A 70,748-nucleotide genomic window follows, 5' to 3' on the forward strand; every position below is an offset into this window, starting at 1 on the left:
TCCCCAAGTTAAAGATGTAACAGAACAGTAAGAAAGCAGTTTGCCTGAAGATATGAAGCTTGTAATATGAGATGAATACTCGTCTATGAGGAGTTTAAAACAAAAGAATTGATTGTAAGGTGTTTAGTAGTGGAGTTTTACACAGATTCTCAAACAAACTGATTTCTTTTAAAAGATTCATCAATCTTAGACAAAGTCTGTCAGTAGTTTTGCACTCTTGAACTCCAGTTTCCAAACTTTTATGTCACAAGTTCCCCTTTTCAGAGCCAGTTTGTTCCAGGGTTCTCCACCCAGTAAACTCTTTTATCTGGCTCTATGTGAGCCAAATTTAGTAAAGGATTTGATGACTCCGAGGCTTAGATATTCAGTTGTGAAATTTCCCCCTTACAAATCTATTTGCACTTGATGCTGCTGCCGGCCTGCAACAATATTGACAGACCTAAATAAATAGAAGGCTGAGTTCAGTTTGAAACTCCCAAGGCGAGAGTTTATACGTTCCATCCTAAACATTGTACTTCAATTGACGTATTCAGATTATATTTATGTGAAGCAGTTGATATAACTGAGTGGGTCCTGCTTGACAAACAACTTCCCTCCACTCTGAAAGTGGCCACAGCTCAAGGATTAAGCAGTGGTCATCAATGAATAGATGCAGGCAGTAAATAACTCTAAAAACGATCTTTGCAGACTGAGGGCTAAATATAATTGAAACCAATTGTGTGAGGAAGGCTCTATGTCAGACATCAAACCTGCTTGCTTACTTAAATACTTTCAGGGGTTAGAAATTTAATTCAAACAGCTTTTTTGGTAACATCCTCATCCTACACCAATCCTACAATATAGCCCCAGTAGAAGGGTCAAAATCCCTTCCATGTTCACATGAATAAAGCAAACGGGACCAACAGTGAAAAGAAAGATACAAATTTAAAGCTGTCATCAATTACAGAGAAAAGGTGGACACATGAGGGAATTGTAAAATAAAGAGAGGGGGCCTGGAGAGGACTAGAGTGCCACCCTGTGTATGGCAAAAATATTGCCATACACAGCATCGCTGTATCACTAGCCATACGCAGTATGTTTCACTGTGGATGTGGGTATGAAAAGAAGTCAAAGCTCTTAGACAAAATGAACCATTTCATGGTTGTATGGAGTCTCTTTGTCCTTGGATGCTATTAACACTGACCATGCAGGTGTGCATGAATAACTTTTGATGTGCATGAAGGCTAAATCACATCGGGAGAAAACTGCTTGGATGTTCTGCATGTAAACAACACTCCTCAGTATAGTCATCATATCTTTGCTGGCAGTGCCTTTTTTGAAAAACAAATTCCTCAACCTGGTCAGTCTACACACATGCAAATATGGGCAGCCTGAGTGTTTTTCATCACCTGTCGTGATTTACATTCTTGGTTTGTTTGGACCATCACATCTTCACCAGTGGTTAGGAAGGTCAGGACAGGTTAAAGTGCTCATACTAATATACATACATACTAATGGTGATATACATTATGTATTATGGTTTACTGATAACCTGTATACAACCATCAGGCCCAAAGGAGTGGAGGACCGTCCTCCACATATAGCTCATACAGTATGTGGATGTTCTAATGAACGTTAGGTAAAATGCACTGTGGAAAAGTAAAGGGTGCTACACATTCTACTTTAAACGGTGTCTACTGTAAGTAAATGCTAAATTCTCTAATTCAAACAAGTACACATACACTTAAACTTAATTTGAATACTGCTTCTGACTCAGCTTCCCACTACTGTGTCAGGTGAAAGATTCACTTAATTCTTAATGTTATTACTGTTTTTAGCCATTCTGGCAGTGTGGCACTATGATTGACAATTCCTGGCTTGTCGGTCCAGACTGTAATATTTTTACAGCTATTGCATTGATGGCCACAAGATTTTGTGCAGACATTTACAGCCGTCAGAGGATAAATCCTGCTGACGTTGGTGATCCGCTGACATTTCTCTATGCGTGAGCAGGTTATCATTTTGTTTTTTAGTGACGTCTTTGCAATTTTTTAATGGATTGCCATGAAATTTTGTTCAGACATCCATAGTACCCAGAGGATGAGTCCCTCTGACTTTGGTGATCCCCTGACTTTTCATCGAGTGCAGTTTAAATTTTTCACTTATCCTGTGAAATATCAACCATCAGCTTTTACAGACATTTGTGGATCCTTGATGAAGTAGCCTAATGCCTTTAGTGATTCCCCTGGCTTTTCATTGAACGCCACCATGATCTCGATGTTTATGGTCCTGAGAGAAATGTCTCAACAACTCTTAGATGGATGGCTGAACTCTAATAACTCTGGTAATCTCAAAAATAAAATTTGCTTAATACTTTGTTTTATGACTCCTTGCAGGACTAATGACATTCTCATCAGCCTCACCTGTACTTTGTGTTTAGTGTTAATGTCTTGTTGCCATGCTAGTGTTAGCATTTAACTCAAACTACCACTGTGCCTAAGTACGGCCTCACAGAGCCAGTAGCATTTTGGTCAAAATCACAACCTTTAAATTTCAGGAGTCAGTGATCACCTGCATCAGTTGAAGGTGTCATATGAGGCTTATTAATAAATCAATGTTTGTTTATGCTTTTGTCGCCTTGACGAACACTGCAGATATGCAAATGTCAGGATGACAAACCTTTTCCTTAATAGTGTATTTGTTTATGGTTATTTGTTTATGGTCAGGATCTTTCCCGGAGCTTCCTGACCATTGTTCATTGCTTTAGTTAAATCTTATTCTAAATTTGCCACATAGTACTCTGCCACAGCAAGCCATTTTGTTACTGTATTCCTAATTAAACTCATAAAAACCTGGATTATAGTTCGTATTAGGTGAAGTGTTTGATCATTAGAAATTCAATAGTTTGAATCTTCATGTTTAAATTCCCTTTATGTGCTCTGACACAAACTACCTGCCAGTCTCTTACTGTCAAATCCAAATTGATAGACTTCACACTGTTTTGGACAAGAGGTGAGGTCAGTTTAAATCACAGCCAAGCTCTCTCATATTGAGATTCGACAGACATGGAAGGATGCCCTGTCTCTCCCAACAACAACACTTTGCATACAGATTTCCATATATTCCATTCATGTTGGAGCGGAGGAGGGAAGGGGGGGGGGGGCTCATTTTGATTTGTTCAGTCACTTGACTCCCTCATTTCCAAACAATCACAACCCCATCTTCTGTCTGGCAGGATCTTATCTCTGTCTCCCTTCGTAGAGGACGAGGAGATGGCGATAAAGTGAGTTACTGCATATTTGATTTTTGGGCCTTTACCATTTTCAGCAGGCAACAGGTTACAGCAGCCATGTGGAAAATACCAAGGAGGTTTTCACTCACTGTAAGTCTCACTTTGCACCGTGCCTTTATTTCTGCAAGCTTGTAGTGATGAGAGGTTGCTCTCAGGTGCTGAATGTATTAAATCAAACGTTTACAGGTCATCCTAAAGCATATCACCTTGAATACTGTAAATGATTAATGATCCGGCCTGGCAGTGTGTTTTCAGAGGGTATGAGATGTGGAGTTCACAGATAACTGGGCTAGTGATAGATCTTGATGCTCTTTTCAAGGGTAGATTGTGTTGCTTTCCCAAGGATCCACTGGAGGATGTTGAGACTTGGAGTGAGTCTGTGGACAAAGTCCTCGGTTGCAAAGGTGAGAGCCTCTTTTGATTCCAACGAGTCAGGGTAACAGTTGGTATTTCATTCAACTGCTGCCTCTTTCTTTCAGGTTGTATATACACTCACTGCTTGCTTACTCTCTGGGATTTCCAGGCGGACAGATAGCTTTCCGGGAGTTCCTGAAGTCTGAGTACAGTGAAGAGAACATACTGTTTTGGCTCGCCTGTGAGGAGTACAAAAAAATCAAGACGGTCCCAGAGATGATCTCCTCTGCCAACAGGATCTACTCAGAGTTTGTCCAAACTGAAGCACCTAGACAGGTAACTGTGAGCTGTAAAAAAAGTTTTTTTAGGAATTCAAGTTCCAACATTTGCAAATATGCACCAAGACACGTATTCAAGAGTGTCACTGATTATAATCTCATTTTGTAGTAATATAGTTGCTGCTAAAAACTGTGTATTTGTGTCTTTTATGGTAGTAAAACTATAGAATTTAACTTTAGTGCACTTTAGTGCCAGAACTTTATAGTGAAAGATGATGAAAAGTTGCTGTAAGACGCCCCTGGGTGATATCATTTGATTTCAGATCAACATAGATTGCGGTACCAGAGAAAACATAACAAAGAACATCTCCCAGCCGACCCTGACTTCGTTTGATACAGCACAGAAGCTCATCTACAGTCTGATGGCCAGGGATTGCTACCCGCGGTTCCTAAAATCTGACATCTATCAGGGACTCCTGAGGAGAACTGATTCAAGGTGACTGTTTTCAAACTGACAGCCTCCCAGACAGGCTTGCAAAGTCTTCTCTCCGACTCTGATCTGCTGTAGCACTCTTTGATTTCAGTGTGGATAACGGGTTTATGCCATACAATCCTGGCCCTAATTGTAGCAGAAATAGCTCAACCTGTGTGATTCAGTAGACAGTTGCAGTTCAAGAGAGTTTGCAGCTTGTATTATACTTCATCTCTTTAATTATGTTAAGGTTAAAAAAAATCTTTTAAGAGGTTGTGCACATGCTTCTTCTATGATTAACTATTTTCTCTGCCCCACTTCATGAAATTAATAATAAAAAGAGTTCCTCATTGTAAAGTATTATCAACACTTTATCTAATGGATTATGCAAATATAAATACTACTATGCTCTGACAAATTCAACTTTCAAACGGCAATAAATATGTGAGTGTATTGTTGAACTTCTTTCTCTTTTTGTGTTCTGTGAAATGTTAAAGTTTGGTTTTCTTGGTTTTAAGTATCTTCAAAACAGAAACTTAATATATTCACTTGAATGACATTTGGGTGTGGCCTTTTTGAATATCATTCAAATCCCCTCTGTCATAGCTGGATAACACTCGTCTGTAAATACAGTCATTGGTCAAACAAACACCAGATGGCAACAGAGTCCTCCGAGCAACATCACTCTGCAAACAAGGAGACACAAATAACCAAGAAGAAAAAGGAGAAATGGCCACACTCTGCAGTCACTCCTGAGGCAACTTCCTATAGCTTTGTGTAGTGTATTTCTGCAACATCTCAGCTGCAGATTGAGGAGATTTGCTGTACATGTAGCGTAAGGTGAATAGGAGCCTTATGAATCAATACTGTCCGAAGTTAACCTTGCTTGAAATTCCAGACACAGACGGGGGAGGGAGGAGTCGGGGGTGCACTTTCAGTAGTTCAGTTGGTTTCATTTTGTTAGGTGAGTTCATTCATCATGAAAAAGTGTCTGAGAGGATTCAAATCACAACTTGGAATCTGTTGTGATGGAAAAATCATAAACAAGCTCATCGTCCTTTATGTAAATTCCCCCGTCCAAGGAAAGTTAATGTGGGTTGTGTGGTGCAGGGTTTAAGTTGGTGATTTTCAAAACTTAAATAATCATAGATGAAAAAGCATGCAAGTTCAAAAGAGCACGATAAAACTGGGTTCCCAAACTACTGACTTTTAGACATAATGTTCAAATCCACAGTCCACAGTGTAAACTCCCAGGGAAAATATTGCTATTTTCAGGACATAAGGACATAAAGTATAAATTACAACATTGACATTGTTCTCTTTGCAGTATGATTGTTCTGTGTTTGATGTGTTTTTTGTGTTTGGAAAGTGGAAGTAGGCACAGCGTGGTTTCTCCATGTGACTGCTCAGTGTCAGACAAACATTTTGTTCTGTTTGTGTTGGTGGCATTGAATGTACAGGGGATTTATTTTAAGAGGTGCCTGGCAGAAACTGTTCTGTGTTTTGCAGACAGCTCACCACAACTTCCTCTAGTTTAGACAACCCTAGCTGCATTCATCTCTTTGAAGGAGAAGGGTTAAGTTCATTGGGTACAGTAAAAAAAAAAAAAAATTCTGTGTGAAAAACTCACAGAAGAGAGCACAGAAACGTGTTGCCCAGTAAAACTAACAGGATATTGCTTGCAGGAAGCGAAGAAGACGCGAAAATGACAGCAAGTGAGCAAAGCTATGGTTTTCAGAGTGACAACAGTTGACGGAGGAAACTCACAGATGGGTGTTGCAACCGATAAAGAAAATGTCTGAGATAACGGTTTATGTCACCGCAGCAAACTACAGCTGCGCTCTAACACAAAACATTTCCTGTCTAGCATACAAACACAAACAGAGTGTGACAACAGCACTCACCTCAAGTCTAAGAGCAGGCCTTACACTTTCCTTGATTATGTTTTGAGGTTATGATTGTTTTATGTTCAGACTTTGCACATTTTATTAGTCACTGCATTTATCAAGCTTGCAGCTATTAACCAAGCAAGCCATAGAATGCTTTCCTAAAGGGTCATTGCAGTTTTTCTTTACATGTTTCAGCAAATGCATTTACTCTAAATCACATGTTCTTTCCATTTTTTGCAATTTTTTTTCAAATGCAATTTAGTTTTGAAATGTACATATTTTTCTGCCATTGGTTTTCAATTATTTCACAATAGTATGATAAACAGATTTCAGAGGCTTGCATCTTCATCATCACTGTGAACATTTTGTATTAATGCAGTTGTAAGTGCAGATAGACTGAGAAATATTGCACTGAAGTAGATTGAGGGTCAAAAGCAGTATGACAAGCAGAAACCTGACTGACTGTTCAAACATAAAGTTATCAATCTATATATATATACATATATATATATGCAACAATTTCCTCCTAAAAAACTTGGAAAGTACTGATTGATGGGTTTGAAATAGTGAATAAAATAAACTACACCTCAAACAACAAACAATAAAGGCCTAATCATGTTCCTCTGGACTTTTAAGAGGAATTTCCAGAAAGCCAGTGAAAGCTTTTGTTTTGTTCAAAGTTTCTGTCCACAATGGAGCAGAAAGTGGATACAAGTCTGAAACTGCATTACCTCACTGAGGGGAAATATTTACTGCAGGACCAGGGGCAGAATCAATGACACAGCTCATCACATTGAAGGAGAATTGACGGTGTTTTAAGACCTCTGCAGTAAAAAGATTTTAGGTAAAAAGATTTCCTTGCATTAAGCCATCCAGACATTTAAGCTGTACACAACAAATATGTTGTATTATTTTACCTTTATGATATTGAGATTGCTTTCTACATTATATGCTTCAATTGTGTCTAAGATGGAAACAGTGGGGCGGCTTAGTGGTCCAAGACACATACACTTAACCACAGTGTTCCTGGTTTGGTTCTGGTGGGCAACCTTTGTGAGATGTCACCACCCTGTCTGTTTCCCCACATATTTCCTGTCTGTCTTCACCATCAAATATCAAGCAATGGCAAGAAGCTGTAAAATGGAAACAAAGACATGACTAAAGAAATATAACAGTTCAATTGGCAGACAATGAAGTTCAAATTAACCCAGAACTTTGCTGTAGAGTGATGTTAATTGGTTGGGGCTTTGTTTCAAGCTTCCAATCATTGCACATTAGTTGTCTACATATGACAACAACAAGTCAGGAGAGTGTCCCATAGTGAGAGCACAGATGAAGTTTAAAGAATCAGTTAAGTTTAGAAACTATGTTGCTAAACTGTTGTTGGAGCAACAAACAGAGACTGAAAACACTTTGTCATTTCTAGACAAAATCAGTGACGGCAGCTTTGACATTTATGAGACCATCATATAATTTTAAAAGTGAGATTATGTAAGTCTTGCTCAACAGCTGCCACTGTGGCCACAAGTGACAATGACTAGATCATGGTCAATGCTAGACCAATGTAACAGCAGAAAAAGTTATAAAGTCAGAGTCATAAAGTCAATGAACTGGCTCAGTAGCGTCAGTTATAGAGCAATATCCAGCTAAAGTTAAACAAGTTAATTAATTAACAGAATAGTTTGACATTTTGAGAAATACATTGTTTTCACTGTCTTGTCAAGATTTAGCTAATTGGCTTAGCATAAAGACTGGAAACAGGGGAAATAGCTTGCCTCTGTCCAGATGTAACAAAATCCACCTATACACCTCAAGCTAAGCTAACTGACTGCTGCCTGTAGCTTCATTTGCATTTGTTTAGCACATGAAACTAAAGGTGGCATCAATCTTATCATGTGACTGCGTGTAAAAGCAAATAAGTGTTTTTCCCAGACTGCAATCTATTGCTGTAAGTTAAATAACTAGCTAACAATAGCTAACATTTAGTAACCAAAAGCTATTGACCAAGTAAGCCTGTAGCAGTAAAACCCCTGAATATATTGAATTGAGCAAGGGTGTGTTTTATTGCTTATGAATTCAACTTTTAATTTGTTAAAAGAAGAAGGTGTTGTACAGTATTTTGACTCTAAAGATGTAATGATGACATGAGAGAAATATCTGCTATTGTGAAGCTGCTTCTGCATGCAAATGTGCGATCATTCATTTGTACTTTGGGTTGTTTGACCCATGACAGTCATATGATCATGTTTTAACTGTGTAATAAGCTGTGTCTACAGCTTGAGAGGATATTTTTAAAAATCTGTTTTAGTTCAATTTGACTGTGTGAGTGTTTACATAGCCTCAGTATCTAGTTCACAAAATGTTTCCAAAAACTGAAACAAGGGCATTGGTTCTCGTAGCAAAATAGGACAGAGACTAAAGCTCAACATTTGCCTATCTGCTCCTGAATTTTCCACTGCCCCATTTGCATCCTCAGACCAAACAAGTAATCATGCAAGTCAGAGTACAGTACAGACAGGCAACTGTAGCTGTAGTCAGCGCAAGTTTGCGTCATCCCCAACTTCCTCTTTTTCTGTGGTTAGTTCAGCATGATGCTGTGACGCTATACACCAATTTCATGTGAGACTTTTACTGCATATAAGACGGGGAGGCGGGACTCATCAAACAGAAACAGTAGCAGCCGAAGATCTCACAACTCTCTAAGAGCAGCCCAACATACAGTCATACATGTACATACAAACCCATAGTTCTGCATCACTGCCATGCCAATTCTAGCCACATCACCAAGGGAGCTGCAGCACCTCAACATGGACACTGACAAAAAGAAAAGGGGAAAAGACAGGTAAATATTTCATTTTAACCGATGCGTAGTGCCTACAATTTTCTGCCATTGGTGATCGACTTTTTAGTATAAGAAAACATGTCATTGAAGTAATGCTTGTTGGTTTGTGTGTGTTTGGTTAACCAGGGGAGGAAACCTGAAGTCTCGGCTGCAGTGTAGATCGTCTCAAGCCACTAATAATGAGGGGTAAGTGCAGAAAACATCTCTGTTGTTTGGCAATGTTTCATGGAAACAAAACATCCAAACTATTGACATACTTTATGCATTAGTGACATTGGACCTCTTTTTTAACAGGCTTTGTTTCGAGGAGATGTCCCAGTGGTCACAGTCACTCGAGAGACTTTTAGCATCGAAATGTAAGTTGATCACTTTCTAAGTCCCGATGTGAAGCCTCATCAATAGTTGATAACTCTTTCTCAGCACTGGCTAACTGTTGCTCTTTTTATCTACCTGTTTAGATGGAATGAAGATATTCCAGGCCTTCTTGAAGTCAGAGTTCAGTGATGAAAACATTGAGTTTTGGCTGGTATGTGAGGACTATAAGAAGATCAAGTCTTCCTTCAGGATGACCTCCAGGGCCAAAAAGATCTTCAAACGTTACATTCAAGCTGAGGCTCCGAGAGAGGTATGCACAGATCATGACAGATTTACAGTGAACTGTTGAAAAGGTTGGAAGTACATATCACTGGTACTTTTTAAGTATTTATTGACTCACATTATGTTTCCTCTGCTTCCAGATCAACATTGATCACAAGACCAGGGACCTGATCAGGCGGAACATTAAGGCGCCCAGCACAGTTTGCTTCGACGATGCCCAGAGGATTGTCTACGGACTAATGGAGAGGGACTCCTACCCCCGTTTCCTCAGGTCTGACATCTACAGGACTTTAATGGACTCTATATCAGAATCAGTAAAGATGTAAAGAAAGCAGATAGCAGCGACATCGTGTTTATAGAGACTGAACTATGAAGCTGAGCCTAATGCTGCGCTACCTGAGAGAAGCTGGGTGTGTTTGCTTGTACTGGGACCATTGATGTTGATTCTTTAACACCAAAAGCGTCCAAAACCTGTTATCTTCAACACATTCATGCCGTCCTTCCGTTGGAGAAGTCATGCCTCATAAGACTGTATTAAAGAAGAAGTAGTCGGCTCTGTAGAGAAGCCGTTGAAGAGAGTTTATTCAGAACCGGGTGTGGTGAAAAACGGCTACAGTTGTACATTAATCAAAAGCAGCTGCTGTGAACGTACTTGTAAAGCAAAAAAACTTCCCAGCGATGCCACAATAATGTAGTGAGAATGCTGGGGACTTTCTGTTAGAGACGCCAGGAAGTGTATGTGGTGCAAACAACACTCTCCACCCAAGATGCAAGTGCATGAGCTGGTATCTGCCTTTGCACATCATTTTAAGTTTATTTTTATCTTACTAAAGCAATAGATGCAATCTAGGTGTGATTTTCTTATGTACAGCCTTATGCATTTAATTTTTTTTTGCATTCTGACATCAGCGCTGTAACACTGAAATAACGATATGTTACAACTGTAATAATCTTTTATAAGCTAAATGTTAAAAATGTATTCCACAAGTTGTGAAAACATTGTACATGTGAATATTAAGATGGATTCATACATATTAAATAAAGAATATTGAATTTGCTTTGAAAGTCTGTATGAACCTTGGAATGATGACTAAAATCTGTTCTTGTCAGTCAGACAAGCACATAAGAGTTAGACATAATGTTCCTGTGAATGTTTAGATACACGTCAACTTAAGAATACACAGGAAGTGACTAAGACACAAATCCATTCATTCATTCATTTTTTGGTTCATTCAGATACTTACTCACAGTTATACTCAGAGTATTTACCGCATAGTGGCTTTGGTGAGTGTAGAAACGTCTACAGCAGCATGGTGTACCAGGATCATTCACTCTGCAATATATGTACGAAACTATGTGTCCACGTTACGTTTGTAGATCCAAAACATTGGATTTTTGGTGATTTGTGTGTTTTCTACAGAAACTCTTTTTAATAGTTGAGAATGGACTACATGAATAAGACAGGATGCTCCTACCTACGCGGTGTCTGGTCTTACATCAGTCTTGCATGAGTCATTGGCCTTTCATGCTTTCGATTGTGTTTCAACCTTTCTCAGATTCATTCAGCCTTTTCTTTACCATTCAGTCTTTCGTTTATCACTGTAAAAATCCAACAAGCCCCTCATAAATTGTTGTTAATGGAGAAGCAAGGTTTACAACTGAAACTGCATTTGTAATATATCACAATATGGGGCCAAAAAGGAAGTCTCCCTGCGGGAATTCAACAGGTATCGCTCTGGTAAAGGTTACAGACATTAGGAGGAAGTGTTAAGACCCAACTGCTCCACCACATCCTCTTTTAATCTCACTTGTACATCACGTCTGCGTGAGGACACTCACACAGAGGGTAGTGGACAGCAAACTGTCAGCATAAAGGCACCAGGGTATTAAGCCAAAAGAGTTTTCAGCAGGATGAGAACATATATTTTTCACATGGGGTGTTAAATGTTTTTTCTTTGTTTTTACAGAGTTGCAACGGAGGGTTAAACTATTTGCACTGTTCTGTTTATTAGTAATTAGATTCAATTAGTGTTGTGACCAAGAGAAGCTATAAAAAAAATGAGATCACATCTTAGAGACAGGATGTTCAAGTTGTCCTGCAATGCATCATTGATGTAAAACTTTGGGGATATCCACTATCTATTATATAGACTACTCAGCCATACAGGGTAAAATGCTGTTTTTAAACCCATAGGTTTGGTTGACACATGTGTCATGAGACTGAAGTCATCCTTTTGGAACCACATGAGCTGCATACAGGTCACTGGACTGCTGTATGATGTTGCTCAACCAGTTCAACAAAGGACGCTTTGTTTCAGGTCTATTTCAGAGGCAGGTGAGAAATGTTCCATGGTGGAAATTTTCCACCAGATAAAAATCTTTTTCAGTCAAACATGAGGTTAAAAAAATGTATATCTGTGGCATGGCTAATTAGATCAAATAAAATCTGTCAGAATAATCTCTTGTCTTTGAGGACATCAAATGCTTTATGACAAAATTTATCTTGGTTTGTTTTTTTTACAGAAGCAAGGACAGGAAGGACAAGTGGGTTCACACAGTAGCACATACAGAGAAAAAAACAGAAATGCATTTTTTATTTTCATTTTCTCTTTAGAGTCAAAGCAGGACAGACTACATGAGACATGAGACAGAGGTCAAGCTTATTAGAATAATGACATTTAACATCACACATGGTTTCACATAGCATTTAATATATCAGATATAAACACCAGTGCGGGCTAAAAACATGTCAATAATAACCACAGAATCAGGGTCATAATTAGGTCTCTAATGTAACAAATCTATCCCAGCATGCATCATTTGTAACTCAAAAAGTCTCTGCTCCACCTGACATGTAGTTCTTTGGACTGTGAGCAGAATCTACAGCACATAAGAAAAAACAACTTGAATATGTTTGTAAAGAATGCTAACACATTAAACCCATTGAGACATCCACGTGTTAACCACCACAATGTGAGCTGCAGAGGAAAAGTTGTAAAACTTTTCTCACTCTTGGTTTTGGCTGTGAGAGTTGTATTATGTAAAACCAATGTGTGATTAAAGGTATGAACCAATAACCACAAAGTTCAAGGGCTATCATGCAAATCTAGGCTCTAAATTTATATCTACAGTATATTTAGGGGTTATATAATTTCTTATATTAGAATAATATTTTATTTGTTATACAACTTTACTGAGGTCATTTACGTTCATGTCATGCAATACAAAAGCTTACAATGATGATGGTGATAAACCAAAATGATGCTGTCCAACTTTACTGTTATGCGTCAGTCAGTAGCAGTCTGCTGGTATATCCTGATTACAAGTGACCTAAATATATGTGATTACGCTGCTTTTACGTAGGTAATGGTGTAACAAGTGAAAGGAGATCTAGATTTTGTGTTTTGCGTCCCTGGTCGGCCCATGTTTCCACCACTTCCTCAGCAATGACCTTAATAACAAACCGAGTGCGAACAAATAAAGTCCATATTAAGTCATGTGGTCCCACATGACCTAATAGTTTTTGTGTGAACATGTTCTGCTTTTTTTTAATAAAAAGTTTTATAAATAGTAGGTGGGATCATTTGACAAGCTTCCAACGCAGTTTCACTTTTCTCAGGTGATGTATGGAAACAAAAGCTTACAGCCTTTAGATCGGTGGATATCAGGTGAAACTATGATATCATTTTCAGTTATTTTCAAAAAATATATTTTTATATTCAAATTAAGATGTATACTTTTATTGATGTAACAGAGGCATCTGTAATCAGGATGCATATTTTGCCTCAATCTGTTGTGGTTTTTTAAAAGGCAACATTTCACACACACCTTATATACTTTACATACTCATATTTCAACATAGGCCTAACCACTAAAGTTAGTATTTAACTAACTCTTTGTTAATCTACTGTCTGTGCATGATTACTGTATTAATAATGTTGAAGAGGGTATAGTGCTTAAGGCCAAAGTACCCCACGTGTGCTCAAAGTTCAGGTTATGACAACATGACAGTGCACTTTTGGATGCCTGTGAAGCTGCATGTTTACCCTGTCAAATACTTCCTGTTAAACACTGCCCAGCCTGGTCCTGCCAACCACATTCTAATTCACTCGCATCATCACGTCCTTATTTCATTGTCAGGTTTGATCTTATCAATACTGGTTTTTGTTTGTTTTGTATGGAGTTTGTAGTATCGCATTTACAATGACGTCTTATCCAATAGCTCATGTTCACATTCCATTTGCTTCAAAGCACACATTCATTCAATTGTGTTTTATTTCTGATTGTGAGAGTCTATTAATAGAACATTCCTTAAACGAGAACATTCGTCTCACGCTACTGAATGGTTAAACATGTCATAACAAAGTGACAGGCGAGCTTGCATATCTTTTTGATAAAGGGCCAGAAAATTAGAAGAAGTCATTGTCTCTCTCTTACACAGAGCTGTAACTATCATTACCTACAAGTTACAACAAGATGGATATATTCATTTATAATTGGATTTAGCAGTTTCCTAGTTTTCTGTGACCAAAATGATTTTGACAAGCTAGCGGCATGACTCTAGGGATGGCGATGTCTGGTTTGGTCAATTCATGTTCATGTTCCCCAGAGGATGAATCCTAATAACTTTGGTAATCTTCTGGCTTTTCCTCTAGCTCCATCGTCAGGTCAAAAATTGTACAATATTTAAGTCGATGACCAAATACCTGCAAAACTACTGACATTCCTATCAGCCTCAATAGTACTTTGTGTTTAGCACTAATTACCATTGTCATTCAAGTCAATTTTTATGTATGTAGCCCAATATCACAAATCACAATTTTGACTAAAGGGCCTTTAGAGTCTGCACAGCACAAAGGGGCAAAACTTACATCACATCATTCACACACACAGAAGGAGGGGAGAAAAAGAAGCCATACACATAACGGAAGAAAGAGACATGAGGTCAGGCCGGATCTCCTGGAGGATGAAGATCATAATTTTTCAATGATGACAAATCATCACTGTGAGCATGTTAGCATGCTGACGTTAGCATTAAACTCAAAGCATCTCTGTGACTAATAAGTACAGCCTCACACAGCCACTGGCATAGCTTGTTATAGCTGCTCTTAAATTTCAGCCAATTTTTGGTTATCTGCTTAAGAGCTGCTGCTCTAACTCGAAAAGAGATACTTCAGATTGGTGAGAGAGTAACTGGAGTGTTTTACCCAGGAGTACTTGGTCTGGCCCCCAAGAGAGTTGGCCTTGAAATATAATATCCATAATTGTGCCTATGTCAGTCTAATACTGTTGTGAAATGGATTTATGGATGATGTAAATGATGATGTAAATTTCTGCCACATATGCTGTTTTTTTTTTCTTTTCAACTTTTCATGTTTAAGGTACAATCTGTGAACATAATGGTTGCCCACTACGAAATTCAAAACACAGCTTAAAACCTGCTATGACTCAAAGTTATTAATGTTCTTGATGCTGTAAGAATTTCACTCCACTAACTGAACTGTAATGCTTGTAAACCTGTTATTACAGGATATAATTACAATTACACAAAAATTTCAAACATTTTAATTCCAATTATACATGTAAACTTACTGTACCTATTATTTACATGATTTAATAAATAACAGTTGGGGCCTTAAAACCCATAACTGTGACAAATAATGTGAATTCACCAAATGTTTACTGCTGATACTGAATAGTTCCAGAAAACTTTATAAGAAAACAGCTTTTACTATATCTCAACTTCTGACGTACCGCATGCAGTAATTTCACTTCTCTCTGTCAGGGAATTGACACAAACACACTTCTTCCAATGATCCAAGTAAATTAATATTGATTGTATACAGAAGCTAATGAAGAATTCGAGGAAAGTGTATAAAATGCTGTTAATTTAATGAAGCTATATGAAGTGATTCTTCCAAAATAAATAAAAATCCAAAACATTAAAGTAGGTTATTCAGAATCTGTGAAAGTCACATAGAGGAAATGGCAAAGAAGAAGAAAAACTTGTAAAAGAAACTTGTGACTACCTGACCTGTGGCTAAGAATGGCACAGACTTGAATAGCAAGCTAAATGACGTAGGGACTGGATGACTTTCAGCAGGCCTTGTAATGCATTTAACTGTGAAGAATGTGATGGGGATTGAGATACACAGTAAAGTTTTGTTCTGTAATTGAAGAAGAGGAAGAGCACAAGGTTTGACGTACTTAGTATTCGTGCGGCTCCTTCTAATTATGTAACAATCATTTAACAGAGGTTAAAAATAGCAAGACACAGGGGGAAAAAAAGTGCAGAGACCTGCGGCACAGGCAGAAGCGTGGTGTTTTGACATCACAGTCGGATTCCACGCATGACTTTGACCCTCAGTGGTGAGAAGAGTCAGTCAGGATCCAGTAGTGAAGCTATGAGGTCTGAAATTTAAGGGAAGTTTTTAAAAGGATTCTTCTGAAGTCTTAGCAGCAGCATGTATACTGGCAAATATCGACAAATTATAAATCACAGAAGAGGTAATGTTATTCAAATTCAACAATGAATGGAATTTGTAAAACAACTCCCCTGGACTTTAAAGACACAAACAGAATGTAAGTACAGTATCAGTTGTAACGTAGTGAGGCTTATTTTTGACATCTTTATGTTTTATGCATCTGGGAAAGTTACACTTGTTTTAATATTCCTGTTGTTGTCCTCTCTTGTAGACATAATGCATGGAAATCCAGAATGCATAACTTAATCCAGAGTCCATTGTCATGGCGGAAACTCAACAAGTGTGTGTGTTTTTTGTTTTTTTGTAAATCATGCTGTATATTAATGTTGTGTTATTTCTTCTTTCAAATTTGAACACAACCAAATATCCTCCTTTGTTTTCTCTTTGCAGACAGGCAACAAATGAAACAAGCCTACTTGAAGAATCTCTTGAGATACTCCTTTCCCAGAAACGTAATTATCATTTGCTTTAAGGCAACACAAATCTAATATTGTGGTTCTTGACTGTTTTCTTTATAATAAAGTTATATTCTCCTGTGTAAAAGGTGGACAATTAGCATTTCGGGACTTTCTAAAGTCAGAGTTCTGTGAGGAGAACCTGGACTTTTGGCTCACCTGTCAAGAGTTCAAAACCCTTGACAGTCCCCAGGAGCTGACACGGAGAGCAGCACGCATTTATGAAGAGTTCATCAGGCCAGAGTCTCCTACGCCGGTAAAAACAAACTCTTTAAGATGACTGAATCATAAGGGGAGAACTTTTATGCAGCAAAATATGCTAAAACCCAAACATACACATTATTAAAAACAACATAATTTAGTTTGCACATAAACTTTCGGTGTGTTTATTGCAAGAGTGAGAAAAAGAGCAATACTCCAGAAAAATGCTCAAGTAGCCTAGTTTAAGACTAAAAACATACAAACCTGTATCATTTACTGTACATTAACCACAGCAACCAGAGTTCTGAATAGTTATTTTCCATCTGTGGTAATGGTGCAGGTGCACATACTGTACAGTGTGTGCTGCACATTAAATGTGTGAATTGAAAATACCATGTTCAGTTAATTTAGCTGTGCATTGCTTTCCATATCTTTGCAGGTAAACTTAGATTTCCACACGAGAGATATCATCCGCCAGAATCTCCAAAACCCAAGTCCATCGTGTTTTGTTGTGGCACAGAAAAAAATCTACAGCCTAATGGAGAATGGCTCATTCTCACGCTTCATTCAGTCTGAGCAATACAAAGTCCTATTTGATGCAGCTCCTAAGCAGAGGGGCCTTGGGAAGCATCGAAAGGCCTTGAGGATAAGGAACAATGGAGATCTAATACAGCATGATTCTAAAGCAATCAGCCTGCAGAGCGATTTGTATCTCTTGCACAAGGACTGACACCGTGCATGGTGATAGTGGAAAGTGTTGCCAAAGGCTCAGGAGCTGCTGTTGACAGACACTGTGCAGGCACTTTCCCTTACCTCAAAATGTCACCTCAACCACATGGTGTTTAAAGACGTGCCAGTGCAATGGACATAACATACTGTAGGCGGTGCCATCTGGTGCACGGTGAACACTGGACATCGACTAAAGTAAAACTGTGTTGCTGCTGGCTGAGACAGCCAAAGTCTTGAATGTAAACTTTAATATTTATGATTCCACACAAGTGAAATGCGTATGACTGCAGGACTGTTATGTATTTTGTGAGTTTGCACTTTTAGTGGTCTTGTCATGTATGTATGCCTCATGAAGACTTGCTATACTGTGGCACTTATTTTTTGTTAAATTCTAACTGTTCAGTTGTTGCAAAAACTGAACAAAGTCTGCCTACATGGGTGTCATGAAAATGAATCCTGTGTTCCTACAGTTTATGTTCTACTGCCACCCGGTGGTGGCTGGGAAATCTTGCAACCAAAATTCAATTTTGATTTATTGGCAGAGAGGTTTACAGGTGCAGCATTGAGAAAAATATTTTGTGATAATGATATTTATTATTACCTGTATTGCTTTATCTGTGTGGATTAGGTGATTATTGATGAGCTCCGTAACTGTTCTTCACTTGTTGTGTGACACTGACACTCATCAGAAAAACACTAGGTTTTCAGTCCAATTCAAATCACATGGCTTAAAAAAAATAAGCTCAGCTGCATAATCTGTTCCTTTTTTGTCAGATTCTAAAGTAAAACGAATTTCAGTTTTCTAAATGCTTCAATCTTCAATTAAAAAGCAATGTCTTGTGGTAAAGAGGATATGAAAACAATCTAATTAGTGTCTTTGTTTGCTTTTCTTTTGTAATTTATTTTATTTTAAATTAATTGATTATTCTTTGGCTCAGTTGTGTGCACTACAGTAACTCATTTGTAAAAATCCAAAATAACAAAAGTAGTTTTGACAATTTACCATTTCAGGCCATGAGAAACATTCATTTTACTCTCATATGCCTTTTTCACAGCAGACATTTTGACCTGTCTATTAAAATCACAGGTGTTACTAATAATGCTCTAGTGTGTGTGCCAGTAAGTCATGACAGTGTGACAGGTCATACACATTATTGATTTTTATTATTAACACATGTGCATTTTCTACCGTGACATGTCAAATTGTATTCTGCCAAAAAGGTCTACTGTTGGAAACAACCAGGCTTAATAAAAACTACAATTACACTTAAAAATGGGCATTTCATTTACAGGAGGGCTACCTAAGTGGGCCATATCAGAAACCAAACAGTCTTCAGACTTTAACAGCACTGAGTCAGTACCATAGATTTATATATAAAAAAAAAAAAGACCTCAACATCACCATTATCATCATCTTCCTCTTCTTCCTCTTCTTGCTTGCCTGTTTCTACTTTGATTATGGAAATAGTGGATTAAAAAAAACTGACTGCATTAAAAGGAAAGATGGGATTAGATAAAAATGTAGGAGGGCATGGAGGGGGAAACACACCGTGGGTACAGTAGTGGGATGTAGCAGAGGAGAGGGGATATATCTGGGCCAGAAATATACCAAATGTATAACCCTTACTGCCTGTGACCACCAGATAATTTGGGTGTCAAGAAGAGTAAGTGACTCTTTGATCTCAAATAGCCTACACATACTATGAATATTTCACTTGGAAACTCTATCAAGAAAAATGAAAGTGAAATCTTGCTGGGTGAATATACTGCGCACCTACTACTACCATAACCGGTAATTCAAGTGGTAAAAAGCTATACCGATGTTTTACTGGCCTGTTGTGGGCAAAATTAAAGAGAAATGAAATTAAAGAGAAACCAAAATACCTTAGTCTGTGTGTGTGTGTGTGTGTGTGTGTGTGTGTGTGTGTGTGTGTGTGTGTGTGTGTGAAAGAGAGATGGTACTCTTTATCCCAGCATCCATCGCTGCCCCGCCCGGTTACGTCACTGACGGTCAGAGGGGAGGCCTTTTTGCCGTCTGGCTACATCAAAAACTTGAGTCCCGTGCACACACATACTGTGGTAAGTTTGTGCATATATACATGTATATATCATGTACTTGTTGAGTAAAATGTTTTCATCAGCATACATCACACATCCATACGTGTTTCTAGCAAAGCTAACACAATGAAGTTAGAGTTGGCGTAGCTACGTAGCCAGCTGCCCAACCCAGGCGAGCTCCATTAAGCCGCCTAGCTTAGCTGTCCGGTGTCCGGCTGGAAAAACCTCGGATGTAAGGCTGTAGTTTGTGGTCATTGGAGATCCGGTGGCTAACGTTACCATTTAGCTGGACTTGACAACTGTTAGAAGTGGATTTAATTATAATGATGTTTGCTAAATAACTAGCTAGATACATATTTAACATGAATTTAACAATGTTGACAAGGCCAGTTGGCTAAGTTAACGTTAACTAACTTGGCGTTGCCCAGACTGCCTCCCTTTGCTAACAACCGGTAACGTTCGCAATTAACGATAACGTTATGTTTGCTAAAGTTTTCTACCACTTTCTATTAACAACTCGATGTGGCTTGTATCTTTCTTGTGTGTATCATCATGTCCTTTAATCGGCTTTAAGCTATTTCTGTCAGCGCACTGAGGCAATGAGTATGTAATATTGCCAGCGAAGTCAGCCTTATCTTGTGTTCATTGAGGCTTTCTGGTTGGCCATGGATATCTGCAGCAGTTTCCTGGGGCTCAATCTGTTCATTGCGTTTTGGTAACGTTAGGGCTTTGCAAAGTTGCATGGTCTGCAGTTTCAGTGTTGCTTCAACCAATCCCACACCCACACCAGGAATGCGAAATTAACTCTGACATTATTCTATTAATGCTGAGACTTGTACATTAAACTAGTCCACTGCTAACTGTGATCAGTGCCAGTTTGATCTCGTAGGTTACAAAAAGTGTTCATTATTTGAGCATCTTTTAGACACTGAGTGATTTTTAAAAAGCCATTTACTGTTTCAGGCCTTCTCCAGTGTGACAATGGAGCCATCAGGAAGTACCACAACATCTTCAAGCAACCACACTCTGAACTCAACAGGTGTCGGTTGTCCATGGGAGATCAGCGACAAGGCCAGACTGTGCCGCTTCCTCTGCTATGGCTTGGAGGGAGACTTGTACACTGCCAGAGAGGAGGGTCGTGTCAGCATAGAGAACGCTGAAACCCTGTTTTCCCTTCTTCAGGATGGCCACGGTGGCGAGGTGGTGGAAGAGATAAAAAGGTTCGCTAAAGATGAGCGAGCTGTCAGACTCGGCCCCTCCTTTTTTGCACTGGCTTTGTGCTCCCAGCACTCTGAGCTGAAGACCAGGCAGGCGGCATTCAAAGCCCTGAAGGAAGTTTGTCGAGATCCTGCCCATCTGTTTTCTTTCATCCAGTACAAAAAAGAGTTGAAAGAGGGCATGAAGTGTGGGATTTGGGGACGTGCCCTGAGAAGAGCAGTGTCTGACTGGTACAATGAGCAAGATGCCATGAGTCTGGCTGCGGCTGTGACCAAATGTAAACAGAGAGAGGGGTGGTCACACCAAGATCTACTCAGGCTCTCTCACACCAAACCAGCTCATGAAGGTTAGTTTACACAGACCCATTTTATACACATCTGTTTACAGGGGACGGCAAAATATCATCCACCTCACATTACAATATCCCTGGATTGCAGTAAGCAACGTGTGAAGGCAATAACAGCTTTTTCATTTTTATTTTCAGTTTAAGTTTGGAAAGCCGTAGTGTTTTCTCAGGTCATTGCATGTAGAGTTTGTAATTTCTGCTGTTAAGTGTCTTCAACCACTGGTGGAGGTGGATTACTAATGGCTACTTTACGACTTCTTATTTGTCATCATATTTTTAGAGGCCTTTTTCCTTGCCACCTTACATAATTGTGCAGTATTTGTTACTACTGCATCAACAACACAGGAACTAACTGTAAATTAGAATTAAGCAATGAAGCTGAATACCAATTGGCAGCATTTGTCAGCTTTAATAGAGGTTTGCCACTCAGCATTTCCATAAGTGTTGCAAATACGATATTATGTATGTAACGTGAGAAGGGAAAATGCATCAGATGTCATGACGATAAACAGAAAAAATCTGCAGGAGACAATTGTAAACACTGACAACAGAACAGCAACACTACAAGCCACAACCTCCGAAACGGTCATAGAGTTGGATTAACTTGATTGCCACTGGGTTTAAAGGTGTATCTGAGTCTGACCTTGTGCACTTGTAAACAACCTTTCCTGAAATATAATCTGTACCATGCCAATTTGAACACTCTCTAATCATGATTTGGTCATTTTGTTTCACTTTTTTTTGGGAGGCTGAAAAAAGACAAATTAGATAAGACAATGATGGCCCTTTCTTTTTGTTTTCAGCTATTGCCTTGATCAGCAAATATGTAACAAAAGGATGGAAAGAGGTCCAGGTTGCTTACGCAGATAAAGAGAACTCAGAGGAGGTCGCCAAAGTGCTTTCATACCTTGAAGTGGTGGAGAAGGTCAAGCACAGTTGTGATGAAACGGAGGTCATCAATTTAATAGAGGAACACAAATTGGAGAGGGAACAGCTACTGACAGACCACCTGAAGTCCAAACTGGTGAGTGTTTATGTGTTTTTAAATCATCATTCAGTGTTGGGATTTCATGCATTCTACCTACAAACAGTTATTGGAGAATTGTTTTGAGAGAAATACCTTTGTTATCATCAATCTGACATTAAGTTAATCATAAAATGACATTGGATCATATGTAATCGCATGTCCAGCCTTCCATAAGTCTGATGAGGTGATATGTGTTTATGTTTTGAGGTATGGAGAGCGTTGTTGAAGGAAATGCCTCTCCAGTCTGTGCTAAGGATCTTAGGTAAGATGACGGCAAACAAAGTTCTTGAACCAGGGACTTCAGAAACACAAACTGTTTGTGACAGAATCCAGAGTGAGACGGCATTAAAGAAGGTATGACTTATAGTTCTTCCTAATTAATGTACAGTTATGTGTTTGTTTTCTTAGCCAGTAGTCATTATTCAAGTATTACATGTGTGTCTATAAATCACCAGGCAAAGCTCCACCCTTTCAACATACTCTTGGCTTCTGAAAACTACAAAAGAGGCCAAGGCTATCAGGGTAAAACAAAATGGGAACCAGACAGCAGCATCCTGAAAGCAATGGACTCTGCTTTTTACAAGAGTTTTATGGTAAGTTCCGTTTATCTTCATGACTTCTGATAGACCATCAAAGAAGACAGCGGCTAATAGCATCAGCTAACACAAATAAACTCTTGTTCTGTTGCTGTTTTGTCCCCCAGAATGTGGATCCTGTCGGTAAACGCTTTGTGGTGGCAGTGGATGTGAGCACATCGCTGAGCAGCATTGTCCCAGGGACGTCGATCAGCACTGCCGTCGCTGCCGCAGCAATTACCATGGTAAGACAATACTAGAGCTAGCCAACTACCCAGAGTGTGGTTAATTGTTGTTTCAGTTGGAACAGCTGCGTATGTAAGCAGGGCTCAGGCCGCCCCATCTTTGGAGGAAGCTTGGGTCAAGGAATTGGTCTGTTGACACATACTGGATTCCTGCAAAAATTCCTTCCGCAGTGCGATATTCGTAGTCCACAGGCCCTTCAGCAGTGATCAGCTGAGACATGTGCTATCACAGTGATGATTCTCTCCTTTCTTAAAAGGACTGCAATGAGGTAGAACATTTGAATGGTACCTATTTTTCTTGCAAAACACGCGTGTGTGTGTGTGTGTGTGTGTATGAGAGATATTTTTTCTGTGTGATGTCATGCTTTCCTTTTGACCTTTGTGCCTGCTACAGATTTTTGCAAGGACAGAGGCAGACACACACGTGCTAGCCTACTCTGAAGGATTTGTGGTTCCATGCACGGTTTCTGCTGACATGAGTCTCGCACAAGCAACAGTGGAACTGGTTAAGGTAAGGCGTGTAACAGCGTCAAAGAATAAGAAATTAATTACAGTTACTGATCAGTCTACATTACGAATAAGGACATTTTATAATCGTTTAAAAATACATTAGTCCAGTCCAGTAGAAGATTAATTGCCTTAATTAACCATTAACCATTGACACTGAACATGTCTTGCTCTTGAACGCTTACCTTTCCACCATACTGTATGCTCCAGATCCCGAGTGGGAGCACAGACTGCACTCTTCCCATCACATGGGCCACAGAGAACGGGAAAGCTGTAGATGTGTTCATCATTCTAACCAACAACCCTCTGTGGACGTTTACTGCCAGCCCGGTGGAGTCTCTAAAGAAGCACAGACAAGTATATTCATTTATTCATTAATGCCTGCTCAGGGAGGGGATTTAATTGAATAATGTCCTTTCAGATAACGATTGTTTTTTAAAAACAGGATTAAGCAGACCTCAGGTAAAATTAATTTGCAATTTGATGGACTTAATCAGACAAATGGGATGAGGTTCCTTTTCAGACTTACATTAAAGCTGATATCTGGACTCTCAATTTCCAGAATGACCACTGTTCATGTTATATATTACTATGTATATCATGAGACACAATTAATGTCCCGTAATAACATGACAGTGGCTGAACCCTCTCACTGGGATTTCTATCACCTGAAAAACTTCAAACATTGTCATCAGCTCTGTTTAAAACATCTTTTTTATGATATTAAGGAACTACAAAATGTTCATTCCTAATTAGTTTTTTTTGTCAGGTACAGTTCTGAGGAACATCTCTGTATCTGACAAAGGGCCAATTTTCAAGCATGCTTTTTGCAAAAAAAACAATTAAAAATAAAATGTTTTTTATGTGCATATTCTCAACAGATATCAGGAACCAATTCTAAATTGGTGATGTGTGGGCTGACATCCATTGGACAGGCCATCGCAGACACAGAAGACAGAGGTGTACTGAGCATCTGTGGCTTCGACCTTGGAGCTTTGAGTGTCATTCGTAACCTAGCCCAGGATCTGATCTGATAAAGTATTTGGGACCGTCTCTGAATCATGTCATTAGAGTCCAACAAGAAGGCACAAAGTGGACCAACATGGCTCACTTAGCATGTAGAGTGCCCTAAAACAGCACTAATCCAAAAGATATTGACATTTACAATTCCAATTTCTCTTTTTGTATTATGTCGCTTACAAATTGACAAAGTGTCCAGCGGGCTGGACAACACTCTGGAAATGTGTGCATATATTTTTTTCTGAAATTTAAAAAGGAAGTGATAACACATGATATGTCATTGCATATCATGCTGTTGGAGTTTTAGTGCAAACAGCACTCTGTTGTTAAGTGCTTTGATGGTTTTTGGTGAGACATGAACCCTTTGAAGAAATTCCACATTTATAGCGAGATGTTTGCAGATTAAATAAGAGGAACAGGTTAAGAGACAGAATGTTGGAGACTTAGTGCAACTGTAGGTTTATTAGAAGGGGATTTACTGTTTCTAGTATGTATCTATGGTATGATTTAGCAAGTTTGATGTGATGGTAGAGGCATTTTAAATTTGAAAGCCTGTCCCTCTGTTTTATGTAGCATTATTATAAATTATTAACTGATATACTGTAAGAGAGGAAAAACACCAAAAGTGAACAGAATACATTGCATTTTGTTTTCTGACTATTCTTCTATTCTTTGATTTATTTGGTCAGAAAAGGTTTTTTTTATAGTGATGTTAATGTCTAGAATTCCATTTACATAACACTGCCTATAGCTTAGCTACAATTTTAGTTCTATTAACATTTGTTTTCCCCTGAGCCAATTTTATTTTAAAACTGAGTTGTCTTTTCTGCTCTTGTCAAATGTATTCTATAAAAAAAAATACCCTTGGTGCTCTTAAATGTGATGCAACATTATTGGGGGATTATTTGGGTTTTGGTTTATTTGGGATTTTCCTTCGTATAACAATAATGCCAATGTAAGTCGGTTTGCTGTAGGTTGGAAAAATTGACTTTTTCTCATATTTTAGTCTGAATTCTATGCATCACATTTGGGATTTTACTGTATTATTATGTCCAGGAAGGACAGATCATAGTTATTTAACAACTGTTTACCTAGACTGAATCTGCTAGCACAGTAATGTTTCAGTATATTTGATGTAAGAATGTCCGTTATGCAAAAACTAACAGATAATTGCTACATTAGCGGAATAAAAGGAATTGAATGTACCGGTACTTTTGTAAAACATGACACAGAAGAGATTTAAAGTACAGTGCTTTATATTTCTTCAAAGAGAATAAACACATATGTTTTAGTGTTAGGGGCCACTTCATTTTTGGGAAATGGAAGCAATCGACCACAGTGGTGCTTCTTGTTTTATTGAACACTAATTACTGTAATTACAGACAGAATTAACATTCAACGTGTCACTTATTCTCCATTCTAGTGTAATTCATTATGAAGAAAAATAAACTGACCATGTTACTGTGAAGGATTTTTCTCCACACATGCTGATACTGTCATTTTCAATGTTAAGACAATGTCCGCTGTATTTTTGACCAAAGGTCAAAACGCTATGAAGCTAAAATATATGTACAATATGATTGTTGATACAGCGTTTGTAGTTGAAAGTTTGACACAAGAGATAGTTATTATTATGAGGTATGGTAATTCACAAGTGTTTCACCACCATGGTTAACTCTCTCCTATTATGTTTGTTGTATCCATTTTGCTTAACATCTAAGTACTTGACTGTAGTGGCAATGTAGACCCTTAATAAACACTTTGCTGCTCTTCAAATATTGCCGTGTTTTTTCCTTTATATTTTACAAATAACCATCTTGACTCAATAAATGAACATTACTTTCTTGTGTACATCACTGACTGATGGAAGTGTCCTTGAGCAAGTCATTTGGACTGAGCCAGGACTTCTCTAAATTAATAATTACGTTCATCAATGTCGGAATATACCTAATAATTCTGTTTTTTATAAAAAGCGACTACAGCCCGTTCCGACACTCCTGTGAGCAAGGTGGAGTTGGTCCAAAAAACAAACAAACAACAACAACAACAAAAAAAACAGTTTCACTCAGATCAGGCATCCTGCGAGGCCACATGATGTTGATAACTGGGGGCCTCGCAAACACACTTCTACACCAAGACAAGTGAAGATGGCGGATGTGTTGAGTGTTCTTCGTCAGTATAACATCCAGAAAAAAGAAATCGTCGCAAAAGGAGATGAAGTTATATTTGGAGAGTTCTCCTGGCCGAAAAATGTCAAGACCAACTACATAATCTGGGGGTATGTCAGCGCCAAACATATCTACAAATCTCGTTTGTAGGCCCGCAGTCGAAGCTAATCTGTGCCTTGTGCTGCTAACGGCGGAAAGCTCGCTAGCAACGAGATGCTAAGATGCTAACCTAACTCCTTTCCTCGATGTTGTACTTCATTATCTTAACACACTTTGGTCACTTTGGCATTATACTTCAGCGTTTTGCTGTAGACCACTGGACTTTTGTGCCACCATTTATACGTGTCAATATATCCCTTTATTTAAAAAAAAAAGTTGCAACGTATTTAGGAGAGCTGTACAGCTAAACTTGCAGTAGAGATGTGATGCTAACTTATTAGCGACGTAACGTTAAGCCCAGCGCTGAGTTGTGTTCCCATAGGAGTCAGTGGATCACAGTCATGACTATTAAAAGCTTTGTTTATGGTACGAAAAAGCAAACTTTGCTGATGATATGCAGAAAATGACGTTGCACAAGCATTAGTAGATTAGCTAGCCGGATAACTGTTGATAGTTCCGTGTTTATGTGACATCAGAACCAGGGCTTGGTAACTTTGATTAGGTAACCAACTATATTTACTTCAGACTTATTCTATTTAGATCTTAAATGTGCAACCTGCAGCCGTCTGTTTACATGTTAATCGTATGCTAAGCTGGTGTAATATATTTCAAAGTTTAGTGATATTTATGGTATTCTTTGCTTGTGTTTCTACCTTCAGAACTGGTAAAGAGGGCCAGCCCAAAGAGTACTATACTTTGGACTCTATCTTGTTTTTGCTCAACAATGTGCATCTCCCACATCCGTCCTATGTGCGAAGAGCTGCAGTAAGTGTTGTGGAATAACTATCAATATGCCATATTATGTCAGCGCCAGTATATTCCAAAGTGTGATGTGTTATGTCAGCCTTTTAAGATATTTGTGTATAACATCTTTTACATTTCTTCACAACTGCCCTGGAGGTATTTTGGATGACACGATTGTGTGTTGTTTATAGACAGAGAACATCCCTGTTGTCAGACGACCTGATCGAAAGGGCTTGCTGTCGTATCTCAATGGCGAGAGTTGTAAGTAGTGCTTGGTAGATCTATTGTGATTGTACATTGTATTACTATCATATGTAGGCAGTTGTGTGCACAGTCTCATATATTTAAACTGATGTCTTGATGTCTTTTGAAATTTAGATTTTCTAAAACATAATAATCATCACATTCATTACTAAAGCCCTATGAGTAGGAATGTTCATGCATTTTCTAATTTTGTCTTTTCACAGCTACATCGACCAGTATTGACAGAAGTGCGCCTATAGAAATAGGTTTGCAAAGGCCAACGCAAGGTGAATACACCCCATATTTATTACATGGGCTTTGTAGAGCTGCTGTTTTTGAAAACTGAGATTACAACAAAATACTTAAACTGTGTCTTTTGTTACAGGCCTCTCTATGATTGTATCGTATTTTCACAGATTTTTTTCTATTAAATGAGAAGCATTTCAGTCAAGAAAGTTTATAAATGACACAAATGAGCTTTGTACACTGTGATAATAGCATTGTTTTGTTGTTTTAGTCAAAAGAGCAGCTGATGAGGTATCTTCGGAAGCCAAAAAACCAAGAATTGAGGTAAACTGACATGAAATACCCTCTTCTCAAAGTTGCTTAGTTAAAAACACCTTATATCACCTATATGCAAGGCAAAAGGAACAGTGGTTAAATGGATAACCATGAGGTTTCATGTAGTGGACAGTGTAAATCATAGTGTAGAAGTAACCAACCCAAAAAACAAAATTGTTTTGTTTTTTACATTTGATCAACATAAATGTGAATAAGGAATAATCCATAATGAATCATTAATAAAGTGCTAATTGCACCACAGGAAAACGAACCAATCTTACAGTATCGCTTCATATTCTAAATAATTTACAATAACTAAGTGACAAACACTTGCATTTTTTATTTTGTAGTTTGTTAATGGTGTGTACTCTGCTTTCATTCTAAGGATGAGGAACGAGTGCGTCTTGACAAGGAGCGTCTGGCTGCCCGTCTGGAGGGCCACAAAGAGGGCATTGTGCAGACTGACCAGATCAGGTATGATTTCATTTATTTATAATATGCTTTCTGTGTGGAGTAATAACCTCTTCAGAGTAAATTATTTTGCCACAGAGTTGAGTTTTAATTTTTATTCAACATACAGTAGCACAAGTATGGATTGATCAATATTTATGCAATTTCAATGTCATCTTTTTTACTGCACAATAACACCCGCGGTTCCTCAAGCTATTGAAATAATAAGAACCTTTTTCCTCCTCCTCCAGATCCCTGTCTGAGGCCATGTCAGTGGAGAAAATTGCAGCCATCAAAGCAAAGATTATGGCCAAGAAACGTTCCACCATCAAAACAGATCTGGATGATGACATTACCCTGAAGCAGAGAAGCTTTGTGGACGCTGAGGTGGATGTCACCAGAGACATTGTCAGCAGAGAGAGAGTCTGGAGGACCAGGACAACCATTCTCCAGAGCACCGGAAAGGTCAGAGTCCACTTTAAGCTAATGATATCCACAGTGATCTTTCTGTGTTTTCTCTCTGGATGACAAAATTCCCAAAATGTTGCACTGTTCCTCCAAATACACCTGTGTCAAATGCATTTTAAAGTCTCTACAGTTAGTGTTAATGTTACCATAAGCAAATTGATGGTGCTTGCTTGTTTGGTGACAATGACCTGAATACTGTTTAACCTGTTTGCTTCCTTTAACAAAGTCGCGATTAGCTTTTAGCTGTCCAAGGCTATGTTTGGGTGGGTGAACCCTGCAAACTTTACAGAAGAGGAAAGTCATCTTATTCACCTCTTCAACACCAAGCCAGTCTATTTTCCATTTTTCAATTGTAGAACCAGCAACTTTCTTTGCCATCTTAATTGCTGGGGGTGGTGTTGGTGACTGGCCTTTGGTTGCTGTCTTTGGTAACAGTTGGAGCTTTTTTTAATGAGCTACCGGTCCATCACAGCAGCCAAATTCACTGCAGGTGCAGGATTACATGGCCTCTGCCAGGTATCATAACAGCAGCTTAGTGTGAACAACAGAGCTGTTTGTGTCAGTGTGTGTTAGAGACGGAAATATAAATTAAAGCTGCAAACAGCGTTGAACGGGCCTTCGCACCCTTGCGCACGTCGGAGTGCGGTGCCGTCCAATGGCTTCTGTCACGGGCATGTAGATGTCTCCAGACCTGGGCTGACAGGTCTGACTTTACAAACATGTGAAGTTTGGTGCAGACTGGAGCATGTACAATAAAGTTATAGCAACTTCCTCTGTCATGGCGAAGCATCAAATCTCAATGGTGCGAGGATGAGAATTTTCTGCAGGGTGAGACATGTCTGTCTTGCTCACACCTGTGTCATCAAAATTATGCAAGTTTTGGGCCCATTCACTTGAATTTCAATTAGTAAACAAAACTCGTGATGAGTTTGTGTGTAAAACAAATTCATTTCCTAATTTTCATCAAGTCTATTTTTAGAAAAGTAAAGACTTTTAATCCACATGACCTGGTCAGAGGTTGATTGAAATGTGTACTGTCAGGTGTGTAGAGACAATAAGTAACTGCAGCTGGACACAGAAAAATACTCATATATTTGAATGGAGAGTGTGAGTGAACCGCTCAGTGCTTGGGCCCTAATAAAGGAAAAACAGCAGTACAAAGCTACAAATTGTAGTTTTGATTTTATTTTTCTGCAGCACTTTATCACTTAACTGTCACTCTTACTCCATTTTTTCCCTTCCCCTCATAGTTCATCCCCACTACTGATTATACATATAAGACCTATAATTATTGTAAAATAAATGATAATAGCCCCAAACTTCATACAAAGTTTGTATATAATGTACTGTATGTATATAGACCTTTCTGCTGTATCCTTCAAAAATGAGCTCCATTTAACTGCCATTTTTTGCCCCTCAATCACGGTTTTTAGGGGCATTCTGAGATTTTTTGAGGCATTTTTGTCCTTGCTCCCCCTTTTATTTCCAACACTGGCTTCAAACAAGACAGATCTGGCATTGAGGAAATTGATTCATACTAATGCAGACTTTCACCAAATATACATTTTGTGGTGTAAACATTGGTGAACTCATTGTTGTGATTAATCCTATCAAAGTGTGACTTTCAGGCCTAAACTGATACTGTAATCATAGTCTATGTGATGGCTTTACATTACTAGTGAACAAATCCAAACATAAACAAATCCTTCTTGCCTTCTTGAGCTGCACCCAAGACCACTCTTCTGAGTTCCACACCAACTTTTACATTTTACTAAACATAAACTTTCAGGTTGTGGGGAAAACTAAGGGTGAAAATGCCCCCTATGTGTTGCAAGGTGAACATTTTAACCATTAGATGGCAGCAAAAACACAATGTTCAGCCTGTGTGTACTTATTCTTGGATAAACCAGTGGCATCTGTTTTTTTTTTTTGCTGTGCTACTGGAGGACTTTGGTATGTTTGTCTACATAGTTTCTTTATATGTACTCAGAGAGATTATTTTGTCAGGATGTAAATCGTTCAATCCCAGTCAATCAATACCAGTCTGACTAAATCTGAAACTGAATATTTTCCTCTGTGTTTTGGCCTTTCATTCCTTTCAGCTTGTCATTTCTTACATGCAAACTATGCTTTTTCAAACTTTCTTCACAGAGTTTAAATCTTAAGGTTCAAGGTTCTGTTGTCATGTGAACAGGGAAAACAAGTCTTAAATATAATGATGCCATGTGCGTTTACCAACATGACTAGGTGCTGGTATGAAGCCAACTCTCTGTTAGCTCAATCTTTCTCTCATTTTGATGCCATTATACTGATCTCGCAAGTTGTGGGGACGCCAGTGCAGGTGTTATCACTGACCTGTATTCATGATAATGTTACCAGATTATTAACCTAACATAATTTTTTTTTTTTTTTTTTTTTAATTTTGAGTTGTGGTTGACTTTCTGCTCTTTTGCCTTTATGTAGACAGACACTCATGACTGTTAGACATAGGTGTGTCTAGTTAAGGTGATGTGAGGTTTAGGTATAAATAAAGTAACATAAATTATCTTCTAAATAATCTAAGACATTAAATTAAGATGCACTGTAACACTGCAGAGGACAACTCAGCTTTGTACGTTTATGTCACACTTTTTCTCTATAGGTTATATGTGATGTTGTCATGACACAACATTAAGTGACACTTAACACACTTGCTTCATAAATACATGCGCAAAGTTGAATGCTGTTAAAAACAGCCCTGCATTAAAACAGTACAAGGGGCTGCGGTGGTGTTGTTTGACGTACAGGTGAGACAGTGAAATACAATCAAGGAAGTCAAGACAGGATTTTACAAATCTGGAAAGTTATCACTGCGGCAACTGTTTTATCTTTTGTAGCGACGATCTGAGGTTAACAGTCGAACACGGGGTTCATGTAACAAAGTAATCCACTGTGTATGTGTGCTTGCAAGTATGTGATTGGCCAACGCAGCACCTTGCCAGATGATGTAGGGTTGCATTGCAGCAAAGTTTGAGTCTGGTTCAACTTTTTGCCGGAGGACCGCTGCGTTTTTTTTGTTTGTTTTTTTTTGTTTTTGTTTTTGCTGAATCCTCTGCAGTGACACCCCTGCCGCATAAACACGCTGCCCCCATTCAAATCAATGGGGCTGGGTTTTTCCACACAGATGCTGATGTCGGTCTGAACTTCCCCTTAAGGTTGAGGGAGTTTTTGGGAGAAGCTGTGGTTACATACAGTTCCCATATGATGAAGACTGACATGTGTTTTACTCTACTGCACATGCCTTTGGTAAAGAATAGCATGAGACAAAGCAGCTTGCTTCATAACATGATGCTAAAGCTCTGATGTGCCTGTAGATGTCTGTACTCACAGTATTTTTATATATAATATTAAATGGCTAACTTGAGAGCACACATTAATATCATCCAGGACATCTTTTCAAAATTGTTCAGAATGAACAGCTCCTGTGAATCAGTTTTGTATGATTTGTCTTTTTACATCAAAGCCTTTGGTTAGGTTCCCTGAAACACCGATACTGTTTTTGTAGTTGACCAAATGATGAGAAAGTTAATGCTTTTTTGTGCAGCTAATCAAATCTGTATCTGTATTGCTTCTCCGCAGAACTTCTCCAAGAACATCTTTGCCATTCTCCAGTCAGTGAAAGCCAGAGAAGAAGGGCGAGCACCAGAGCAAAGACCAGCACAGAACACTACTCAAGTGGTAAGAATGTCATTCTCTGTCTACATTATAAACACACTATACCTCAGTTTCTTCATATTTTCAAGGTTGTTTAATGTGCACTGGGCATCAGTCAAAATGAATGGCTTATGGATTGTTTATACTAACAATCTCTCCAGAACTCATTAGTTCATTTGTTTGTTTATGTATGTTTAAATTATACCCTACTATTTAATTTACTAAATTGAATTGCTGCCGATTTAAGAACATGACTTGGACAAAACAGTGAAATGCTACTTCTCCTTACACATTCATTTTGTCAAAAAAAAAAAAAGCCTGAAATGAATTTGAGGGTTGTGTAGAAAAGGCCGGTAGCTATTCAATTCCTGAAAGCAGAGGCAGGTTTATAAATGGCTACTAAGAATGCATTGACAGATATGTAATTAGTAGTTTGTATTATTTCATATCATCTCCAGGACCCGTCCCTAAGGAACAAGCAGCCTGTCCCTGCTGCCTACAACAGATACGATCAGGAGCGATTCAAAGGAAAAGAGGGTGAGTTTTCTTTGTGCTAATTTTAGTCTTGAATGGTGATGATGGAGATTGCATGCAGCTGTAAAGGAATGTACCAAGATTACTCTGCTGGTCGTTGCTCTTTGTAATGTTTTACTAGCAACTAGTAATGTCTTCTAATCAGCAAATACCTAAAGAGACAAGAGTCGTTTCTCATGTGGAAGTAAAATGTCAGTGACCACCAGCTGAAATAACTGGATTTATTTTTGGAACAATTGAAGGCAAGCACCCAATAGTTGCTCTTTATGGTAACCATCACCAGACACGTACCAAATTTAGACCCGTATTAACATGTGATATGGAAGATCAAGTAGAAGGTAGAGAGAGGGACATCACAAAACTTGAAAAAATCACAATTTAACTGTTGGGGATACAATTCTGAAAAAAATCACTCATCAACCTGCTTTTTTTTTCAGTTGTATTGTCAAATATTTTGGTGAACTTTGTTAAAAAATTGGATGAAATGGAAAATGTTACAGAACAAACAAATTATAGTAAGACACTTAATACCACTGCGGACTCACAGTTTGACCAATCTGAACACAATTTGAAACATGTGATATGTAGTATCCAAAGAATGTCCAAAAGAATTTTGGTAGCAATTGAATGAAGACTTGTGGAGATATAGATGTTAATTGACTTTGCATATTTTGAAAAATATATAGACAGACTTCTGAATTGACCATAGTTTGCAGTGAGGCAAACTTTTGTCACAATTCAGTGGATGTGCTGAAGAGATTTCAGCTCTGTAGGACATAAGGGTGATTTATTTTGATTTTTTTGAAGTTTGGAATCTGAAATTTAGATTTGTTGTAATAAGCCATGCGGACTTTAATCAGTCATTACCAAATTTTATGCATCGACTGAATCATCACCCTAGATTGTGTGAAACACATTGGTGCAGCCAGTTATGAAATATAAACTTTTTTGCAGTTAGTAGCCGAATATCACAGGACTGTGTAGCAATGCTTCGACCTGGCATTCAAACACATGCACCAAGTTTGGTTACAATAACTTAAGCCAATTTTGATTTATGAGCATTTATATAAAGTTGAACTGAAAGACACAGGTTTAGAAATGTGTAATTTCAAAATGGATTGACATACTGAAGTTTCCTTAACAACTTAAAATCAGTGAAGTCCGCAGATGATCCTGACAAAGTTTTGGGATGATTGGCCCAGTGGTTTCTCAGGAGATTGAGGAAAATTGCTAACCAAGCTAGCAGCTAGCGCTAGGGTCACCTCCACCCTCTCGTCCAGATATGGTCACTTCTAGCTCCAAAAATCCAAGATGGCTATAGTCAAAATGCAAACTTAAGGCTTTAAAACAGGAGTCCACAAACAAGTGGGTGACATCACGGTGGCTACGTCCATTATTTTTTACAGTCTAAGGTGAAAATTCAAGGTAGGACTGTTTATCCTCCTTCCCACCATTCCTAAACTGCTGGCGATAAGCTTCGGGAACCATCTCATACCCCTTAAGAATAGCGGCTTTCACTAATGCATAACTCAAGCTGTCTGTCACAGACAAAACTGCATACGCCTCCTGCACCTTCCCTGTTAGTACAAACTGCAACATGATTGTGCAATTGGCATCAGGCCTGCCCCTAGCGTCCACCGCTCTTTCACACAGAGGAAAAAAATGTTTCAGGGTCCCTCTCATTGAACCTTGGAACAAGCCGCAGATTACCCAACAGATCAAAATTCAGAGAAGAGCGGTTACCTGAAGAAAAACTATCTCCACTTAGCCCTTGACCAGCTTCCAGGCTCAACCTACCTTCTCTTATCAAACTTAATTTTTCATGCAAAGTGATCCTAGCCTGCTCTGTGTTGCACTGTCACACACATTTTTTCCAAAGCCAACTCGTTATCAACTCCACACTTTTCTTTTCTCATTTTCTCAACTTCAACCCAATACTTTAACTTTTCATGTTCCATTTGCAACAGCAATAACTCCCTCTGCTGTTCAAAGGACAAACCATTAGCAAACACATTCATCTTGTACAAGTTAGCCATTAAAATTAAGTGTGTCCTTGCGCCTTTGTCACTGATTTCAATCTTAAAGTGCTCTACAATGTAAAATAGCTGCTCATTTTGTGCAACCATCCAAAACCACTTCCTTAGGCGCCTCAAAAAAAGGAAGCTGTAATTACATATTGCAGATAAGACAATAATGTGTTAACCACCGGACATGCACTTGAGACACAAGTTTACCCTCACAGAGAATTTCCTCCTAACTGCCTAACCAAAACTTGCTAAAAACTCACCCCTAGTCTTCATGGTTTTCATACACTGAAAACCAGCTCAACAACTCACTCACTCCCCCCTCCCCTCCCCTCCCCCTCTATCTCTCGACTGAACACTCGCTATGCAATGAGCTATTGCCAAGTAGCCTAGCTGTTTTAAGGAGCTACGATACTTGTACACACAGTTAAGTTTAAAAAAACATCTTCAAAAGACCCCGATGCTTAGGGCCGCTGGGCTTGCACTACACTGCTTGGTTTTGATTCTGGGAACACTTGAGTAAACCTGTCCCAGATGACCTGAGGGGTCTGGATGGTTTGTAATTTACAAGTAAATCAGAGATGTATTTAGGCCCAAGACCATTTAGTACTTTATAGACAAGTAATAAGATTTTAAAATCTATCCTTTGACACACGGGAAACCAGTGCAGTGATTTAAGGACCAATGTAGTGTACTCCACGTTCATGGTGTTAGCGAGGACTCTGGCTGCAGCATTCTGGGTGAGCTGCAGCAGACCAAGTCAAGATAAGAGGAACACTGAGATTAATATCAGGTGTTAAAACAAAGGCCTGCGATCAGATGTAAATACCAGATGTAAGTGGGTCAGAGACATTGTTAAAAGACAGGAAGTGAAGGGACAATTGATTGAAAATAGCTCTCCACTTAACAGTATCCTTAATTCTTTTGGCTTACCGTTGGATATCATTGTAGAGATGAATTATCAGTACAGCTTTAAGCATTACTCCACTATTTTTTACTTTACTTTGTTGTGTTTGTCACAGATACACATGCCTCCATATGGACCATCTTACTTTAACTCTTTGTAACTCTTTAAAGGCAGGTTGTATGTTGAACCCCAAATCCTACCACTGATGATTCAAGAACTGGCGAGGAAGTAGCAAAAACTTTACAATTTTCATAGTGTAACCAGACCTGCCAACCTGTAGGTATTTTGCGTAGCAGGTACGCATTTTGACATCAAAGTACGCTGGTACGATTTGTCACTCTAAACTACGCAAAAAGCTGGTGATACCTGTGAGTTCAATTCATACATCCATGGTTCAATTGTGCACGTGCAGTACTCAAGTCTAACAGCAAGAGGCAGCAGCATGTAGCCTGCTGAAAAGCAATAGAAAAAGAAGAGTTCAACCAATCACAGCACCAGATTAATTCCTCCAGCCTTCACCCAAATACATGCCCAAATATCAAGCGGGGATGGTCATGGTCATGATTGACAAATGCGTGATGTCATTTCAGGAGACTGCAAATCAACGGCAACATACTTTTAACTTGTTTGAAAATGTAAACAGACTGGGGTGGATGTGGAAAGTTGAAATTGTGAATTGTGTTAAGTTAACGCAGACCTACCAACTTTGGGAAAATATTTAACGTTAATGACGTTAGCCTAACATTACATAATTTACAAGCTAGCTTGCTTGCTCACCAGGCATTTAAGATGGCAAAGTAACGTTAGGATATATTGTCTGTGTGTCACAGATTGTAAAACGTGACTTTTCATAGCGTGTATTCATAATTATTGTTGCAGCCAAACCTGTAACCATAATGAGAGGAACGGATCATAGCACGATGAAAAATGTATGTATAAAGATCCTTGTTGGAAAGTATAATTAGTACTTTAGTAGTATTATTTGGCTGAAAAATACTCATAGTTGAGTGTTGTTTCAGTGACATAAGTCTGTAAATATTTTCATATGTCACTATTCTACTGGTATAATGTCACTTCAAAACATTTTGACACTGTGTTCCAGTGCAGCAACATAGCTGCGCTGCTTTCAATCAAGGATTCAGATTCAAGTTCCTTGAATTATCATTTCCGCTCCAATTAAAAGGCGAGACTGTGTGGTCCAATCTGTGTTTTGAATTAGCGGGGCTACACTTGCATTTACATTTGTAACACAGATTCACATCACTTTCAGCAACTACTGTACATACAGTAGGGATGACATACTTTGGAAATTTCAACCATATCTCTACTGTTTCATCAAAGTTTTTATTAAGTGGGGAAACTGAGTGTAAGAATTGGAAGGTGCAAACTTGTTAAACAATATTTGGGAATCAAATGTTATTACGCTTACTTTTGAAAAGAACCCATTTTGTTCTGCTGTTAATCTACAACTCACTGTGTGTTTTCTTAGAAACGGAGGGTTTCAAGATTGATACCATGGGAACCTACCACGGCATGACTCTGAAGTCAGTGACGGTAAGAACAGATTTTACTGTTTTGCTCAGGCTAACTCCAGAGCACACAACACACATCTGGAAAGACCCATTTATAATTGTTGTAAGATATTATGCCTGTGATTATGGCCATGTGACTCATACATAATGACTTGCAGCATCAGTGACTACTGCATCAGTAAAATCACATTTTTCATTTTTAGTATTTGAGTAATATCTGGCAAATGTGACAATCTATGAAAAACTAACTCGCTGGTATTGCTAATTCTATTTTACCATCTCAAGTAGAGGTGCTGCCATATTGATTTTTGGCTGCACTTACTCACGGACCAGCCCTATAACCGCAGTTGTCCGTGAGTGAGTGATGAAGTTACACCATTGATCGGCCAGCCAAGTGTTAGAGTTTCCTCATTGGCTGTTGCTCTTTCAAAATGAGTGGGCTCGAGATGATGGAAGCGGAGGACAACAGCATGACGCAGAGCAACTGTGTTTCCTGCTACACTACTATAGTGTTAAATGCAAAGTTGACTAAACTCCTGTTTAAACAGATGTGTACCAGTATCTTTACCGTCTCCTTTCTACTGTCCAGTGTTATCGACTCTCCGGCTGATAGTGCTGTCAGCAGCCGACAGAGGAGACGCGTGCATTCGGATTTTATAACTGAACTAATACCAGGATGCAAGCTTTTTATTAGGGCCTGAGCCCCAAAGGGGCAGTCTATGGGACGAACCATCCAACTGAGTTGGAACCTTTGTCACTTTGACACTCAACTGCTCGGAAGTCCCATATCCTACAGACGCCATTCAGACTTTAAAATGTTCACAAAACTTTGAACTTTCAAAGTTATCAGATTGTTTAGTGATATCTTTTGTAGTTTTTCAGCAATTTAAGCCCAAAGTCAGGGGTTTTGCACACTTTGCCAGGTCTCACCATTGTGTCATGTGATCAGACACAGTGGAGAGCACAGATAATTTTAGACCAGAAAAAAAATTCAAGACCTACAAATCATACACTGACACCCCTGACCTAAATCCAACAGGAAGTCCGCAATATGCCCATCAAAGTATGACTTTGTGCCAATTTTGGACCCCCAAGAAATGCTATCTCCTCCTAGGGCGTTAATGGTATCGGCTTCAAACTTGAACACATGACTGATCACACTGTGCTGAACAAAAGTTGTTAAAAACTTTGTAATAACTCGAACGATTTAGATATTGTAAGCCCTGAAAGTTGTAGTGCCACATCACACCTTACAATGTAAACCAATGGGGAGGCAATCTCTAGGCATTGACTTTGTGTCAAACAAATAGTTCTGATGTCTAAACTATAAGTCTGACCACTTTGAAACCTGTATCAATGGATTCGCAATGAAATTTCCTACAAAAAAATGTGATATTTTAATGTAGGATTTGGCCAAAGTCATGGGATTTATATTTCACAAGAAGAGTGACATTCTCCTCTCCAACTAAGAGGGAGAGAGAGAGAATAGGAGGGGGTGGGTGGGTGTGGGGGTTGAATGGAGCTCATTGAGTGAGAGTGACAGTTTAGTGATAAAGTGCTGCAGAAAAATAAAATCAAAACTACAATTTGTAGCTTTGTACTGCAGTTTTTCCTTTATTAGGGCCCAAGCACCTAGTGGTTTGCTCACACTCTCCATTCAAATATATGAGTATTTTTCTGTGTCCAGCTGCAGTTACTTATTGTCTCTACACACCTGACAGTACACATTTCAATCAACCTCTGACCAGGTCATGTGGGTTAAAAGTCTTTACTTTTCTAAAAATAATCTTGATGAAAATTAGGAAATGAATTTGTTTTACACACAAACTCATCACGAGTTTTGTTTACTAATTGAAATTCAAGTGAATGGGCCCAAAACTTGCATAATTTTGATGACACAGGTGTGAGCAAGACAGACATGTCTCACCCTGCAGAAAATTCTCATCCTCGCACCATTGAGATTTAATGCTTCGCCATGACAGAGGAAGTTGCTATAACTTTATTGTACATGCTCCAATCTGCACCAAACTTTACATGTTTGATAAGACTCCCGGCCTGAACACGTGTACATGACAATATTCAGTCAGTGATGCAAACTGGCTGAATAGCGCCCCCTACAAAATTGCAGCAAAGCAGCCCCAGCAGCGGGCAAAATAGTGGACAAAGGAAGTGATGTTTATCTCCGTCTTGCACTGTCTGAAAACAGCCCGGGTCTGAAGACATCTACATGCCCGTGACAGAAGCCCTTCGACTGCGCCACGGCCCGACGTGCGCAAAGGCGCGAGCGTCCGTTCAACGCTGCTCGCAGTTTTAATTTCTCTGATGTTTTCACATCACAAACAATGAACAACAGCATCAAAACACGAGTTTTGCAGGTAAAACATGACACTCATGCAGGGCAGGAATTACACCACGGCCAAACGGTCAGTGCTGAGGATGCCCCCGAGTGTGGCCATAATGCCCCTTCTAAAATTAACTACCCACACGGACAGTTTGGCAGTCACAGCTGTTACATGACTCGCAGCTATCATCCTAGTCTATCCTTGGGAAGTATCTCATCAGTGTGTTTAATGTTTAATGTGTAAAAAAGTGTTTTAAGTCATTTTTGTGACTGCTCCTATGATCTCAGACTCCAATGCTAATAGTTGCATGGGTGTTGAAACTTGTTCAGATTAATATTGATCACCCATAGCCTATTTATAGACTTTTATAATGATTAAAATATAACAATTAATATAATGAATTGTTCACATTTTAAAAAATCAATCTGACAGCATTTTGTGGAAAAGCAGACTCTAGCTCCAAATGACATCACACAAGCAAGATGGCCGAAAGGAGATATTTTGGCTTCACTTTTCTATAGCAGCAGGAAGTGGAGACAAGTCGTCAGTATTTATATACAGTCAGTGTCTGTGACAGTGGTATTTGGCAGCTTGATATATTCCATTTCCGCAGTAGAGACGTCGGAAGACGCTTTGGACTCGTTTTCACTCGTCGCAAATTTATTTCCTCCCAGAAAAACACGTTAAACGAGCTTTCAGAAACTCCTGCAGGTTAAACTGGACTAACGAAACACTTTCTGTGCTGATTGACTCTAACACACTCACTATAAACAGACTTTAAGACAGTAGCCTAGCAACATTAAGGCTACAAACAACCCATAATGCAACACTCCGTGCAGGAGTCGGTTTTACACCACTGATGTTGTGAACACGTAATTGTCTAGACTCCAAATATAAGACGAGCCCACTTTTTCAGACGTATTTCCAGGAAAAACAAAACAACTGATAAGCTTGACTCAGGGGCGTAACATGAATGTGTTACCATGGTAAACGCGGCAGCTCCAATCTCAAGAGTTTTAAGATCACATTTAGAGGCATGAAAACACTCATCTTCTCATAATGTTCTGTGACATCACGTTACTGATATGCTTACTACTTGCTTAATGGCTAACCGCTGGCGCTGCAAGTAGGGGGGCCAAGGGGGCCACTTTACCCTCCTCCCATATTCTTTTTAAGTCGTGAATCACTGTGTCCCCTCAAATGCCCCTATATTGCAACACTTATGGTAAAAAAGTGCGCATTTCGTTTGTGAACACAACAGCTGTGAGCGCAGTGCCAAAGCTTTGGGTCCAGGGCCGCCACTGCTTCAGCTCAGGATAGTTTGAGCCGAGCTCCGCATATTTCTGCTCCTCAAAACTGGTATTTTAATGTGACAGAGTGACGTGGCACAGCAGCGGAAACTTCATTAAAAGGATCAGTCAGGATCTGACGATAATTAATGTTCTGTGTTCTGCTACTAATCTACACCATTGACTTTATATAAAGAGGTCTGTGGAACTGTTTGTAATAAAGAAGCCCTTATGGTGAAAAAGCAGTCCTGTGTAAAACAATAAGGGGCTGCGTTGGTGTGGGCGTGTCGTTTTAAGTGTCGGTGAGACAGTGAAATGTGATCCAGCAGTCCGGTTGGAGTAACAGATTATCTCGTTTAAAGGCTGATCAGAAAAACACTGCACAGCGGTCATATTCACAACTCTGGAAAGTTATCACGCTGCAACCATGTTTAGTAGTGCACACATGTGGAATGTGTCTGTGCCCACAAAACACACACAAACAGGAACTTTTTGGCCCCTGCACTTCTGAAATGCATCCGGTGCCCCTGTGATCACAACTGATCACCATGGTGTGAAAATCATATGAGTCACACATCCCTTTATAGGCAGTCTCTTTGCATCTCCATCTGTACATGTGCACTGGAGTTATGATGATACAATAGAGACATTTTGTTCTATATAAAATCCTCAAATGTGAGATAACTTTACTTATTAAAATGTAATTTCCTAAAAAATATATATATATTGTTTCATAGTTGGACCAGTTATATTACAAAGAAAAACTTAGCTAGTCCCTCGTTCTGCAACCATCCCTAGTAGCTGACATTACGTTGAAATCCTTTGAATTGACTTCATTAACAATTTGATACACATGTGGAAATGTTTATTGGCACTGTACCCTGTCCCCTCTAGTTTGACTGTCTGTATATATAAAAGACATACAGTAGATATTACACTATTACAAAAAAGTAACTGTTGCAGCATAGTGAAACACTCATGAGCCTTTTCTTTTGTAAAATAGAACTGTGTACAGAAACTCTATTCTAGTTTCTATAGCACTTCATCAGTTTATGCAGAATTCACATTTCTATACAGATAAAATGTGGCACTCCCTTGATATAAAGTTAAGAAGCATGTGCAGAAATGAATCATCTGTAGTTTTTTTGCAACTGAAAACTTTTTCAGTTACTGAGCTACTTTCTCTCCATTCATTCGGTTGCTGTGTGTCCTTCCCACTCTCTCCTTTAATGTGTTGATGCAGGCATCGCGTTTGTTGCTTTGCAGGTGATGCCAGTATTTAAGTAGTTCATTGGGATGAAACCCGTGTGATGTTATGAGATGGCTGTACTTGCAGCTGGAGTAAGACACCCGCCAGTGGTTGAATAGGAACTCATTTGGTGGTGGCGTGGGCTCAATCTGGAGCTTGGCCAGGCATATTCCCACATACACGTCTTCCAGATGCAGATGTCGGATACTCAGAGATGCTCTGTAAATTTTTCTCGCCAAGTCTCCCGAGAAAACGTAACCAGTCCCGGAGCAGAAGGTGGGATACTTGTCACTCGGGTACAGCTCAGGGGGCATGTACCACTTGCTGTTTTTATTTCGGTTGGGAGCAAATCCTCTCATGTTGTTGCCCGTGAAGTAGTTCTTCTTGGGCTTCAGTTCTGGCCTGAGCAGCTTGTGGATGAGGTACTCTGTGTTGACAAACATGTCGCTGTCTGTCTTCATGACATAGCTGGCTTGCGGGCAGTGCACTGCCACCCAGTTCATTCCCATCAATGTCTTTATGGTCAGGTTTTTGTAGGAATCCAGAAAGTCCTGCTGAATGATATCATGATACCTCCGTCTTTCTGCTTCTAGCATCCTTTGCTGTAAAAGCCCCAGCTCCCCCTCATTTTTCCCTAGCAGAAACAGGCGGATGAATCCCAGAGCTGGAGCCACACTCTCATTCCCCCACGTCTGCCGTATGGCATTCCTCGCTTCCACCTGCCGAGCCTCAGTGGCTATCAGCAACACCAGAAACGGCGCAGGTCTGCTCTCTGCACATTTATCCGGCTCGTTGATGATATAAGGGAAAGGCCCATGGGTTATTGTGCTACTAAGGTCTCCCTCTTCACTTTGGCTAGTGTTGGCTGCCAGAGAGTTCTCAAAACTTGGGTCTCCCTGAGGAGGGGAGACAGCTTCCTTCTCATGGGAGCTGATGTTAGTGTCAGCCTTGAAAGTCGGCTGAGGAACAATCACAAACCTCCACATTGAATGTTGGGAGCTCATGTTCCATCTGGCTTTGATGGTCTGAAGTCCACCACCTCCGTACACCACAGGATGGCCTCTCCACCATGGCATACCATTGAGCCTAGGCAGCCACACCTGATGAACCAGAAAGATCAGCACACCCAGTAGTGAGAGGAGATAGAGAAGTTTAGCTGTATGTGCACAGCAGTGGCGTCGTCTCCACTGCATGGTTCTGGCAGCACTAAGTCACTCTGACGGTTGTCAGATTGGCCAATCGTCAGCAGCTCCTGACCAGGTCTTGATCCCTGGAGACACAGTTACGTGTATGTGGTTGGGCGACTAAGGGGCTGTAAGGTACGAGTCTGCTCTAGTGTTGCACATCCAGTGATTGCCTAGGAGATGGAAGAGAGGAGGACATATTTAAGCAATAAGACACAGGATGTCATAGGGACATTAAGGTCCAGATTACCAATGTTATGATCTTTTTCTTAATGCTTAATGTTTAAATGACACCCTCCTAAAAAGAATATATTATTTTTAAATAAGAATAATTTCATATAGTATATGTAATATTTTTCTATAAATGCAAAATCAAATATAGTAAATTAAGATTGAATATTGACATAAAAAAGTACACTGGTACGATTTATCACTCCAAGCTACACAAAAAGCTGGTGATGTCTGTGAGTTCAGTTGTGCACTTGCAGTGTTCAAGTCTAACAGCAAGAGGCATCAGACTGAGGTTGATGTGGAAAGTTGAAATTGTGAATTCTATTGGTGCATAGTTTCTTGTTGTAAAGCACTTTGAGCTGCTTTTCTTGTATGAAAGGTGCTATACAAATAAAGTTATTATTATTTTGTTATTATTAATTGAGTTAACTTAAGTTAACACAGACGTGCCAACCTCGGGAAAATATTTAACGTTAATAATGTTAGCCTAACGTTACACAACTTGCAAGCTAGCTTGCTTGTTCAACAGACATAACAGTTGTCAAAGTAATATTAAGTTATATTGCCTTTTTGTCAATTGTTAAACATGACTTTTCATAATGTGTATTCATAATTATTTTTGCAGCCAAACCATAATGAGAGGAGCAGATCATAGCACGATGGGGAAAAAAGCGAGTGCATGTGCTACAGAAAATTACGTTGCCTAGAAAGTTACCAGGAAGTGTGTGGTGTGGTGTGTGTGTGTGAGATATTTATTTCATCATAGCCACAAAATAGTCTGAGGCTGGTTTGGGTTTTACAGTTATATTGTCATCATCTTTTCAAAGTATCTGAAAATCATATTTTCAAAAGTCGAATTGGTTTATTTGGATTTTGATTATTTTGGAGGTGTAAACAATAGAAACTATAGAAATGAAGCAGTGTCGGTAGATTAGTGTATAGCCTAAGTAAAACTGTGTTCCTTGATAAGTTATGTGAAAGACAAATGAACAAACAGGCATAAATGGCCAACTAACAGTATTGGCATCTGCATATGTTTTTGTAAACAACCCATTTTTGTATCAAGACTTTTCATGTCCGTGCCTCCCTCACTTTTATGTCTGTTTGACTGCTGCATGTATGCAAATGATATACTGTAAAAGTAATGAAATGCAAAAGGACAGTCTTATTTTAATATATAAAGGTTAAGTGAGATCATCACATTTTCTTTGTGACTCTCTGTGTATGCCTTTGGACAGACATATTCTTTCGTTATTGCTGAGAGGCCCACTGGCCTTCTCCATCCTGTTTCATGCCCAAGAAGGTAATACTCTGGGTCTTGGTAGTAGCAGAATACATCAAGGGGTCAAGAGCCACTTCTGGTTTTGCGGTCTCTGGGTTCCTATGTCTTAAAAATGTACAACTCCATATATGTGACATGCATGAGGTGAATGTGTGACCATGTGTGATCATCTCATGGCCTTATGCCAATTGCTTGAAAGTGTTTAAGATAATATATATTGACCCATCACAGATCATTTCTTTGTTCCTTCTCCAACTATAATAGAGTAGGGTTTGCTTTTTGCTTGCTGACATGAACTGATGCAAATCTTTGTGTGTTCTGTCTCCTTATTGTACAATATTAATTTTTAATCTTCAACCCAGCAGTGTTTTGTGTATTATTTTATATGTGTGTTTAGTGTTTTCAGACAATTTCTACGACAGTACTGTTTTGCATCAGATGCATCTAGGTTGCCGAAGTGGTAATCAAAACATTCGTCCGGGGTTGGCAGGTCTGAAAATGCATTTTCCTTCCAGCTGCAGCTCATCTGTGGACCACTCTCTGGTGGCTCTACAGAAGACTTAATATCATCATGCTAAAATACCAGCTGCAACAAATCATAAGAAGTCATTACTTTTTTTAATGTCAGTGGCTTTGGCACCTTGCAGAAAAACTCATGAAGTTTGCATGTTAGCACATGTATTTTTAGCACTCAGTGGTGGTTTGTGTGCACAGCAGGCTGATGGAGGAAGATTTAAACAAACGAAACTCTGTATTCTTTTCAAAACTCAAGTTGCTCTCTTACTGTTACCTGTCTTAATGATAACATGATTTAGGTCACATAATTTACATTTATTTGGTTAAAGGGATATCTTATGTTGCCTACAGAACAAGAAAGAATGTAGAATATGTTCTTCTTTCTCAACTCCACCTTCTTTTTTTTTTAACTGGCTCCAGATGAAGACTGGTTCTAAGAAGAACAGCTTATGTTTGTGTGCCTCTAGCACCCTGAAGTGGAGTGTGGTCTCAGTTTTTTACTGAACTACACACTACCCCCTTAAAGCACCCCAACAAGACAAAGAGCTGTTCGTGAGTGCTCAAAGAAGCACTTGAAGGACTTCTGTTAGCAGTCTTGCATGAATCAACATAAACAGAGAGGAATGTTTCCTTTTTGAAAAAGCACACTTGTCACATCCTGTACAATACATAATAACTGATTGCATTTTATTACAAGCATTGCATAGCATGGATTTTAGTTTTTTCTTGATTGTACGGTTATGTTGTTGTGCGTTCGCATTCCATAACATAAGCTCACCTGTTTTTAATGTAAGAACTCTTCTCTTTCTGGCGTCCATCGTTCCTGGATGTGGTGCTCATCCATTCACTCTAAAACGGTTGAAATATCATGCTCTTCTTTCAATCCAACCGACACATGGAAATGTAATTGTCTTCAGGCACAAGTGGTTATCTACCACCTGCATGGAAAGTGAGTGTGTGTTCGTGTGCTTGCATGGGCAGAACATGTCAGAGCTCCAGTGTTGCAGTCTCCATCTGCCTTGGCGCATTGTCCCCAGAGGCTTTGATGCTAACGGTGCTGCGCTGCTGCTGCTGCTGCTGCCGCTGCCTCTGGTTGACAGTTGACAATTAGCTGCAGCTGTGGGTCCATTCAGCGTCCTCGCTCGTCGTTTTGTGTATATCAAAGTAGATAGACGGATGATGCCTTCCGTTTCCCGGGTAGTTCAGCTTTTCTTATTTCCGTGCAGATCCTTGTTTCCTCTTCTTCAATTCACACGCTCTCGTGTTAACTTCCCTTCTCTCCATGTGCTTCTCTATCCTTTTTTTGTTTCCATTTTCCTCTTCTCGCCCTCCTCACTCAGCAGCCCCTCACGCTCTACTCTGTGCTGTTGTTATGTTGCCTGTGTGAAGGCTAGAGGGGCGAAAACTGCGGGGGAGGAGGAGGATGAACAGGAGGTAGCGCTGTGAGTTGTGTGCTCGTTCTAAAAGGCAGCTCCAGGCTTGGTGGCGGTACATTCTCCCACCACGTCACGCTGTCTCTGCTGCTGTTGCTGCCTGCTCTGTTAAAGGGGAGGGGGTTGGGTTCCTGACCTATTTGTATTCACGCCCACTCTCCAGAAAGAGGAATAAAGCATTATCTCAATTTGGCGTGCTGTGAATCAAGAGGAGAAGGGAAGAAGCCTTCATGTCGATGCTTCTTCAACAAATTCTTAAGGGTTGTTAATTGCCTAATCTGATCTTACTTGTGCATTAATGGACTGCGCAGCTCATGTAGTGGCAGTCTTAAATGTGCCAATCTCTTGTGCTTATGATGATTAGAGCACACATAATTAAAACAATTCTACTATGCTCATTCAACCGTGGTGGTCTACAAGGCCATGAATTTTCATATTCAGGCATTGTAATTTGATTCTACCACAGCAGGACTGGGAGGAGGGGAGGAGAAGAGGGGTACTTTTGTTTTTCTGCATTTGTGCCCATGGGAATAATTAAATACCGACAGTCTTAGTGTGTATGCTAAAGTATACAAGTGTCTCCATAGTCGAACAGGTTAGACTGACGAAAAAGATGCATTTTTGTCTTCCAATAAAAGAATATTTTAAAAGTAGCTGTTTGAGCAGGCTCACTGGTATCCACAAACTACATATAAATGGATACAGTATGAGATCCATTGCAAACTGACAGTAGTTTGTGTTGCATTCCATTGATCTCACTGGTCAGGCTGTTTGGCCGATCTTTACACATATCAGCAGTCTAAAACTGCATCAGGAATTGAGCGTGACACAAGTTTTAGTCAAGTCAGATGTGTTCAGTTCATTCACCCTGTTGTTCTCTTCGTTCTTTTTTTTATCATTATTATTATTATTATTATTATTATTATTATTATTACGACTTCCACATACTTTACATACTAAACACAAACACACAGTTTTATTAGTTGATTGCACTCCAGCACCATGCAATCCCTTAAATACTATATTGTAAATGTGGAGCCAAGCATCTCTTGGTGCAAAAGCATAATATCACTGAAGAGGATGCACAAGCGCCTGGGCTGCTGCTGAGCTGCAGATAAGCAGTTTTTCTGTAATTGACTGATCCTGCTGTGCTGCTGATAGACTCTGCCCCGCAGCTAGTAGGATGGGGGGGGGGGGGTTGAAAATGAATTTGGTGCCCATCAAGAGAGCTTGGGGCCCACTAATACTTAAGGTTCGGTTGTTTATAATCAGTTAATATTCTTGTAAAAGTGCTGACAATGTGTTGATGTTGTTCTCTCAACCTCAGCTCAGAGCTTTTGTTTTGAAAGCGCTCAGAGTTGCTTGCATGGGCAGGGTTGAACTGTCTTGACATCAGTGGACAGCATGGGGACAACGACGCCTTCTGGCTCCTTCAGAAGAATTTTTTTTATTGTTGATGCTGGAGGACAGTGTAAATGAATCTTATGAAATATTCACACACTGTTCATTATTTTTACTAAGGAAACGTGGCTTGAATCATTTATTTTAGGGGGCCTCTTGAGCATGATAAGGAAAGCTACACACACACTCCGACATGTGTAACAGTCTCAAATATTTGTTTACACTTTTAACACTTAAGGACAGCTTGAAAAATGTTTTTGAACATAGTTTTGTTGCATTTCTTTCATCATATGAAAGATAAATGTTATCTTCACCATATCCCTATAAAATAGTTAAACATGAACATAATCTTCCCAGCTCCCATTCAAAAAAAAAAAAAAAAAAAAAAAAAAGGCAATAAATAATTCAAATGATGTGACAATAATCCACCAGCTCTGTAAGGAAAAAAATACACCCGAAATTGTGTCTATTACATAACTACATACAACATAAAAATGCAAAAGGTGAACACTAGCAATTTGAAGACTTCACATAGCTCTGGGAAATTTTGATGGGCAGTTTTCACAATCTCTTGACATTTCATAGATTAAACAAAAAATCAGTGAATCGAAAAATTAACGACAGGTTCACTGTTCAAAAAAAAAAAAAAAATGCATGTTACAGTCCTAAAATCTGCACATCTGGATGAAGCATGAACAAGGTGGAAACTATCATAGATGTATAAATGTTGGTTCACTTTAGCAATGAAGAACTGTGAATGAGCCAAATTTAAGATGCAAGAGAGACGGTGGCTTATGTTTAATGTCCAGCGTTTCTTGGAGGGATTATTCTTTCCCACACTGTGCAGCAGCTCTGATTTATGTGCTTGGATCCATCTAGAGACTGCTAGATTGTTTACTATGTAGTTGGCATCGAAAGTGTATTATGTACACATTTCTGTTCAACTATTATTCATTTATGACATGACTATGTAGAGTGTTGTTGTTGCTGTTTCTGATTTCTGGAATAACTACGGGCCATCAAACACAACACCCTTGACAATATTGGCACTTAACAAGCCTCATCCTCAGCACACAGGCCAGCCAGCTCTGCATGTTTCTGTAGTTCCTCTGTCAGTGTGAGTTCCAGCCTGTGGGAATGTCACAGGATGATTCACTGGACTATTGCTAGACTGGGACCTTTGCTGTGACCTTTTACAGCCCCCTCCTCCTTTTTCACCACAAACACACTCACAAACACATTTACTTCTCCACAAGAAATCAATAGTGACTGTGAGGGGAGGGGGGGGAGTGGAGGATGAGCAGCTATCAACAAAGAACCATGTTTTCCGAGGAGAATTCTATTAACGTGGAAAAAGGGTCACATCCTTTAAATGGAACTTTTCACATTTTCCCGTAACTCAACTTCTTTTTTTAATCCTTATTTTCCTCACATCTCAAAAAAAATATTACCATTCAGTGGGTTGAGCTTTTGGATTCACATGCACACCAACACAAATGGCAGAAATAACTTTGTTAAACTGTGTTTTTGAATATGACCTTTGGTGTGTTTTTCAGGAAGGGGCATCTGCTCGGAAGGCCCAGACCCCAGCACTGCAGCCTGTCCCACGTCCAGGTTAGTGTTAAATTCAAAATGTTCACACACATTCATGCATAATGTCTGCTCTGTGTTTCTGTAAGAGTTGCATATTGCAGTTGCAGGCTGCTGCAGTGGTTTAATAACTCTCTGTTTTGTAGTTCACGAGTATTCTGTAGGAGGAGGAAGTGAGAAGAACTATACTACAATCATTTGACATGAAACAGCTAGGGCTATACGCAGGAAAAAATTACCTGGGGTTTTTTTCTCCAGAAATGTACCTTTTTAACTGGATTAGTCTTACAGTTTTGTGTTTAAACAGACCTGAAATCAGATCACTGAACTGCTGGAAACAAATAGAGTAACTGACATTAACGATATAATATTATCTCATTCTTGCATCACCTTTCTTACCCCTCTGCCTCCACCCTGTTTTTATTTCCTTTCTCAAGGGTCAAAATGTCAAATATCTCTTCTCAAAACCTTATGTTCATGTTATTAACTGTAAGTTGTTTAGGAGACTAGAAAAAGTCAACTACTTTCTATCATTACCTCTGTAACATTTACCTGACTGATATGGGGCTGCCTGAGTCCTGTCTGTTCTGCCTGTGAGAGGTTTCCCTCCCAACGCTGCATGTCACCCACAGCTTCTAGAGAGAGACTGAGAGGAAAAAACATCACATGATTCAGAGTTTTTATATCTCCAAGGGATTTCCTCTTTTCACAATATTAGCTGTCATCTGTAAAATGTAGAATCACACAAGGTGGAACGGTGCTTTTAAGGTACGCAACCTAGAGAAAAAAAAATACATTTTGGCTGTGACCAGGTTTAATGCCCTCATGTTTTTGGGCCTTGAACTAGCAATAATACTGCTTTTGCTCACCCAAAGAGGAAAAATCACCAGGAATTTCACCCAGTTTTAAGCAGAAAACTGCTTAAACTGTCACCGTTTCCGGAATATCGACTCTTGCCACATGTGACACATTAACACATGACTAACGTCGAAAATATGCACATGATTTCTGGATCAAACTGCCTCTGTGAAAGGGACTTTTGTTTGGAGAGAAGAATCCCATGTCTGTTTGAGTCCTCAGCAAAGACTGAATCAAGATGATTTCCTGTTTTTTAAGAACACAAGAGCACAACAAAGCAGCATCAGTCTGTGTGTCGAAACTGATAACCTCATAACCTAACCCTCACACATTTGCACTGCAGCAGCGGTTTAGATCAATAGAGAACTTGACAAAGAAGATGGTCAGAAGAGAGGAATGCAGGAATGCACTCCTTGCATATTAAACAAAATACTTGCTGCCTTTAAAACAAAATGTCTGAGGCTTTCAGTTTCTTCACAGTACTGTTTCACATGGGAGTAATATTTGTTTATTTTAGCTTTTCAAATGAGCCCTCTGCATTAAATATAAATAACAGCAAATAAGTGTTGCTCTGTGGGAGCTGTGGATGATATCTACATACTGTTTGTATTTATTCAAACATGCAGTTTTCTTTTTTCTTTCCCTCTAGTTTCACAAGCCAGACCTCCACCAAATCAGAAGAAAGGTACATCACTTTCATTCAGTTAGATACTATGTTTGATGATACTCATTGATTTTAAAAAAGAAAAAAAAAAACAGCATACTTTACAATACATGTTAAGTAATATAAACCAACTTGCTTTTAAGACTTTTTATTTTGAATCTCTGAACAGGGTCCCGGACACCCATCGTCATCATCCCAGCAGCCACCACCTCGCTCATCACAATGCTCAATGCGAAGGATCTTCTGCAGGATCTAAAGTAAGTATATATTCCTATTGAACTTTTAAAGTTGTCACTGTTTTCCTTTAAACTACTTGTTTTCACAATGAAACAACATTTTGATAACATCTTCCTCTTTAGTATGTCACATCAAAACCATTAATACTGAGGCAGGAATTTAAACATTTTGAAAATGTCATATTCATTACATGAGACTCGTGCAATCACAACTTTTGTTTGACATTGTTCAAAGTTTTTTTTTTTATATGTAATCATAAAATCACAGTGGCGGTTATCCCAGTATGCAAACATAAGCCAGTTGTTTTCCTTCACAATTATTAAATTGAATTAAATGATGAACGCTGCAGCACATCATGTACTCAATGCACACTATGCTTTAATACACCCAGTGGCACAATATCCCTTTTCTCTATCTCTATCTGATTGGCAGTAAAACACATTATCTATGCTTGGAACGAACTGTAACCCATAACTATAGCAGATATGATGAGGCTCAAGAAATATTCCCTAATAATTTTGGCTTGGGTGTCCAATAATGAGTTTGAAAAACCTGTTGTGGCGGTTAAACACATTTTGGGGGATCGGGTGATAACGCATAAAATCAGCTTAAGGCTAACAAGGAAACTCCTGTTAGACAAGAGAACAATGGACACAAATACATGTTTTATTTAAGCTTACGGTGCTCCGTTGTTCTGTGAAGCACCATGTAACTATTGTTTTGAAAAATACTGTACAAATATAGTTTTATTATTATTATATTTGCATATTATACAATTGTATGTTTCGCATATAACTCATCATATAACTCATACATCGTAACTCATATGCTGTGAAAATGTCATAATATTTCTCTTTTATCTCAGTGTATTCAATATGTTTGCCTACACTGACAGTTCACCAAAGATAAACAATGTAAAAATAACTACAGGATCTAAGTTAAAAAACAAATTATGAGTGTTTTATTACATTAATGTTAATGATGGAAGAAACAAAAGACAGAGCTCAGACAAACACACTCAAGTACATTGTTCTGTGTAAGATTTTGCAAACATTCAGTTTTATTTATATAGCGCCAAATCACAACAGAAGTTATCTCAGGGCTCTTTTCATATAGAACTGGTCTATGTGGTTTGTCCAAGTGGTGCTGCCTTTCTAAAATCCACGGAAATTAGAAAGCTAACAATAGCGAACGGGTCCATGCGAGGGTTGTTCTCTTTCTTGTCTACTTTGATAGCTATGTTTAACTCTAAACAAGTTATCTACCACCTTTCTTTCTCTGAAATTGTTGTAATCTGCTTGCAATAAACAAAATGTCAGAAAGCCGCAGCAGAAACGGAAATTGTATACCATTTTTTCTTTGCTAGTTTTCTATGACTGGCTTGCTCGTCTGTCCTCTGCGCATGCCCAGAACAATTACCTGTGTTGCCATTTTAATATGGGCGAGGTATTTGCAGAACCAAGCTTGAAAACAGCGTTTTAGAATGTTGACGTCGTCTTAGACGAAACGGTCTGCCAGTTTCTCCCTTCCTTCTAACTGAATGCGAGATACTGAAGCCTGCAGCATTAAATTACACAAACCAAGCTCTTAAAGCCTTGGTTTCAAACCTTTAAATTAAAGTTCAGAAAAAACATCCCAGTGTCCTAGTTTAACACTCAAAAACGTGACCTCACCATCAAACCAATGAGAAGATCAAAGACCAAACGGTAGTTTTTATGTTCAAGTTGGACCACTATCGCTCATAATAAGGAGCTGACTGAGAAAATAGGTTTCCAGGGCCTTTAAAACAAGTGCATCTAGTTCCTATAAAATATTTCTTCTCTACAGTGCTGGATAATGCATCCCATAAATTACGGTTCTTTAAAAATGGTGAGTAATACTGTATTTGCTTTGCACACTTGCCATATTATAAAATGTATCTCCTCACTTTAATGAAAGTGTCATTACCTGACATTGGGTTGGTTTAGAAGAGGTTTTAATATTATGCACCTGGAACTGGAACACAATGCTCATTAATCAATGGGAAAAAGGAAACTGTAAAAACAAGAACAAAAAAAAAAAAGTTCTTCCCGTTCAGAACGGCATTAGGAAATAATTTAGTTAGTCAGGCTACAATTGGAATGTTTGGACACACGGTTTCATCCATTCCTCACACTTTTTCTCATGGGGTTTTTTTTAAAGGCGATTTTAACAAGATACAACCTTCTAAACTCTTCAGATGCTTAGTATCAATCTAACTATGGTCCCACACACATCTCTTCAACATGTGGAGATATCCAAAGCTTGACAGGCCGGCTGCACCCAGTTACATTTGCTAAACTATTATCATAATCCTCGCTGTTGAGCTGATGACTCCCCAATCAATTGAATGTAATATGAACACTTCAAGGAAAACGTGTAACATCGGGGAAAAATGAATTGAGATAAAGTAGAAACTTTGTTCCGCACCAGGTTTGTCACATCAGAAGAGAAGAAGAAGCAGGGCATCCAGCGCGACAATGAGGTTCTGCTTCAGAGGCGCAAAGACCAGATCCAGCCTGGTGGCACAACACTCACTGTCACCGTGCCATACCGTATCATTGATCAGCCGCTCAAACTGGCTCCACAGGACTGGTAAGCATTTATTCAATGTTTGTGTTTTCCGCTACATATTAAGTAAAGAGAACCAGCCAGGAATATCTAGCTCACTAACTCCTTTTACTTATGGCCAGTATGATAAATGATCTGCTCAGTTTTTGTATAATAAAATCACATCTTTCCTGTGGGCATGTGAACATTTTTTTAAGGTAGAAAAAAATGTGAACCACTCCCTTAAACTGAACCTGTGTTCACCATAGTAATAGCACAAAACAAGCATTTACCAAACGGTTCCTCAGATGGCACAGCTCATCTGAGAAGTGGCTCTCAGAAGGAGTCATTCATGTTTGACTAATATGTCTACATACAGTCATTATAGGAAAGGTTGTGGCTTTGGTTTCTTTTCCATTTGAATTTCTCACAACCTCATTTTTTTATGTTCACACCGTTATTACACACATTATATGTAACATCCTGTCTGGTGTGTGTCGTACCAGGTTTTTCAGTGCCTCATTCTTGCCTCATGATATTAGAATAGATTCATTTTTATTTACATGCCACTCCTCAGTAAATAAACCTTACAATATATTACATCTAAAAGCTAACAACAACACAATTCAGAGACACCACGGCAACCATGAAACCATGGCATGATATCAAGCGGCATCACAGCACCGTTTGTCTTCACTGGCGGCTTCATCGGTCTGTCTTCACGACAACCTGTGGATGTTTCTTGCAGGGATCGGGTGGTGGCTGTGTTCGTGCAGGGTCCCGCCTGGCAGTTCAAGGGCTGGCCATGGCTGCTGCCCGATGGATCTCCTGTCGACATTTTCGCCAAAAGTGAGTCATACAGACTGCGTGTAACCAGTCACAAGCTTGTGGCTGCAATATGTTAATTATTTATAATTTGACTGATAATTGGTTCAGTGTAATTACACCTAGAGCTGAAACAATTAGTTAATTGTTTAGTTAATCTGCAAGAATTTTGTTATCGATTATTATCGCAAGTAATTTTTCATAAAATGCCAAACATTTCCCTTTTCCAGCACCTAAATTGTTATGATTTGTTGCTTTTCTCTGGCTTATGTAATAGTGTGTTGAATATTTTTGAGTGGTGGACTGCTTGTGAGAGAGAAAAAAGACACTGGAGACATCACTCTTGGTTTAAGGACATTGTAATGGTCACTTTTCATTTTATTATTTTATTAAACTATTTACTTAACTATTTATTGAGAAATAGTTGCAGTCCTCATCAAAAGTAAAGAATGGCTGTCACATGGTACAATTTTTAGTTTTTTTTTTCTTTTTTACACTTACACACACACACACACACACACACATATATATATAAATCATCTAAAAACAAGGGCTTTTCCCCACCAATCTTTGATTCATTAAGAGTGGGAGAAAGAAGTTGAACAGGTTAACATACTCAGTCTTTGATCACGCCAGTTTGTGCCACTTTTCAATGCTGATCACATACAAGTCATAGAAACATAGAAGCATTGCATCAGAAAGAGTCAAAAACAGAAGCAGTCAAAGCAGAACATGATGTTGCAAGGTGTTGAACAAAACTTTTGGTCTGCTTTCGAAGACATGTCTAAAATCTTTTCAACCTCTTCTATCTTACAAAAAGTTATTTCCTCTGAAGTGCTGGAAACGATCCAGAAGATGTGTCTCTATTCCTGAACTCAACTGGTGTTGTAAATCTTTTCTGATTTCTTTTAACACAGTAAGTTTTAATAAAACAAGCCCCCATGTTTCATAGTTCTACTTTAAGTTTTATTTGATGACAGGCAGGTTGAACTATCTAGCTGAACTGCAAAGGATTTGTCGTTGTTTTGGGGTTTTTTTTTTAGTGCAACAAGCCGCACATCATTATAGACTGTATATGAATATGTTTCACGTGTGTGTTCCCTCCATTCAGTTCGAGCCTTTCATTTGAAGTATGATGAGGCAAAGACAGACCCCAATGTGCAGAAGTGGGATGTGACCGTCCTGGAGCTGAGCCGCCACAGGCGTCATCTGGACCGGCCTGTCTTCCTGCGCTTTTGGGAAACCCTCGACAGGTATGTAGTCTTTTGAATTAACCCGTCTATTAGTTTGAAGTTGTTTTTTCATAATGATGTAATTCCTGAGGACATACTGGCACAAACTCATCTCTCTTCCTTTTTTTTTTCTGTCTTGTTCATCAGATACATGGTGAAACACAAATCTCACCTCAGGTTTTAAGCCCAGATCACAGCGTCCACCTCGGAAAATCCCACAGATTTAATCCTTCGACCTTCCATCTCTCCTCGGTCAACCTCTCGCGGAGGTAACCCCTTGTCATCCAAGCTGCCATCCCATCTTCCACCACGATCCCCATGTTAACAGGTGAAGAAGAAGGACGGAGTATCCAGTGGACTCCTCCCTCCAACACTTCTTCGAGGACTCCTAATGCAATACGCTGGATATGTTCCTCTGGACACTGGAGAGGAGATTTAGGGGAATTTTGTGTTTTTGTTATTGTTTTCTAATGTTTTCATGTAGTCAAACAAAAATACCAAAATATGTTTTATATTAAAAAAAAAAAAAGGCAACATACTGTGGAAACAATTTAAATAAGATATTAAGCAACGCGATGGGGTCAGAGGGAGAAGAGGTTTGCATTATTGTCCCTTGTAAAGAGGAATATTGTGAATTCAGCTCGAACTGTTAAGATTGAGAGAAATATGAAATTAACTCTCGGTACAAACAAAATGGCCACTGAGTTTGAGGGAAGAGACATTCTCATCACTTATCTTTTTTATTTTTTATTTTGGGTGTTTGTGGTCTTAATGTACATACATGATAAAAACCTGTCAGAGCCACAGCTCTTTGAGCAGAGAGGAGGACACAGGTAAGTGATTTGTTAATACTTTAGAAAAAACGACTCTGCTCTGGCTCAATAAAGTGCTCTCAGTCAAGCAGTCAGTTCCTAGTTCAGTTTTTGACACATCAGCACATCTCTTGGTCATGCAATGACCTTGTTTTCTTCTTTGTTGGTGTTGTGATAGAGGAGAGAAATGACAAACTATTGCTTTAAGTCATCACATGAAAATAGACAATAAAGCCTCAGAAAAAAAAATATCTGTGTGCTGCCTATTGTAGATGGCTAGTGTTTCACTTTATTCATATTTTTTTCTCAGTTTCATTGTTTTATTACATGTTGACAACGGCAGGAGGAGTGGATTTAAAGAACTGCACAATAATAAAAAGAAATGGGCTCAAACAAACACAACAGCAGTAATAATCTGTACTGTGAGGTGAACATGAGGTTTGATACAGATGGGTGACAAATTAAAGGACAAACCTAAATAAAGGATATAAATATATAAAATCACCCTAAAAATGGACGTCAGCCCTGTGCAGTGCATCCTCACAGATGTGTTCACCAGCGCAATGATAAGAGGATTGTACCTGCTGTACAAATGTCTATACATGCTGTACATGTTTTTTTTTCTACTGTTAAGCATTAGAGAAAGCAGTGATCTCACCTAATGGTATTTTTGGAAGGGAGCAGGTGGCAGGAAGCGGGTATTAATGTGTGCAGCACAGTTCAAGTGGTTCTTGAAACAGGCAGTATCTGGATGCACTAGCTTCAGTCTCAGTGTTTTGTAAACCTCAGTTTCCCTTGTGAAACTCAAAGCAGCAAACATAATTCCAGAAATAAAATACACAGGCTGTAAACAAGCAGCAGACTGTTGTAACTCCAGCCAACCTTCGCTCTATGTTGTCAGTTTACATTCTCAGTCAATATATTTGCTTTTGGTCTTGGTTTGGTCTTTTTTTTTTTTTTTTTTTTTTTTTTTACACCATATGAACAGCTGTTATTGTTCAAGTGTAAGATAGAAGATGTGCTTTGTTCCACATGCCAAATGTTCACAGAAAATGGACATTTTAACATACAGGAAAAATTGTACATTTTACACATAGACTGTACCTCACTTCAGCATGTGCATTTAGTAGTCATAATCACTCATTACTATGCAGATGAATGTTTTACATGCAAAACACATGAGTCAGGTTCATAAAATATATGATTTTCATATTTCAACAGCTGGCCTATTACTTGTCTACGATGAAGCAGGAACATAACAATGGGATTTTTGACCATGTTGTTTCCAGGCAGTAAATAAACTCTCTGGTGGCTGAATGTGCCCAAAACACACACACATCAGTTCTTTTTCAGATTTAGAGGTGTGTATCTCTCCACTGATATACCCTGGATGCTCATAGCACTCAGATTAATCGGTAAAATTGACAACAAGTACAGAAATGTGAAAAATGTTATAGAATAATACTTGATTTTTTTTCTGCCTCCTTTACTGAACAACTTAAGTCTACATCTGTGGAAAGTCACACATCGGTTTCGCAGAATGGTGCATCAGTGTTTGTGCATACAGTTAGCCGTGAAAGCCGGTGGTCTCTGCTCTTATTAGAACAGTCACGTCACATGACCAGAGACGTCTCACTGAGTGGCTCCTTACATCCGTTTGCCTGTGTGTGTGTGTGTGTGTGTTATGAAAGTGAGAAGGGAATAAGAATAAATATTCCTCTCATGAAACTCACATCTCGAGGGTGGGGGGTATGGGAGGGGCAGAGCTCACAGATTCTCCCATTCTGCTGATCAGAGATTAGTGGAGAAAATAGGGGAGAAAAAAAAGCCTAAAAAAAAATCCTGAACTTCTCAACTTTTTCTGAGAGCTTTCTGCTGTGAGGTCAGGGTGAACTTCTGCTGCAATGGGGAAAAAAAGCTCAATTTCGTGTTTTCCTTTCATAGACTTTGACAAATGCAAATGTAGGCTGACTGCAAGAGCTCAAAGGGAATCCTGGCAATAGTCTTTGTGTTGAAACCACAGTTATTCGCAGCTGTATCTGCAGATGAAGTCTGTAGGGGATGTTTGCTAAATGAAAAGTAATGAGCACTTCCACCACTCAGTCTACACAGTGGGTGATTAAGTAGCTACTTCCAAGGCTCCTGGCTGAATTTAGAAAAAGCAGAAAGATCAAATGTGAGGAATCTGGAGGCAATTTGCACAAATTAAAAGCAACAATCAAAATGAAATGAAAGAAGTATTCCAAGAAGAGAATATTCTGGAATGTTTTCTGTAGCTGGACCGGACAAATGAATTTCATTATGTCAGCAAGGACGGTCTTTGTTCCCCACACTGGCACAACACAGGGTCTCATTTTCAGTTCACCGACTGGGAATGGATGGATAATATAAGGTGTGAGAGGAAAATCCAGGACAAAGGAAGATGTAATTTGACAAGAAAGAAGATAAATGAGAAAAAAACCCAGGAGGAAATTGGCAATTGAACTCCCTCATCAATCAGAGAGGGCAGGATGAGATTGGTAAAGCAGATGGTGGAAAGAGAAATCAATACAGACCTTTGGAGGGTTTGGCATAGAGAGGAGGACAGTTTGCATCCTGACCTCCTTCTTTTACAGCATCAAGCCTTCCACCCTGCAACACTTTCTACAGTCACCCTTGGCAGCGATACAGACCTTGATGTGGGTCAGTAAGACACATGTTCTGTAATTCTGGCAGAGCTAAATGAAATGTCAGATCTCAGGATTAAATAAGTGAATGCACAATAACAAGAGCAACACAGTAAAAGAAGATGCAGATGCAGGCTGCTGGTGCGGGTATCAGTACTATGTCCTATGGGAAATTACAGTGGCCCTGGGGTGCAAAACACAAAAACATTGAAATAAACACACTAAACTGAAAACACAAAATCAAAACTAAAAAACAATTTTGTTTTCTGCAATGTTGTGTTGTTTTTTCTGATTTGGTAATGCTTTTTGTGTTTGTTCGTTGTTGTTGTTTTTTTTATGTTATTATGGTTTCTGTTTTGGTCATTAGTTTTCTCCACTTTTTTTGTTCTGTTTTGTTAATATGTTTTCTAAAATGTTATTGTGTTTTCATTAATGTTCTGTTTTGTGAGCAGGTGTTGTGTATTTTCCATTTTGTTCCATCATGGAAAATTTCAGTTTTGCATTTTTAGATTCAAAAGTCATAGAAACACAACTTGGCTTCAGCTAGTACGGTACAGTGGTGGAAGAAGTACTCAGACCCTTTAGTAAAAGTAACAATACTACTATGTAAAAATACTCAATTACAAGTAAAATTCCTGCATTTGAAATCCTTCTGATGTGTACAGAAGTATTTTTAGCTAAATTTACTGAAAGTATTAAACATTAAAGTACTCTTTTGCAGAAAATCGACTGTAACGGATATATTAAATACGTTTAACTCATGCATCATTGCATAAGCAGCATTTCGTTGTTGTCGCTGGTGGGGGTGGAGCTAATTTTAACAGCTTTATAAGGGCATTCTTTTGTTCTCTCAAATCTTTGCATCAGTATCATATTGGAGAGTTTCATGTGTTTGAGAATCAAACAGTTACCGATATTTATTTGAAACCATGTGAGAAGTTAAGAGGGGAGAAGTCTGTTTGGTGGAACATCTAAAACATGACAAGGAGCCCTAACTACACACTGTAAGAGGTCACAAGCCAAAAAGGTTTGGAACAAGTGGTTTAATCTAAGATCTTAAGATTGCAGTAGAGTGTGATTAATTTGATCATCAATATGTTATTTCATATAAAATTTTTATCTGAAAAGAAAAAGCTTGTCAAATAAATGAAAAAAAGTAATAGAAAGTAAAGAGTACAATATTTCCCTCTGAATTGTGATGGAGTAGAATTATCAAGTAGCATAAAATGGAAATACTGCAGGTCATGGTTTAATATTATGTTAAAAAGTGTCTCAGATTAAGGCTTGTTCCAGTAATATACGTCAAGTCACTTTCAATGGGGTGACAAATGAAAATGTGTCAAAAAGAAGCAGATCAGAGTGTACAAACATGGTGTGCTTTCATTTCCTCCTGGTTTGAAAGCCTGCAGAGTAGTTTGCACTTTGGAACACTGAAATCAGCACAGATGCCTACGTGGAGGGGAACAACAAGAAAAAAAAGTGCATTTCTCTGCATGAGATAAACTTTGCCGGAAGTTATAAAAAGGAAGAAGAAAAAAGGAACATTTTAAATTTGGGTGCATTTATGTGTACTGTATGTATTCTGGTGTGTGTTTGTGAATGTGAAGTGTTCTGTGTTAATGTGTGAACTTTCCTCTTAAAAGGAGTTTTTAGTGCAAACACTTTTAAACAACCAGTTACATAAGATTAGAAAAGTTCTGTCTTGTTCTTGTGAGACTGCAACATTTCTCAGTAGTACAAAATAAATCTATAGCAATTTACCAAATAACATTTAGTCATGGTTCCTTTTTAAAAAGCCCTTCTTAAGTAATTTATATGTATTTTTCAGGGAACAGGTTGAGTATGCGGTAGGGATGTGCAGAGGTCTTGGTATTTGTATTTGTATCCGTATCTTATTTGTTGAGGCAGCAAAATTATTTGTATCTGTATTAGTATTTGAATAAAAGTGGAAATAAGCTTACTTTTTTTATTACACCTTTAATTTTAGAAAATTAAAGTGTTACAATAAGTGTTCATGAATAAACTATCTTATAAAGGAGGTCCCCACACCAGGTCTTGAACTGGAGTCTCCCATATCATAGACAACTGCGCTGACTACTGAGCTAAAAGTTTACTCATCACCTCCTTGCAGACAGACCTCTACCTATTTATACACCCATAGCACAGAGACAGCACACTGTGTAATACGTAGGGAGGAACTTCAAAGGCAATTATTGCTTTGCACTTTTCAGTAATTGCCTATTTTTTACAACCTCATTGAAAGGAGAAGTGGAACAACAGGTTATGGAGAGTCCCTTGGAAGCACTTTGTATGTGTCAGTAGCTCAGCTTTATCTCTGGGGAACACCCCCAACAAATATTTTTTAAAATATTTGTATGAAACAAATATTCGTATGAAACTCACTATTTGTGCTTTGCCGAAAAATGTATTTGTATTCGGTCACACCTGTAGTACGCAGAAAATGAAACAAACTATATACTAAATACTACGGACTCAATCTTTTGCTCACTTGAACTACCTGAGAGAAGAAGCGTTCTGAAACCATCTGGAGGAGTCTGTGGTTGTCTTGATGCATTCAGGCTCTTGGCTTCTTTAAAAAGTATATACTAAATATGCATTCTAAATACTAAATACTCATAATAAAATGTATGTACTGTATAGCTCTATAAATATATACATTTTTCTTCTTTTATGTGAATCACTTTTACATTCTCTGCTTTTGAAAGTTATTTCAAAAGTGCTTAGGTGTAAGAAACTATGTAAGTTTCAATAATTCATATATTGCTGCAGATATTTTTAGCAACAAAATATTTTTAGTATTTTAGTTGATATTTTGTGAAAATGTTCTTTAATACAGTGTCAATCATTTTAAACAAGCTATGTATTTTTGGATTTCTATTTCTATTATATATTTCTATTTTTGCAAGGCAAAAAAACCCTTCAAATATCGCACCGAAAATATCTCATGGAAGTACTTAGAGGCACACTAATTTTTGTAATTGTACAAGAAGTGTTATCATGCCACCTACTGAACAATAAGGAAGAGAGCGGCAGCAATACATCTAAAGCAGGAGGCTTTTGTAACCAAACAACAGTGCTGTGAAAATCACAGGAAAGATCTTCAGTGAACATCCAAGTCTCCATCTGACGTACTGATGATAGACAGGAGTGAGAGTTGTGATATATGCTGCTCTGAAATAGCACATAAAGATACAACAGACGACAATCAAAGACTGACAAGGAGTTCAACTATAAGACCTCTCTGTCTCTACAGTCTGACCTTTGTCCTGGCCTTGTTTGGTATTTCAAAACGCTGACCTCTGATCACAGCAGTCCGGGAAATCATTTTGAAATCTAAACAAATAAGTTAGTGTTGTGGGTTTAACAAAACATAGTAAACATGCCAAAGTTTGCTAGAACTGTATTCACATTCAAAGTTTACGTTTCAGTGTCTCACTATGTGGGCAAACGGCATTAAAACATACAAAACCCGAGCTCAGTCTAAAACCTTAAGGCACCAAATGTACATATCATCTTTGGTCAGGAAAGCAACAGCAGCTGTCACAATGCTGACTTGTAATCTGAAGAAGGTGTTTAAGTGTGCTTACTAACCTGGTTTATATGATTTGTTCAGTAAGATAACATCACAATATGGAGATCATATAATTTTGAAACACTGAATCATCATTACTACTTTTATTAGTACTTTCCCATAATTACTGTTAGAGGAATTCATAATTATCAGGTACTATCTTGTGAATATCATTTAGTATGTCATAATTCAAAATTACTATTTCATAAATCTGAGAAAATATATTGTGATTTTGATAAAAGTCATATCATGAAACATTGAAGTGTTCTTCCATACTGTTTATCTCATGTAATACAAAGATCAATATGCATAAAAAATAGTAAAGAATCCTGTGAAAATTGTTTTGTAATGTGCTTTATATACTTGCATACTGCATTTTATCTCTATATTGGCTTCTGGCCCATGATGTCAAAATTACATTTGCGGGGTGTGTTTATTCATTGCTTCACTTTTCGGGGAAAGGCCCACAACAATTATTAACTGGTGGTGATCTGAACGAGGTGCTTCACTCTCCTTTGTAGTGAACATTTGAATTTCTGGCAAAATGTGCATCAGATATCTTGGATATCTTCTTCTGATTTGGTTTCCTGGATTACATGGTAAGAACATTCAGTTCTATCAACTAGACATTATCATTTATTGTTTTAAAAAGCATTTCAGTGTAGTGCTCTCTTACTTATCACTGTTTCAGCACAAACAACATCTTGTCCTGCTCCTGAACTGGAAGATGGTTATTTTCTCCCTGAACAAAAGAGTTATTTTGACAAAGTCCAGGTCACTTATGCCTGCAATAAAGGAAGTAAGCCAGACGTGGAAGGTTGGTGGGCAACAAGCACATGTCAAGAGGGCACATGGCATCCTGAACCAAAATGTATAGGTAAGTGTTCCATAAATATCTCCACTATTTGCTGTGAGTTGAAAAACTGATAGCCTGCAGTGTGTTTTTCAAGGTAATGTCACCTTTCATGTTGTTGTTTTTTATATATATTCTGTGGAAACCTTGCAGTTTTATTCAATGTAGTCATCTATGCTGCAAATAGATGATTTTGTCCATCTGTCTCTGTGTGACTCTGTAGAGTAATAAAATACATTTAAATGTTATTATATTTCTGAATGATACTGTTCAATTATGAGCCCGTTGCTGCGCTGCCGGTGTAGCCTACTGTGTTGTGGCAAAGACTTTAAAAACAAAGTCTAAAGCAACAGTTCACCAGTGTGGAAAATGCACTTGTTTGCTTTCTTTCCAAGAGTTAGATGAGGAGATCAATAACATCTCATTTCTGTTTAGGCTACTCTGAAGCTGGAGCTAGGAGGTGATTAGCCTTGGTTAGCATAAAGACTGGAAATAGAGGGAAACACATATTATATCTAAGAAAATCACAGGAAAATCCAGAATCCAAATTGTGGGCAATGGCCACAGGGCTGATGCAGGGATGGTGGTGTGGTCCTGTGGGTGTCCTGCCTTAACACCTTCTCCAGCTATTATTGCCATTATTATTACTAGTCATATCTCTATTATTATTATCTTTGTTAATATTATTGTTGTTGTTGTTATGCTTCTCTGTGTCTCTCTCCCCCCTCTCCCCCACCCACCTTCTTTCTCTCTCAACCCAACCCCCACCCACGTAGAGCCTGGTTCTGCTTGAGGTTCCTTCCCGTTAAAGGGAAGTTTTTCCTTGCTGCTGTCGCCAAGTGCTTGCTCATGGGGGAAATGTTGGTTCTCTCTAAGTTAAAGAGTACCATCTGGACCTGCTCTGTGTGAAAAGTGCCCTGAGATAACTTTTGTTATGATTTAGAGCTATATAAATAAAATTGAATTGAACCACCAACAAGAGGACAAAGACGTGAAATGTGAATTAAATTGCATTGAATTTACATACGTTACCTTTGCTTAACATACTTTACAAAAGACAGTCAAGACATCATGTTTAAATAATCACTCCAACCCTAACCCCATTTTTTTCTGGCAGTATTGAGTGTGCTACAATTAGTGTAATCCTATAAGCACAATCAAGGTACAATTAACAGCAAGTCTTTTAAGATATTTGTAATTATAGTCTATCCTTGTAGATAATACCATGAAAATATTGGCATTAAGGAAAAAAATAAATGCCAAAAGAGGTTAAAGACAGTCACAATGGTAAAAATGTTGTCACACTGTGTTTTTGTTTCTTTCTTTTCTTTTCCTCAGGCAAAGATGCCTGCACTTTACCAAATATACCCAATGCAAAATGCAAGCATGACAATGAATTAACAATAAGGGTAACATGTGACAAAGGATATATTATAAACGACAGCAGGAAAGCAACATCTACATGTGAAAATGGAACATGGTCCTCTCTGCCGGTCTGTGAGGGTAAGTCCAAATAAAATCAGTGTCTAAACTTTAATTCTTAGGTTTGAAAAACTCACTCTAACCACGTACCCACTAATTGGAGCACCTGTACCTATTCTTATTCATGTTTTATTGGTTTATTTACAGAAAGTCCTGAGGCATGCGGTGCGCCTCCTAAAATCCCCAACGCAGTAATCATTAATCAGGAATACCAGGATGTGTTTGCTGCAGATTCAGAAGTACAGTATGAATGTAAAGATGGATTTACTGTAGAAGGAGCAGACACCAAAAAAACCATCACTTGTGTCTCTAGAGAGTGGTCTACAGGCCCACCGTGCAGTAAGTGAACAATGTTGTGTGATATGCAGTGATGAAAATACTTTATACCCTGCCCCTGAGCAGAGATTGTCCAATCATAGCTAGAAACCATTGTCATGACTAGAGTGATACTCGGTATCTGAAGAGTTTGGAGGGTGTCTTTTTCAAAACCAAATACGCCATAGCACTGCTGTAACATAAACTGCAATCGTGAGCATCCCCAGCTTAATATTAGGCTATTGCTTTGGGAAAGTTCACATTTCAGCAACTACAAATTAGTGTTGGCCAAATCCTCCAGTTGTTCCTCATCCTTAAATGTTTTTCTCTTGTAAAAGTGAAATGTGCTGTATGAAAATACAAATATTGAAGCGTAAATCTAGCCACTGTGTCACTACTTACATAGTTAGCTTTCAGACCATCTGGGGCTCCTTTTCAAAGGAAGAATTGATTCTTTAAGAGCCTCCTTAGTTAAGTTAGGCCAGTCCAATTTCCTTGCACATATGTTGCTATCCACAGACAATAGAATAGGTAAATTGCCTAAAAGGGTTTATGGTCAGATCCTAATTAATCTCCATGGAATCTAAAGAGGAATTGTATCAGCTGTGCATATGCATTGATCAAACCATGAGGTGTACTATATATCTAATGCCTTTTCTTTTTTCCAACCAGGCGGAGGAAGTGGATCTGCAGTGGGGGGAACAGGTGGCGGACACACTACATCTGCTGGCAGTGGGACACAACCTACAGGTGGAGGTGGTTTATTCATCTGTATTAAATACAATTTAGGATATCAGTTTAGCTAATCTCTGCATAGAATATTTCTATACTGTAATTAATAACTACTATTTTAACTAATTAAATTCAAACTTTGTTAAGGACACAGCTCACGGGGGTCCATAGAACAATAATATACAATAAGACATAAAATAAATATATTTTAATATAGATGTCATGATCAATGGTAGTAGGTTGATTTTAACTTGCAATTTACAGTGGTCCATGTTACTCAGTAAAACACTGGAAAATGTATAATTAAGATTTTGGAATTGTTTGAAATGTTGTATCTATGGCCTATTGGGCAGAAAAATAAATATAACAAAGACAGTAAGAAAATCTGAGTATTTATGTCTATTTCTGCCTTGGATTGCCTAAAGGATCTAAGCGCTAGACTCAACTTGTATCTGATTGGTCGGCGGGCCTGCTCTAACATAAACTGCAATCGTGAGCATCCCCAGCTTAATATCAGGCTATTGCTTTGGGAAAGTTCACATTTCAGCAACTACAAATTAGTGTTGGCCAAATCCTCCAGTTGTTCCTCATCCTTAAATGTTTTTCTCTTGTAAAAGTGAAATGTGCTGTATGAAAATACAAATATTGAAGCGTAAATCTAGCCACTGTGTCACTACTTACATAGTTAGCTTTCAGACCATCTGGGGCTCCTTTTCAAAGGAAGAATTGATTCTTTAAGAGCCTCCTTAGTTAAGTTAGGCCAGTCCAATTTCCTTGCACATATGTTGCTATCCACAGACAATAGAATAGGTAAATTGCCTAAAAGGGTTTATGGTCAGATCCTAATTAATCTCCATGGAATCTAAAGAGGAATTGTATCAGCTGTGCATATGCATTGATCAAACCATGAGGTGTACTATATATCTAATGCCTTTTCTTTTTTCCAACCAGGCGGAGGAAGTGGATCTGCAGTGGGGGGAACAGGTGGCGGACACACTACATCTGCTGGCAGTGGGACACAACCTACAGGTGGAGATGGTTTATTCATCTGTATTAAATACAATTTAGGATATCAGTTTAGCTAATCTCTGCATAGAATATTTCTATACTGTAATTAATAACTACTATTTTAACTAATTAAATTCAAACTTTGTTAAGGACACAGCTCACGGGGGTCCATAGAACAATAATATACAATAAGACATAAAATAAATATATTTTAATATAGATGTCATGATCAATGGTAGTAGGTTGATTTTAACTTGCAATTTACAGTGGTCCATGTTACTCAGTAAAACACTGGAAAATGTATAATTAAGATTTTGGAATTGTTTGAAATGTTGTATCTATGGCCTATTGGGCAGAAAAATAAATATAACAAAGACAGTAAGAAAATCTGAGTATTTATGTCTATTTCTGCCTTGGATTGCCTAAAGGATCTAAGCGCTAGACTCAACTTGTATCTGATTGGTCGGCGGGCCTGCTCTAACATAAACTGCAATCGTGAGCATCCCCAGCTTAATATCAGGCTATTGCTTTGGGAAAGTTCACATTTCAGCAACTACAAATTAGTGTTGGCCAAATCCTCCAGTTGTTCCTCATCCTTAAATGTTTTTCTCTTGTAAAAGTGAAATGTGCTGTATGAAAATACAAATATTGAAGCGTAAATCTAGCCACTGTGTCACTACTTACATAGTTAGCTTTCAGACCATCTGGGGCTCCTTTTCAAAGGAAGAATTGATTCTTTAAGAGCCTCCTTAGTTAAGTTAGGCCAGTCCAATTTCCTTGCACATATGTTGCTATCCACAGACAATAGAATAGGTAAATTGCCTAAAAGGGTTTATGGTCAGATCCTAATTAATCTCCATGGAATCTAAAGAGGAATTGTATCAGCTGTGCATATGCATTGATCAAACCATGAGGTGCACTATATATCTAATGCCTTTTCTTTTTTCCAACCAGGCAGAGGAAGTGGATCTGCAGTGGGGGGAACAGGTGGCGGACACACTACATCTGCTGGCAGTGGGACACAACCTACAGGTGGAGGTGGTTTATTCATCTGTATTAAATACAATTTAGGATATCAGTTTAGCTAATCTCTGCATAGAATATTTCTATACTGTAATTAAGAACTACTATTTTAACTAATTAAATTCAAACTTTGTTAAGGACACAGCTCACGGGGGTCCATAGAACAATAAAATACAATAAGACATAAAATAAATATATTTTAATATAGATGTCATGATCAATGGTAGTAGGTTGATTTTAACTTGCAATTTACAGTGGTCCATGTTACTCAGTAAAACACTGGAAAATGTATAATTAAGATTTTGGAATTGTTTGAAATGTTGTATCTATGGCCTATTGGGCAGAAAAATAAATATAACAAAGACAGTAAGAAAATCTGAGTATTTATGTCTATTTCTGCCTTGGATTGCCTAAAGGATCTAAGCGCTAGACTCAACTTGTATCTGATTGGTCGGCGGGCCTGCTCTAACATAAACTGCAATCGTGAGCATCCCCAGCTTAATATCAGGCTATTGCTTTGGGAAAGTTCACATTTCAGCAACTACAAATTAGTGTTGGCCAAATCCTCCAGTTGTTCCTCATCCTTAAATGTTTTTCTCTTGTAAAAGTGAAATGTGCTGTATGAAAATACAAATATTGAAGCGTAAATCTAGCCACTGTGTCACTACTTACATAGTTAGCTTTCAGACCATCTGGGGCTCCTTTTCAAAGGAAGAATTGATTCTTTAAGAGCCTCCTTAGTTAAGTTAGGCCAGTCCAATTTCCTTGCACATATGTTGCTATCCACAGACAATAATATAGGTAAATTGCCTAAAAGGGTTTATGGTCAGATCCTAATTAATCTCCATGGAATCTAAAGAGGAATTGTATCAGCTGTGCATATGCATTGATCAAACCATGAGGTGTACTATATATCTAATGCCTTTTCTTTTTTCCAACCAGGCAGAGGAAGTGGATCTGCAGTGGGGGGAACAGGTGGCGGACACACTACATCTGCTGGCAGTGGGACACAACCTACAGGTGGAGATGGTTTATTCATCTGTATTAAATACAATTTAGGATATCAGTTTAGCTAATCTCTGCATAGAATATTTCTATACTGTAATTAATAACTACTATTTTAACTAATTAAATTCAAACTTTGTTAAGGACACAGCTCACGGGGGTCCATAGAACAATAATATACAATAAGACATAAAATAAATATATTTTAATATAGATGTCATGATCAATGGTAGTAGGTTGATTTTAACTTGCAATTTACAGTGGTCCATGTTACTCAGTAAAACACTGGAAAATGTATAATTAAGAT

General features: G+C 38.6%; 6 protein-coding genes across 7 annotated transcripts; 5 read left to right on the plus strand and 1 right to left on the minus strand.

Annotated features, from left to right (window-relative positions):
* The first annotated feature begins 3,254 nt into the window (after positions 1-3,254).
* LOC121909315 (regulator of G-protein signaling 21-like) lies at positions 3,255-4,817 on the plus strand. Of its 2 annotated transcripts, XM_042429818.1 has the most exons (4): positions 3,255-3,361; positions 3,591-3,675; positions 3,795-3,961; positions 4,227-4,817. In XM_042429818.1, the coding sequence occupies exons 1-4, from the start codon at positions 3,329-3,331 to the stop codon at positions 4,401-4,403; spliced, it is 462 nt and encodes a 153-aa protein (XP_042285752.1). In that variant the 5' UTR covers positions 3,255-3,328; the 3' UTR covers positions 4,404-4,817. The 2 variants fall into 2 exon arrangements, with proteins under 2 accessions (XP_042285752.1, XP_042285751.1); XM_042429817.1 differs by having other exon boundaries at positions 3,360-3,675.
* A 4,004-nt stretch (positions 4,818-8,821) lies between these two features.
* LOC121908703 (regulator of G-protein signaling 13-like) lies at positions 8,822-12,097 on the plus strand. Its single transcript, XM_042428930.1, has 5 exons — positions 8,822-9,106; positions 9,233-9,292; positions 9,401-9,462; positions 9,565-9,731; positions 9,844-12,097. Exons 1-5 carry the CDS (start codon positions 9,027-9,029, stop codon positions 10,027-10,029), a joined length of 555 nt encoding a protein of 184 aa, XP_042284864.1. The 5' UTR covers positions 8,822-9,026; the 3' UTR covers positions 10,030-12,097.
* A 4,105-nt stretch (positions 12,098-16,202) lies between these two features.
* LOC121909128 (regulator of G-protein signaling 8-like) lies at positions 16,203-17,980 on the plus strand. The gene is made up of 5 exons (XM_042429551.1): positions 16,203-16,285; positions 16,400-16,468; positions 16,579-16,640; positions 16,733-16,899; positions 17,284-17,980. The coding sequence occupies exons 1-5, from the start codon at positions 16,233-16,235 to the stop codon at positions 17,572-17,574; spliced, it is 642 nt and encodes a 213-aa protein (XP_042285485.1). The 5' UTR covers positions 16,203-16,232; the 3' UTR covers positions 17,575-17,980.
* Positions 17,981-19,557: 1,577 nt separating this feature from the next.
* Positions 19,558-26,347, plus strand: ro60 (Ro60, Y RNA binding protein). Its single transcript, XM_042429748.1, has 9 exons — positions 19,558-19,652; positions 20,595-21,195; positions 21,999-22,219; positions 22,430-22,576; positions 22,678-22,815; positions 22,926-23,042; positions 23,437-23,553; positions 23,760-23,906; positions 24,431-26,347. The coding sequence occupies exons 2-9, from the start codon at positions 20,613-20,615 to the stop codon at positions 24,581-24,583; spliced, it is 1,623 nt and encodes a 540-aa protein (XP_042285682.1). The 5' UTR covers positions 19,558-19,652; positions 20,595-20,612; the 3' UTR covers positions 24,584-26,347.
* Positions 26,348-26,664: 317 nt separating this feature from the next.
* cdc73 (cell division cycle 73, Paf1/RNA polymerase II complex component, homolog (S. cerevisiae)) lies at positions 26,665-57,853 on the plus strand. Its single transcript, XM_042428808.1, has 17 exons — positions 26,665-26,847; positions 27,556-27,661; positions 27,832-27,901; positions 28,108-28,170; positions 28,401-28,453; positions 28,830-28,918; positions 29,146-29,359; positions 32,981-33,079; positions 33,514-33,592; positions 38,010-38,074; positions 50,536-50,593; positions 52,077-52,112; positions 52,261-52,348; positions 54,780-54,941; positions 55,645-55,745; positions 56,833-56,974; positions 57,101-57,853. Exons 1-17 carry the CDS (start codon positions 26,717-26,719, stop codon positions 57,135-57,137), a joined length of 1,593 nt encoding a protein of 530 aa, XP_042284742.1. The 5' UTR covers positions 26,665-26,716; the 3' UTR covers positions 57,138-57,853.
* LOC121908634 (beta-1,3-galactosyltransferase 2) lies at positions 41,039-48,416 on the minus strand. Its single transcript, XM_042428810.1, has 2 exons — positions 46,924-48,416; positions 41,039-44,289 (listed from the first exon to the last, which is right to left on the minus strand). The coding sequence occupies exon 2, from the start codon at positions 44,123-44,125 to the stop codon at positions 42,851-42,853; it is 1,275 nt and encodes a 424-aa protein (XP_042284744.1). The 5' UTR covers positions 44,126-44,289; positions 46,924-48,416; the 3' UTR covers positions 41,039-42,850.
* Positions 57,854-70,748: the final 12,895 nt, after the last annotated feature.

Source organism: Thunnus maccoyii, chromosome 12 (assembly GCF_910596095.1).
Source record: "Thunnus maccoyii chromosome 12, fThuMac1.1, whole genome shotgun sequence".
Classification (NCBI taxonomy): domain Eukaryota; kingdom Metazoa; phylum Chordata; class Actinopteri; order Scombriformes; family Scombridae; genus Thunnus; species Thunnus maccoyii.

Bases quoted from the DNA above. Each gene is read 5' to 3' on its own strand.
- LOC121909128 (XM_042429551.1), top strand. From the start codon at position 16,233: ATGAATGGAATTTGTAAAACAACTCCCCTGGACTTTAAAGACACAAAC. The intron at 16,286-16,399 runs GTAAGTACAGTA...CCTCTCTTGTAG, and splicing joins TTTAAAGACACAAACAGAAT to ACATAATGCATGGAAATCCA. The intron at 16,469-16,578 runs GTGTGTGTGTTT...TTCTCTTTGCAG, and splicing joins TCATGGCGGAAACTCAACAA to ACAGGCAACAAATGAAACAA.
- LOC121909315 (XM_042429817.1), top strand. From the start codon at position 3,492: ATGATTAATGATCCGGCCTGGCAGTGTGTTTTCAGAGGGTATGAGATG. The intron at 3,676-3,794 runs GTGAGAGCCTCT...TGGGATTTCCAG, and splicing joins CAAAGTCCTCGGTTGCAAAG to GCGGACAGATAGCTTTCCGG. The intron at 3,962-4,226 runs GTAACTGTGAGC...ATTTGATTTCAG, and splicing joins AAACTGAAGCACCTAGACAG to ATCAACATAGATTGCGGTAC.
- ro60 (XM_042429748.1), top strand. From the start codon at position 20,613: ATGGAGCCATCAGGAAGTACCACAACATCTTCAAGCAACCACACTCTG. The intron at 21,196-21,998 runs GTTAGTTTACAC...TTTTGTTTTCAG, and splicing joins CACCAAACCAGCTCATGAAG to CTATTGCCTTGATCAGCAAA. The intron at 23,554-23,759 runs GTAAGGCGTGTA...TGTATGCTCCAG, and splicing joins CAACAGTGGAACTGGTTAAG to ATCCCGAGTGGGAGCACAGA.
- LOC121908634 (XM_042428810.1), bottom strand. From the start codon at position 44,125: ATGCAGTGGAGACGACGCCACTGCTGTGCACATACAGCTAAACTTCTC.
- LOC121908703 (XM_042428930.1), top strand. From the start codon at position 9,027: ATGCCAATTCTAGCCACATCACCAAGGGAGCTGCAGCACCTCAACATG. The intron at 9,293-9,400 runs GTAAGTGCAGAA...CTTTTTTAACAG, and splicing joins CAAGCCACTAATAATGAGGG to GCTTTGTTTCGAGGAGATGT. The intron at 9,463-9,564 runs GTAAGTTGATCA...CTACCTGTTTAG, and splicing joins GAGACTTTTAGCATCGAAAT to ATGGAATGAAGATATTCCAG.
- cdc73 (XM_042428808.1), top strand. From the start codon at position 26,717: ATGGCGGATGTGTTGAGTGTTCTTCGTCAGTATAACATCCAGAAAAAA. The intron at 50,594-52,076 runs GTTAGTGTTAAA...CTTTCCCTCTAG, and splicing joins GCAGCCTGTCCCACGTCCAG to TTTCACAAGCCAGACCTCCA. The intron at 52,113-52,260 runs GTACATCACTTT...ATCTCTGAACAG, and splicing joins TCCACCAAATCAGAAGAAAG to GGTCCCGGACACCCATCGTC.